Source organism: Chenopodium quinoa, unplaced genomic scaffold (genome assembly GCF_001683475.1).
Source record: "Chenopodium quinoa cultivar QQ74 unplaced genomic scaffold, ASM168347v1, whole genome shotgun sequence".
Lineage (NCBI taxonomy): Eukaryota > Viridiplantae > Streptophyta > Magnoliopsida > Caryophyllales > Amaranthaceae > Chenopodium > Chenopodium quinoa.
In genome coordinates, this window is record NW_018745323.1 from 2,633,708 (window position 1) to 2,705,538 (window position 71,831).

At 35.9% G+C, this 71,831-nt stretch overlaps 6 protein-coding genes and 1 long non-coding RNA gene across 8 annotated transcripts; 4 read left to right on the forward strand and 3 right to left on the reverse strand.

The window, feature by feature from the left end:
- Nucleotides 1-8,163: 8,163 nt before the first annotated feature.
- Nucleotides 8,164-10,135, forward strand: LOC110712514. The gene is made up of 6 exons (XM_021890977.1): nt 8,164-9,094; nt 9,187-9,290; nt 9,371-9,463; nt 9,649-9,702; nt 9,744-9,935; nt 9,986-10,135. Exons 1-6 carry the CDS (start codon nt 8,164-8,166, stop codon nt 10,133-10,135), a joined length of 1,524 nt encoding a protein of 507 aa, XP_021746669.1.
- Nucleotides 10,136-11,298: 1,163 nt separating this feature from the next.
- Nucleotides 11,299-13,900, forward strand: LOC110712542. Its single transcript, XR_002509603.1, has 2 exons — nt 11,299-11,505; nt 13,278-13,900. It is a non-coding gene; the product is annotated as an uncharacterized LOC110712542 (long non-coding RNA).
- Nucleotides 13,901-14,423: 523 nt separating this feature from the next.
- LOC110712405 (pre-mRNA-splicing factor CWC22 homolog) lies at nt 14,424-23,859 on the reverse strand. 2 transcript variants are annotated; one of them, XM_021890865.1, is made up of 12 exons: nt 22,570-23,859; nt 21,401-21,449; nt 20,362-20,787; nt 19,323-19,639; nt 19,001-19,195; nt 18,723-18,914; nt 18,547-18,621; nt 18,407-18,473; nt 17,256-18,306; nt 17,103-17,159; nt 15,211-15,285; nt 14,424-14,933 (listed from the first exon to the last, which is right to left on the reverse strand). In XM_021890865.1, exons 1-12 carry the CDS (start codon nt 22,924-22,926, stop codon nt 14,864-14,866), a joined length of 2,931 nt encoding a protein of 976 aa, XP_021746557.1. In that variant the 5' UTR covers nt 22,927-23,859; the 3' UTR covers nt 14,424-14,863. The 2 variants fall into 2 exon arrangements, with proteins under 2 accessions (XP_021746557.1, XP_021746558.1); XM_021890866.1 differs by lacking the exon at nt 15,211-15,285 and having other exon boundaries at nt 22,570-23,858.
- Nucleotides 23,860-24,350: 491 nt separating this feature from the next.
- LOC110712377 (ABC transporter B family member 26, chloroplastic-like) lies at nt 24,351-35,815 on the reverse strand. Its single transcript, XM_021890832.1, is given in 19 exon segments — nt 24,351-24,950; nt 25,232-25,292; nt 25,386-25,432; nt 25,434-25,451; nt 25,722-26,003; nt 26,125-26,199; nt 26,301-26,375; nt 26,993-27,049; nt 27,565-27,638; nt 28,107-28,317; nt 29,256-29,358; nt 29,435-29,505; nt 29,584-29,638; nt 30,309-30,412; nt 30,530-30,652; nt 30,736-30,780; nt 31,068-31,110; nt 32,136-32,263; nt 34,640-35,815. Coding segments are annotated over 19 exon segments (2,109 nt in total). The 5' UTR covers nt 35,096-35,815; the 3' UTR covers nt 24,351-24,869.
- A 4,247-nt stretch (nt 35,816-40,062) lies between these two features.
- LOC110712375 lies at nt 40,063-45,443 on the forward strand. The gene is made up of 4 exons (XM_021890831.1): nt 40,063-40,655; nt 43,540-43,692; nt 43,804-44,009; nt 45,015-45,443. Exons 1-4 carry the CDS (start codon nt 40,191-40,193, stop codon nt 45,217-45,219), a joined length of 1,029 nt encoding a protein of 342 aa, XP_021746523.1. The 5' UTR covers nt 40,063-40,190; the 3' UTR covers nt 45,220-45,443.
- Nucleotides 45,444-47,309: 1,866 nt separating this feature from the next.
- LOC110712382 (60S ribosomal protein L27a-3-like) lies at nt 47,310-48,028 on the forward strand. The gene has a single exon (XM_021890839.1). The coding sequence runs from the start codon at nt 47,411-47,413 to the stop codon at nt 47,852-47,854; it is 444 nt and encodes a 147-aa protein (XP_021746531.1). The 5' UTR covers nt 47,310-47,410; the 3' UTR covers nt 47,855-48,028.
- Nucleotides 48,029-51,463: 3,435 nt separating this feature from the next.
- Nucleotides 51,464-58,900, reverse strand: LOC110712351 (protein DETOXIFICATION 29-like). Its single transcript, XM_021890800.1, has 9 exons — nt 58,397-58,900; nt 54,394-54,589; nt 53,320-53,665; nt 53,027-53,113; nt 52,885-52,941; nt 52,487-52,725; nt 52,168-52,286; nt 51,937-52,023; nt 51,464-51,785 (listed from the first exon to the last, which is right to left on the reverse strand). Exons 1-9 carry the CDS (start codon nt 58,745-58,747, stop codon nt 51,678-51,680), a joined length of 1,590 nt encoding a protein of 529 aa, XP_021746492.1. The 5' UTR covers nt 58,748-58,900; the 3' UTR covers nt 51,464-51,677.
- Between the last annotated feature and the right edge of the window lie 12,931 nt (nt 58,901-71,831).

Sequence of the window (71,831 nt, forward strand, 5' to 3'; positions counted from 1 at the left end):
TGGTTAGACACCGTACCAAATATGTTTCAATTAGGCTGATATAAGTAAGTACAATCCTGAGGAGTATGCTTCTAATTTTTCAAGAGTCTCATTATTGCCAGATTTTCTTTTGACGAGGTACATATACTCCTTTTTTTTCATTAACGGTTTCCATGTGATAACCATTCAGACGTAAATCTTTGAAACTCAATAGATTACGTCGTGTTTTGCTAGAATATAATGTGTTTTTTATTGTTACTTTTGTACCTTTTGGTAATATTACGCAAGCTTTTCCTGAGCCCTTAACCATATTGACGGTGCTGGCAATTGTGTTGAGATTGGTATTTATTGGCTTGATATGAGTAAATTATGACTTGTTGCTCAAAATGTTGTGTGTGGTTGCGCTATTAATCAGGCATTTTTTCAGCATTTGTGTTGTTATTTTCCATTGTCTTCACATGAATAGAGAAAGGATTAGTAAAACTATCATCTATAAAAACACGTATGAGAAAAACACATTTTTATTATAGAATATATTACAATATTAAAACAAAATTGATACTAGGAAAAGAATATGCTTAAAGAAAACTTAGGATTTTGGATAAAAAGGAAAAACAATACAACGGACAACCAACTCGAAAAATATATGACAATGTAGATGAAGCAAACACCACAGGACAAGCACATGATCGATGTAGTTTAGGCATTTTCTATGTCGTCAACAAGATAATCGGCTACATCGAGTTCTGGGTTAGGGGAACTTTGTGTGACAAAATTAGTTTATGCTTGTTTCCCTTGGCCTCCTCTTGAGGCAACATATAGGTCCACAAGGTGTTTTTCCGTACGGAAATCCTTAGCCCAATGGCCTTGTATTCCGCATTTAAAACACTTTTCTTGTGGCCTTACTTGGTTTTAATTTGAAAATTTCCCCTTCCTCTACCGCCTCTTCCTCTACCTCTACCTCTCAGGATGGGAGTATTGGAAGTATTTTGACGCCAGTTTTGATGTCCTCTACCCCTATTGTGGTACTGACCTCTGCCCTAAAAAACTCCTCATACAATATTGTTGTTCCAGTGCCTGCCTGTTTTTGTGGCATTTGTTTCTAGTATTGCACTGGTACTTGCTGGTCTCTGATTATGATTAGACAGCAGGATTTGATTGTTTTGTTCTGCGACTATGAGTATGGAAATTAAGTCACAAAACCTTTCACAACGCCTTTCTCGGTACTGTTCTTGTTGTACCATATTATTTGCGTGCATTGTAGTGAGAGTTTTCTCAATCATGGCTCTTTTAGAGATTGGTTCTCCACATAATCTCAATTGTGAAGTTATGCGAAGTACAACAGAGTTATATTCACGTACTGAGCTGAAATCTTGAAGTCTCAAGGTAGATCATTCATGCTGGGCCCTTGGCCCAATTATTCTCTGTAAGTGTTCGAATCTGTCTTGGAGGCAAACCCAAAGTTCTCTGGGATCCTCAATGAGAATATGCTCAGTTTTTAATTCGTCATGAATGTGGTGTTTGATATACACCAAAGCTTTATCTTGTTCTAGAGGATTAGGGTTTCCTTCTTCGGCGATAGCGTGTTCTAGGATTTGTGCCCTTAGGTAGGCTTTTGCGTCCACCCGCCATTCCAGGTATCTTCCTCCGAAAATGTCTAAAATTTCAAAGTCCCGGTTTGCAATTCGAGCCATTTTTTATTACACGAAATTTTTTAAGAGATTAGTAAAAGGGAAGTCAAATATTTTTGTATTTCATATATAAGGTTTTAAAGATTAGAAAACATCACTATGGAATGCAAGACGTAGTGGTCCGAGTACCCAACTTACAAATAAGAGGTTGAGGGTTCGAAACCTGGTAAAAGCATAAACCCCGCAAAATTAATAAAGGTTGCACATTTTTTTTATTAACTTTAATTAATCTGGTACTTATTATATCCGAACAATAAACAAGAATAATACTTGAATAAAATGACTAAAATAAATTTCAAAAACCCAAATAACTAAAGTTTAATTAATATTATACTTACCAAAACATTCCCCATAAACCTGATTACTACTTTTGTTAAAACAAAAGAAAAACCCAATATTAAGGATGACCGTTGGCATGCAGCCAACCTCCAACATAAAAAAAACTTTATAATGCATTTCAAAAAGTCTTTATTGGTTTTAGTGTTTTGTTTTGTCAGATTTGCATGTACATCCGGGGCTTGTAACAAGTATCAACTATTTATATCTTGTCTTATAATATATTTGCCACATGTAGATGAGTACGTATGCATGTAATATCACCTTTATCTCTTAACTGTGAAGTCTAAAAGGTAAGTATCATTCATTCATGCGTCTATAGTCATCCTATTCTTTTTCTTCTTTCTTACTAATATCCTAATTCTCTTTCTTCCTCTTTCTTAAAGAAATATTCATACAAAATAATTAGGAGAAGAAAATTTCTTATAGTCAAAAATAAATTTTCTTCATGAAATAATAGGCAAAATTAAATTCATGTAATAAACGGAAATTTATCTTCGTACTTCCGGCCATAAATTGCCTACCATTTTAGGTGGCCTTGTTCTCAAAATAAAACGTAAGCCGACCATCAAGGCGACAGTTTGAGAGTTTGGCCCGTCCATATAGGCGGCTTTTAAATGCAAATATTTCCCTCCATAAAGGTGGGTAATTTGCTTAAAGTGTCCTATTAGTCGCCTTGGCGACGTTTACTACGAGTAGTAGCGGTGGTGGCGGTATCTGTTTCATCTCTTCCTCTTTTATTAGTATTTAGAGGAGGGGGATCGATTTCGGTTGGTGGTACTGGGGGATTTTCATTGAGGTTAGGGACAACTTGTGGAATTTCGACGGCTTCGGCGGCGTTATTGTTTCGGGCTTGATTTGTACTTTCTCGGTCTGGTTGTATTGTATTGTACCGCAAGGTATGACATTACGCTCTACTACGAAATATATATGTGAAAGTGATATATTATTCAAAAATGTATTAACGCCATTATTTTGGTGTTCCATTTTTGAGTAATGAATAATTTTGGTAGTTAAATTCAAAATTTGAAAAAGCAAAACTACCTTTTTGAGTAATTTAAGCAAATTGGTGCTGATAACGCATTTTACAACAAAGGATTTTAAAGAAATCAAAAGAAAGCTTTTAGATACTCCGATAATTGTTGTGTATATTTCCTTTAGATTATGCGGGGATTTATAGTACCCTTGCATGAACAATGTTTACTCGATATGTTAAACACACAGTGAAATGTCTAATCGAGCATGAGGTTCCGAGCGGCGATATTTACTTTTGCATGGGAAGCTAAACGGTGATGTTTGGAAGTATTTTTAATCTGTTCATATTACGCAATACGATGCGTATTACAACAAGAACAATTTTTTTATGTTCATAATTTTCTTTTCTTTTTTTAGAGAAAGGATTTTATTAATAAAATATAGCTAAACGACACTTACAAAAATGCTAGAAAATCTAAAATTCCAACATAAGTACACATTACCTTCGAACTAGTTATAAACAAATTCTAGAAAAATCTAAAACTCCAACCCAGGTGCAAATCACTTTCAAACTAGTTACATCGCAGATTCGATCAACAATCGCCTTAATTAAAATATTCTTTGAAAGCAATACAATCTGTGAATTAGCACGAATTCGGCTAGCGATCCACGGATATATAGTTGTTTGGGTGATAAACTTGGCCTTATAGATACTTCCGGATATTATGAAATCATAAATCTTCAATCTTTAACAGACAAATAAACAAAGAAATTAAGCCTAATAGGATAAACATCATCATAAAGATGAAATCCATATTTATCAAAAGCAATTAAAAAGTTTTTTGGGGCTTACCATCGATAGAAACACTAGTGGAATCCCGCACAAAAATTTACAATTGAGACCAAATGAAAAGAGATGAAAGAGAAAGAGAGAAAAGGAGAAAGTGAAGGAAAACCTTCAAAAAAGAAGAAAAAAAAAATCTAATAATGGAGGTTAGAAAAACCTCCTAAGGGAGAAACCTTAGAGGGAAAAAAAACCTTCCCAAGGAGAAAACCTAGTTAGAACATTAATCATTATTCCATAATTCTTAATTCTAAACTACAAATATAAATTAGATTTGCACATTTGTCAAAATACAACTTTGACCATCAATATCTATAATTAGAGGTTATTAGTAAAAATTATGAAAAAAAATTAATTTATAAATTTAGACTTTATGACAAATCAAATTACACACTATCTCCGTTTCATATTATTTGCAACGATTTGACATAAAGTAGAGAAAAAAAATGTCTAATTGTTGCAAATAATATGAAACGGAGGTAGTATTATATGATCATATTTATATACTATATATTAGTAAAAAAAATTATGTCAGTAATGACATAGGAATAGTGGAAACTCCCAATGACAGGCTAAAGTCGTATCACCTAATCAAAAGTAATTCCTAAATCCTCTAACTAATGTAGATAGGGAAGTAGGATCGAATCCACAGAGAAACGAGTCTTTCTATTCCTAATTAGTTAATATAATCTAGATTATAAAGTAATCAAAATATAATAATCGAAGGAAACTAAACTACTAAAAGTAAAAGTGGGAAAAAATAAAAGTAGGAGGAGAAACAATGAATAAAAGGCCTAGGGCATAGGTTCAACAATAAATAATATTCCAGGGTAAAATATAATAATCAATCATCAATGCATAAATTAATCAGATCATAAAGGACTTTCGCTAAGTATTACAATCACACAATTAATTTACCGGTATTAAATCTCATCTATCGAATCTCGACTTAACCATTTATAAATTAACCTGCCTATTAAAACTAGACCTAAACATTAATTCTCATCTCTCGAATCTCGAATCAATATTGTCAAACTCATGCATAAAAGATCTGCGCAAATCTAGTCACAGAACATTAAATCAATCAATAGGAAATTAATCTAGCATTGATAATTAACAACAATAAATTACCCCTTCATATTATTTATGGATCCCCATAATATCACAAATTTCCATATGTTGTGTGGCTGGGGTTACTCGATCGATCGATCGATCAAGGTTTATGTGGCCGGGATAACTTAGTCAGTCATGGATTAATCAATTGGTCACGGGTTACTCAATCAGTGTTTTAGTGTATGTCATCTTGCCACACGATATGGCTGACCACACCAAAAAGCGTTGTATAACAAGTAGTAATTTGTATTCTAGTTCGTAGTCAAAATTAAAGGAAAACCATATAATGAATAGGTGTGTCAATGGGGCGGGTCAAGTAGCACGGTCTCAATTTATCCAATGGTGGGATGGAGATGAGGATAAAAACCATACCTGTCATGGATGATGGGCGGAGGTGAATTTTAGGTTTGTACTCGTTATACAATACTTTTTTCTTTAATTTGAACTAACACTGAGAAATAATTTCAGACTTTAATCCGAATAATAAAAAAGAAAGATAGAAAAATCCGAAGGAAACACAAAACAATTAATTTTAACATGTGTGCATAGAGCCATAGTGTTAGGCCATATGTATAGCTATTGGGCCATTGTTATGTTACGAGCCCTAATCTCTCTAGGTTGTATATATACTTGTGCATATGCTAATACAAACTACACTACTCTATTCTCTCTAAACTCTTTATTACTTGCTTGATCGTAATGGGTGAAGAAGGCAAACTTGATTCATCTTCCCCTTTTACCTTGACGTCGGTGACCAACCGGGAAACCTAATCACACATGTGGTTTTGAAGGCCGACAACTACCTTGCTTGGTCTCGAGAAATTACCCTCTCTTTGAAATCTCGCAGGAAGTACGGATTTATCGATGGAACTATCTCTAAGCCGCCAGAGAAAAAGAAGTTACGTGACTGGGATACTGTGAACTCCATGTTAGTTTCATGGATTTTGCGTTCTATTAATCCAAAGCTAGCATCTTCCATTCCCTATTTCGAGGAGGCAAAGAAACTCTGGGATTATTTGGAGAAGAGGTTTTGCGAGGCTAGTGGACCTCGTCTACAGCAATTACGCACCTCTATCACTAATTGCAAGCAATCTAAAACTATGTCTGTCGAGGAGTACTATACTACTTTGATGGGGTATTTCGATGATCTTCTTCGTCTCAAACCCCCTCACAGTTGTGAATGTGTAAATTGTTCGTGTAACGTGGCTGAGAAGTATGAACTTGACAGGGACGAGGAGAAATTGCATCAATTTTTGATCGAAATTGATGATGATAAATATTCTGTTGTGCGCACTAACCTCCTGTCTCAACAACCTCTGTCGACCCTTGATCGTGCTTATCAAGCTTTCCTTCGGGAGGAACATTCCCATAGCATTGCTCAAGGGAAGTCGCATACAGAGAAAGTCAAGGCCGATGTCTTTGCTCTCTCCTCTAATCGGCGTTCTTTTCAATTCACTCCTCGGGTTGATAAATCAAAATTGTTTTACTCTCATTGTAAGCGATTGGGACATGATAATTCTGGTTGCTTCATGCTCCACCGATACCCTGATTGGTGGCTGGAAAAATACGAAAAAAGGGGGACCGCAACCTCTGTTAGCAGCCTACGGGCCATGGCAACAAGCCATCTGCTACGGCTGCTGCCCCTGCCCCTGCTTCTCTTGCTGTTGCTGCTGACTCCACCAAACCACGGGCTTGGGAAAATGATGTTGGTAGTCTGCTTGGGGCTTCTTCTAGGCCCTCCTAAGATACTCTTTCCGCTTTATCAGACCTCCAACTTTAACATGTTCGTACGCTTTTAAATATGGTTAATAGTCACCAACAAGATAAGATGACTGGTGAGCCTATTTCTTTGCCTTAGATAGTCGATACCGGCGCTTCTCATCATGTTACCGGGAATAACTCTTGTTTAATGAATGTGCAATACATTTCTCCTTGTCCCGTTAGCCTCCCAGATGGTGCTCACGTTATGGCTACTAAGGAGGGTCGAGTGTGTTTAGCAGATGGCATTATACTTGAGAATGTTTAATTTTATTTGTTCCCAAATTATATTGAAATTTAATATCGGTGTCTAAAATGATTGATGACTTTGAATGTTTTTTCCAATTCACTGACTCTTTTTTTGTGCTATACTGGACCAACATTCGGGGAGCCTGATTGGAGTCGGTGAACAAATAGATAGACAATACTACTTCTGGCGAATTCCTAAAGCATGTGCGGTGACCAATCCAGAAGTCTCTACCTTTGAGTTGTGGCATCGTCGTATGGGGCATCCGTCGGACAACATTGTCAAGTTAGTGCCTGCTATTAGTGGTAATTCTAGTAGTAAATCATTGAATAAAGCTTGTATTGTTTGCTCGCAAGCTAAACAATCACGGGATAGTTTTCCTATTAGTGATAGAGCTAGTCGCATTTTTGAAATGATACATTGTGACCTGTGGGGGTTTTATAAGACGCCTTCTACTTATGGTGCTCACTATTTTTTGACTATTGTTGATGACTATTCGAGAGGTGTATGGATTTATTTATTGAATGACAAAACTGAACTTTATTCTTCCTTTTGCTCTTTCTTTGCTATGATAAAATGTCAATTTGATGTCACTGTGAAATGTTTGCGGAGTGATAATGGAACGGAATTTAAACCCATGCTCCCTTACTTTGATGAACATGACATTCTCTTTCAAACTTCTTGTGTCGGTACCAACAACAAAATGGGAGGGTCGAGCGTAAACACCAACATATTTTAAATGTTAGTCGTGCTTTGATGTTTCAAGGAAATTTGCCGATAGCTTTTTGGGGAGTGTTTTTTGGGGCGGTTTATTTAATTAACCGCGCTCTATCCCGTTTGTTAGCCAATAAAACCCCATATGAACTTCTTTTTGGCAAAGCCCCTTCTTTTGATGAATTACAGGTGTTTGGGTGTCTTTGTTTTGCTCATAACCAAAAAGCTAAGGGTGACAAATTTGCTCCTAGCACTCGTAAGTGTGTTTTTGTGGGATACCCTCGTGGCAAGAATGGTTGGAAGGTCTATGACTTAGAGACAGGTGATATCTTTGTCTCATATGATGTTAAGTTTCGTGAAGATGAATTCCCATTTATGCATAGTGAAGAACCGAATGATCCTCTTGTTAGTGCCAAAATGGTTGAGAGGGGGGGTTGATGTTGATTTTTTAGATGATCTTGAGAAAGTGCTCGAAATTGGAAAAGTATCTACTGTGCACGGTTCTAATGACAGCAGCCCGCAACCCCCTTCACCATCTGCTACTACTGCTGTACCTGCATCTGCTGCTAGCTTCAGGACAACAGCTGCCTCAGGGTTGGATGTTGTTGGCAGCATGGTCTGCGGCTGCAAGCATAGACCGCATCCACCACGTGGCTTCTTCGGCCTCTTCCACTGAAGGCAGTCCGCAAGGTAACACAATAGCTGCCACATACTCTCCTTCTCATGCCTTGGGCCGTGGCCAACGTCCTAAGCATCCACCGAATTGGCACAAAGATTATGTCGCACATGCTATCTCTAGCCCATCTATCTCCTCCCGTTCATCGTCTACTCCATGCTCCTTAGGTACTCCCTATCCTTTAGCACATTTTGTGAATTGTGATAAATTTTCTTTGCGACACCGTGTTTTTATTGCAGCTGTGGATACTGTGGTAGAGCCACGTAATTTCAAAGAGGCTAAGAAAGATGAAGGGTGGAGAGAGGCGATGCAAAAAGAAATTTCTGCTTTAGAAAATAATCACACTTGGGTAATGGAGAAATTACCTCCGGGCAAGAAGTCTCTTGGGTGCCGATGGGTTTACAAGGTCAAACTCAATTCTGATGGCTTTATTGAGAGGTTAAAAGCTCGTCTCATTATTTTTGGTAACCATCAGGTCGTGGGTATTGATTATAACGATACGTTTGCTCCCGTTGCTAAAATGGTTACTGTTCGTGCTTTTCTTGTTGTTGCTACTGCGAAAAATTGGGAATTGCACCAAATGGTTGTTCACGACGCCTTTCTCCATGGTGATCTTGATGAGGAGGTTTATATGACACCCTCGCCTAGTTTTCATGGTTCTAAGCCGGGTTTGGTGTGTCGTCTTCGAAAATCTTTGTATGGTCTCCGGCAAGCACCCCGTTGTTGGTTCTTTAAGTTGGCCTCTTCTCTGAAAAGGTACGGTTTCATACAATCGTACTCTGATTACTCTCTTTTTACTCTGCAAGTTGGGGCTATTCAACTTAGTGTTCAGTGTATGTTGATGATTTAATAGTATCTGGTAATGATTCTGCTGCAATTACATCATTCAAATCATACCTGAGTGACTGTTTTCATATGAAAGATTTGGGTGTGTTGAAATACTTTCTTGGTATTGAGGTTGCACGTAGTCCGGAGGACATATTTTTATGTCAACGGAATTATACTCTTGATATTATTGTGGAATTCTGGTTTGCTAGGGGCACGTCCTGAGTACTCCTATTGAGCAGAATCATATTCTAGCTAAATCAGAGTCTCCTCTTATTTCTGATCGTGAAATGTATCGTCGTCTTGTGGGCCATTTGATCTATTTATCTTTCACGAGACCTGATTTGGCTTGCGGTTCATATCTTGTCTCAATTTATGCAACAACCGCGTCAGGATCATTGGGAGGCCGCTCTTCGTACGGTGCGTTACTTGAAAGGATGTCCGGGTCGGGGAATCCTTTTAAGCTCTGATTGTGATCTACGTATTACAGGTTGGTGTGACTCGGATTGGGCTAGTTGTCCTTTGGCAAGATGATCTATTTTTGGTTGGTTGGTGTTTCTTGGTGCTTCCCCTATATCTTGGAAGACTAAGAAGCAGGACACTGTGGCTAAGTCTTCTGCAGAGGCCGAATTTCGTTCAATGTCTAAAACCACTAATGAGTTGAAGTGGTTAAAGGCTCTACTTTTGAGTTTGGGAGTCTCTTATCCCCGCGCAATGAGTTTGCTTTGTGATAGTCATCTGCATTGTATATTGCGCGGAATTCGGTCTTTCATGAGCGTACTAAACATATTAAGGTTGATTGTTATTATGTCCGCAATGCGATTCAGGATGATATTATTAGTCTGTCGTATGTGAAAACGACGGATCAACTTGCGGATATTTTCACTCAGGCATTGAACAAACAACAATTCTTGTATTTACTTGGCAAGTTGGGCATTTGTATAGCTATTGGGCCATTGTTATGTTACGAGCTCTAATCTCTCTAGGTTGTATACATACTTGTGCATATGCTAATACAAACTACACTACTCTATTCTCTCTAAACTCTCTAGGTTGTTCTTATTTTTATTTTTTTTACATTTTTTTTCTTTATTTTTCTCAACCAATTACATATTGACACGTGTGCAAAAAAAAAATAATCACAAATGTTTACCTGATTTACCGGTTGTAAGTCCTTTGGGTGCAATAGAAATTAAATCCCCTAAAGTTGGGAGTGATAGATAATAAATGAAAGTTGGGATTAATCGGCGAATGAGACAAAGTTCAGATTAATGGGAGCAATTTTTCCTTAGAAAAATTAACAATTTTTGTTGAACTAACAAGTGTGCAAATAAAAAAACATTAAAAAAAAAACAAGTGTACAAATAAGCCTCAAGACTTAGCCCTATGTGCAAATTAACCCCCTTACTATTAGTTGTTTCAAATTTAGCCCGTAATATCTTTTGTAATATGTGCAAACAACACAGACGTAGTATATGACATTTTCCAGCCACATCTATCCTAAAAAGTTTAATTAGTTCAGAATACAATTATAATTTTTCAATTTTATCGGAATACAACCATATTTTACCACTATATAGTACAACCTTTACACATTTAAATATGAAGAATTTATAAACAAAACATCGAAGTATATAAAACATGTAAAACGTCATTATTTATAAACAAAACATCATTGAATACAAAACACTTTTATGACATAAGATAAATCAGATCAGTCTAAGATTTACTCTGATTTTGTGTTAGATCAGTGACACAAGTGGTTGTTTTCCGGTAGAATTTGTGCATTAAGATTAGATAAATTTTACTGGTAATTAAATTGCTTAATTTTCAAAATAGTGGGTTTAATTTGCTGCAATTAATAGTAAGAGGGCAGAGGGCTAATTTGTACATAGTACTCAAGTATTGGGGCTCATTTGCCACATATTCCTAAATGTTACTAACAACCCTTTGAAAAACAGATTAATACAGGGAGAGGTAAGAATTCCCTTATGGCCTGTTTGGATAAGGGGATTTCATTTGAAATTCTTATTTGGGCCAAATGGCCTGTTTGGATAATACAAGCATTTGGATTTGTATTTGGGTCAAATCCATGCAAATCCAAGCCTTTACAAAATTAAGTCCAACTCAATAATTTACAAATTCCATCTCACATATTGTCATTTCAAATTATTTACTTGCCCTAATTTTCTCTCTCCTAGTCTATTCTATTCACGATGCTGCTCCATTTTCTCCTCCTCCATTGAAGCAGCTCCATTTTCTCTCTCCTTCATTGAAGCGGCGCGTGTGAGCTTCCATCATTGAACCGGTTTGTGAGCTTTTATCCTCCATTGAATTAGCTTTTGAGGTAATTCTTCTTAACTAATCGAAAATCAATTTCATAATCTAGGGTTTATCGATTATACACATTTTCTATTTCAAAATTTCGGGTTTATCAATTAAAATCAATTTCATAATCTAGGGTTTATCGGTTATGTGGTACAATTTGTGTTTTTGTTTCTTTTTATTATAGAAATAGTTGATTTGTTGTTTAATTTGCAATTTGGTTGTTCAATTTCATATTTTAATGCTTGATTTGTTGTTGTATGTTGCTGCTTTCTGCTTGTAATCTACTTTAATTTATGTTTTTATTATTTAAACGACATGTATGTTGTTGCATGTTTGAATTCTGCTTGTATGTTGCTGTAATACTTTGATTATGAACTTGTATGTTGCTTCTTGTATGAACTTGAAAGAGCTTGTGCTTTATATCTATTTGATCTAAAGTATGGAGTATGCATAATGTTACTGATATGACCAAATTGAGGGTTGTATAAGGTCATATCACTATTACAATACATTTCTAATAATTAAATATACGGAGACAGTAAGTTCAAGCTAAGAGAAATACATTTCTAATAACTGTCCTACTTTACCTAAATGTGCTGCTTGCCTTGCTGTTTATACAAAGTAACTCAAAAGAACAACAGGGCCTTGTTGTATTAATAGGCAGGGTATTGGACAACTATTAAAATGTGCTACGTAAATAATAATTTCAAACCATACATGTTCCTAATTTCTTAAAATCTATAAATTTTTCACATGAGAAGTATAATGTGACAGCATGATTATTATAAAGTATGGAGTATAATAAATGAAGATAGCATAAGAAGGAATTTTGTGCTACTTGCCTCTCCGTTCAAGTGTGTGCCTCTTTCATTTTGTTTACTTGATTTGCTTGAGTTGTTTGAAATTTGGCTTCACTAGATAAACTCAGTTTAGTTAAATTTGGCTTGAATGTTTTAGGATGTCTGATTTGAATATACAAGAGTCACGTAAGCGCCCAAGGGATGATGATGATGAAATGGACTTAGTTGTGATGGTTTTAGGTTTTATTATGGTAGTAGTAGGAGCATGGTATGGTAAGAAATATAGATTAAAGGAGATAACATGGAATGAATCCGAGCGTGCTAGAACAAGAGCTACATGGATGAACACTTTGAGGAATGATTAGGAATTTTAGGATTTATGAAGTGGATATAAGTTCAGCGGTTTGAAATGTTGTTTAAGTATTTAGATTAATGAACTTGAAAGATGGTTCATGTACTTCCTCTGAGCAACATCTTATTCATTTTTTATGCCGATCACCTGTCTGTTGTATTACCTTGAAGAAAGTTTTTGATTTGTTTGTCTTATAGCAGCAATAAGTATGATTACATCAGTTCTATCATTTTCTCTTCCAATCTTCTCAAAGTCTACCAGATCATATTTTTTTGCCTAACTGCTTTAATAATATGACATATTGCAGGAAAATTATAATATTATGTAATCTATGTCAAACCATTTTATACAAAAAACAATCATAATATTATAAAAGTGTTGAAATCAATAGATGTTAAAGGCTAGCAACTGACTTATATTCAGTGAGGAGGAATGGTTTACAGCTTGCAATTATCAGTTATTTGCTCAACAAGAACAAAATGAGTTAAGTGGTTCAAAGTTACTGCTATTCTGCAATACTGCTATATTGTTTCCCTGTTACTGCTATAATGCCCTGTTACTGCTATACTTCCCTGTTACTGCAATACTTAGAATATGGCATTTGTAATCTGAATTTGTATGATCTTCTTTTGTTAACAGGAAACGCCTGCTGCATCTGCATATCAAAACAAATGCATCGAGAATTGGGATGACATTTGTACCTTGTTTGCACCTGATAGAGCAATAGGAGATGGTGCTGAGCAACATGAAGAAGCTGCTGCAGCAATGGAGAATGAAAATGATAATGCAAGTACATCAGAAACGGCTTCCGGAGATTCAAATAAAAGGTTAAAAAGGGATCGTCTTGCAGATGCTGTGAGTAGCTTTGCTGAATCTTTCAAGGAGTACGTGAGTAAATCAACAAGGCCAACTAGTCAAGAAATCTACAAGGAAGTGTGTAGTGTACTTGGAATATCTCGACACCAAGCTTTGAGGGCGGTTAAGAGATTCTTAAATGGCACATTCGAGGAATTTGACATGCTGAAAAATTTACCCGATGATCAAAAATTAGATTGGATCATTTTGTGTAATGATGAGTAGTAGTGTTGTAAGTTAAGAGATAATTAGAGTTAAGTTGGAACTTAGGTATTGAAATTTAGAATTTGGAATTCCATTGTTTCCCAAACAACAACTAGAATTTGAAATTCTAGAATTGAAATTCTCTTGTTTCCCAAACAAGTATTTGAATTTGAAATCCTAAATTTGAAATTATCATATTTCCCAAACAAATGATTTGAATTTGAAATGTAGAATTTCAATTTCGGAATTTGGATTTTATTATTTGAAATGAAATCCGCATATCCAAACGCAAGGTTACGTAGTTTAGTAAGCGACTCGCAAAACTCTTAATTCTAACACTAAGCTAGATTTGGTGAATATTAGTTGGCCTCGCAACACCCTTAATTCAAACACTAAGCTAGGTTTGGTGAATTTTAGTTGGCCTTAGGTGTAATAGGACTTTTTGTACAAGGCAAACAAAACAACTCATGCAACACATGAGCTTTAATAATTCATTTGAGCTTCTAAGCAAAGTAGATCTCAACAGAGCGAATCACGTGTGAACAGAGCAATTATTAATACTCAGGAGAGCAAAGCATGGCTGAATAAATTTCAGCAGAGTAGACCACAGTAGCTCAAAAGAACAAGCACTAAGAGTATTTATGATCAAAGTCACATGTTACCAGAAGTATACATCGAACTGTTGGATTTTTAGATTTTTAGGAAGACAAGTGAGATGAATTATTACTCAGGTGTAACCGTGTAAGTCATATACTCCACAGCACATTGCTTTAGATTGATAAACTAACATGTAGAAAACTATATTGAGTGTGGGGAAACATGATACAACCTTATATCAGTTTTACAAAATTTGTAGGTACAATGAAGAGACAAGAACGCCTAAAATCACACAAGGAATACACACCAAAAGGCAGAAAAACCCTCTGAATATCTACTTTAGCAACCCAAGAACGCATCCTGAACTTCACTGCTTCGCACATATCTTTCAGCAGTAATCTTGAATTCGAGTATTCAAGGGTCTGCAAGCACCATCATACAATGAGTTTATCCTCACATCCACATGAAGGGGCTTTAAACTCATTGGAATCTGCCAAAGCTCAAAACTTTTGCGGAAAGAAGCACTTCATCCATCTCTGATAACATCATTCAGCGCAGTGTACATTTGATCATCTCCGACGACGGATCGGTGATCTTGACTTTGACTTTGACCTTGACCTAGATCTTGACCTTCTCCCCCTGCGTAGAAATTTTAAAATTATGACAATTTGTGCAGCTTTATAATAATTGGCAGACTTTACCTTCACCTACACTAATCAGTGTTAGTAATACACAGTTTTCTCCTATTACATACGTATTATACTGCTGTCACCCCAAAATAAATACAATATAATGATAACTAAAAAGCTGATCTTTTACAGTTGTTCCCCTTTCTTCTGGTTTCTGCTTTTTATTCGGTTTTGCAACAGATAACTAAAAAGGACTAAAGAAGTTTAAACATCACACCAAAGCATACCTGCTATCGTCAAGAGAAGGGTAAGGAGAATGCCTGCGCTGTGAATGCTTGCTATGAGGAGACCGTGAAACTTGTCTAAAAATGAAAACATCCATTATACAGATCCCAAGAGCAATGTCTTTATATATAAGACATGACGCTAAGCCTTAATCACTACAGGACTAATAAAGAACAAGCACCCTTGAAATGAACATTGGCTTATCGACAGGAAACTGAACCGTCTACACTCTACAGGTAAAAGGAGAAGGGTGTTTACTGTTTACTATGTCACTTGGAAGACTCTAAAAGCATGAAGTTAAGTGCCATACTAAATAAACATAAGACAAGCCAAGACGTTACTTTCCAATGCACCCTGGATAGCGTGCAAAGGCTACATAATCACTTTCATATAGCATTATGTCCTAACCCCAGCAAACATACATGCACGCAATGCTGAGAGAGAGAGAGAGACTCCTACGGAGGCAGATTCACCCTACCCTTACTAGTCAAAGATTATAGGAGAGACCCATAAGAAAATCTAATCCCAAATGAAAAGCAAAAATTGCAAGTACAAGCCAAAGCTACTGGTCAAGCAAAACATATCAATGCGACAATACTAGTTGACATTTAATAAATTGAATATTAAAAGAATATGGTTAGCAATGTTAAAATAAAAACTGTAGTCATGATGTAACATTAGCAACAGTAGCAGCAACCACAGGAGTACAGTACAACCTACAACCACAGGTAGTGAGGTAGATAGGGTAAAAAAAAGGTACACAAACGTACAAATAACAATATAAGTCCTGATAAGTAAACAAAAATATACAGGCACAAGGTATCAGTGAGAGGAAAGTGGCCAACCACTTTAGGAATTTCAAAATAAAAATTGAAATTTATGTTATACTTGTGAGTTTTATCATGATTACAGCAATATCTCGCAGAAACACTGTAGCCAGATACAGAGTACTAATCAATTAATTGACATACATATCAGTATATCACAACATTTTACACACTCAGTTTTGCTATTAGCCAAGAAAAAGCATTTGAAGAACAAAGATTCAACAAGAACTACAATGCAACACAATGCTAAACTTAAGGCAGTTTAGCAAGAGTTACATCAGTCGTCAATGCACTAGGATTTTATTTTGATTTATCAAGCTTAAATTGAGCCAACCAAGATAGCATAAAAAATGAACACCAACCGCACAAGCTTGTGCAAAATCTAATAAGCATACATCACATTTTTGTATTAAACCAAATCTCTTGTATGTAAGAGACATGTGGACAGTATATGACAAAGCATATAAGACAAACTCCAATTATCTATTTCTACAACCACATAGCAACCCAGGTATAGACAGTTACACAAGAGTTCGAATCAAAGTTTCATTTCAGCTACAATAGTTAAACAGGAAACTGTATCAAAATTGTATCCAGAAATAATTCCCTTTCAGATGCCAAGCAAATCTTGAATTATGCTAAAAAGAGGAAAAACAAGAAAAGAAATTGGCAGTTCCATGGTAAGATTGTTGTGAGGTACTGTATAACAGAGGTGACTTATTTAAGGAAAAATAGAACACTTAAGTTTCTAATTCATCTTGGGTACTACATATGGGATTCATCATTCAAGAGGAGGGACAAAAGTTGCTGCTTAAGTTCTCAGATCCATCAAGATACATATGCTCTATCAAATACAAATCGGTTATCAAATTAAATCAGCAGAAAATACTTCAGAGAAAAAGCAGCCAATAATTCCAAGAAAATTACCACATCCAAATGCACTCTCCTTTATATAGGAAATCAGTAACCCAAGGAAAATCTTATACACGTTCAACATTCAAAATGATAATAAATATAAAAAGATACACTTAGGGATATGTATGACGTAGAAACCATTTGGTACATACCTTCGCTTAGACCTGACAGGAGAAGGAGACAAATTACGCCTTTTTGAATGAACCTTCCTGTAATATAAAACAAAATAATGTTACAAAATACAAATGAGCAATGGCAAGTACCAGAGACACAGGAGGGGGATAATAGAAGGGTACTTAATCAACCTTTTAGAGTCGTTAGAGGCATCATCATCAGAACCATCTGAAGCTACTCCGCTTTCCTCATTTTTCCTACCTCTACCAACTGATGAGGAACGCCTTCGTTTGTGCCTACTTGCATCACTTGAGGACTTGTGTCTTGATTTATCACCTTTATCATCCTTTGTTCTCTCTTTTTTCTTGTCAGCATCATCTTTACCGCTTCTCTTCCTGTCTCTCTCCCTTTCTTTTTTGCCATCCTTGTCTTCGTGGTGAGGAGACCTTCTAGAATCTGATTCCCTTGTTTTCTCCGTGTGTTTATCATCTTTCTCTTTCGACCTCTCTCTTGAAATATTATAATCCTCTGTTTTATCCTTCTTTTGACGCTTTGGATCTCGTCTACCACGAGTCTCCTCCTTCCCAGCTTCCCTTTCCTTACCAACCTCTTTCTCCTTATAACTTTCTTTTCCAGATGAGCTCCTCTTACTTTCATGTCTATCACGTCTTTTGGCATCTCTTTCCTGGGTATCATCTTTGGCTGAATTTCTCACATATTCTTTCTCAGTGAGAACATCTGGCCCACTTAAAGTTGCTTTGCGACCACTATCTATTAAATTAGCAGATTCAGACTTAACAATAGATTGTTCATCAGCAACAACACCATCACCTTTCCTACCCACAGACACGGAACTTCTAGAAGAGGATTGCTGAACCTCTTTATTCAACTTAGAAGCAGGAAAATCATGGTTGCCATTACTACGATCACCTTCAGAAGCAGCCACATGTTTTCTGTAGTCTTCAAGTTCTGGCTGTCGGTGACCATTCTCTCCAGCTACTTTGTCAGACTTGGACATGCTTGAAGTCTGGTATTCATCTTCATCATCAGAGGAATAATTTGCCAGGCCTAAAACATTCCCATCCCCAGGAGTACCAGAACTAGAGTCTCCACTAACAAGTCCCTCGGATGCTTTTGCTTTTACAGGAATAAGGACCTTAGCAGAAGCCTTAAGAGCTGGAACAGTTGGACGTGGTGGTGATGTTTTGAGAATTGGAACATGGTTCTCAGGTCTAGCCAAAGCTGTTAGAAACAGCACCAAATCAAAGGGCCAAGATGTCAGGTAAATATCGTAATAGATGGGAAAAAAAACACATGTGCATGCAAGCATCATAACAATTACCATCAGCAGCAAGATCATCTTCACTAAGTACTTTTGTGGCAATTTCATCAAAAAGCTCATCAGTTACCTATGTGCACAATGAAAAAGTCAATAAACCCAGAAACATGAAAATGAAGACAACTTTCAACTCCCATAGCAACCTTCAAGAGAACTTCAGTCAAAACACGTTTTATTTCCTGGTTGATGGCAGCAGTTTTCTGTACTTCTTCATAGTCCTAAGAGAAAGAAATCATTTTAAAATCAATAACATCAGGTCAAGACTAGTTAACATGATGCTGAACACTTTTAACCTGCTTAAAACAAACACAGGATATACCTCATCCTCCTCTTCAGCTGACTTAGCTGAATCCATGCTTTTACTGTCTGCCTGATCACCCTTCGCTGTCGACTTATCAATAATTTCATCTTCGTTTGATTGACTTTCCTCTTTAAAGGGCTTTGGTGCCGAACTTGTAATTGTTGCTTTATTCTTAATTATTTCCTCTCTTAGCCAGTTAGGCACTGCAGCCTAACAAGAACAAAAAAAGAGAAAATATGACTAAAATTTCTCAAATAAATAACAAAATTGACCCTTGTCAGAACAAAAGAAAATGCCTTTTTAGGACGATCAGAACTCAACGAAGCCCCATACGCATCAATGGGAAAAGCTGCAGTAGAATGAAGAGAACCTCCTGCACCCAAACCAACAGGTGAAGTAATGGATGGAACCGTTGGCTGAAAGCTTGGGCCTCGTCCAAACATAGGCGCAGGATGTCCAGGAAGTGGAGGTATACCTATAGACGGATCATGCTGCAATAATTTTAAAAAATAAGCCTATATTTAAGCAGATACTTAAAAAGTATACATAAAAAATGTCATAAGCTTATATCTAAGCAGATATTTAAAAGTAAACATATAAAAATGTCAAATCAAAGACCTGTGATGCTGACGGAAATGCAGGTGTAATAGGTGGATAGGATATGCCTGGTGTAACAGGAGCAGACCAGGCATGCAAAGAAGGCACAGCAGTAAAAGAATCTGTTCCTCTTACAGGACCTGATGAATCAGGATAGCCGGATTGCATCTTTGAATCACTTTCATGATTGTATCTTGGAGCAAAGCTAAGAGGTTGATCCATTGGATCCATTGCATGATTTCCATACGCAAACCGAGTATGATCCATCGGTACTGACCTACCATCAGCAGGAAGCAATGGATGTCCATGTTGCTGTCCCTGAGAGCCATCTTCCTTACCTGCCACATGTTTTGTAATCAACCAGCTGACAATATGACTTCAAATTCACACTAATATGCACTCATACTCTGCTTAAACCATCCTTTATGAGATGGGATAGAGATTTTACATTATAGCCAGAAATTTAGATATTGTTTTAAACTTGTAATGCATCTTTTAAACTACAGGCATAGCTTATTCTAGGTCATACCACTCTAAACACTAAAAAGGTTAAAACACCTCAATAGTCGCATCAGTAATACAGGCAAGCATCTGACAGTTGTATGCTTTATGAAATAGCTAAAATAAGACCTGGAGGAGTATGTAAGTGTAACTGTATCCTACATAACTGAATAAATTTGGAAAGCTTATAAACAATCAGAAGAATGAACTACACTGAATAATATATTTTTAACAAAAAAAAAGTTAAAAGGCAGCGTTGCATTGTTCTGTAATCCCAGAGAAGTGGCATTGCATCATTAATATACGAAGAACACCAAAACATCAAGACATAATTTAAAGGTGGTCTTCTTGAACAATGTGATTCATAAACTCTGCACAAAGACCTTCAATTCATAAAATGGTTCTTAAATGTCCTCTTCTGAGCCATTAGCTAAAAATCCAACATGTGGTTAAAGAGTAGTAGCTAGGATTTGAGTAGCCAGTCTTGTCATAGCTTTAGGCATAATCGTTCATGTGAGCTACTTCACATGAAAACACAAAACTCCAAGTTAATAATTACCTGGAACAGAAGAATAACTAGAAGGTACCTCCTGCTGATGAACAAAAGAACTTGTTGATCCTTGATGGCGAGGAAATGCAGCACTCATATCTCCACCAAGAGCTCCATCTTTAGTAGCGTATGAGAGATGCACATCTGGGGCATATGAACTGAAGGATGCAGGCTCCTGCTGATGAACCGTCGGTTGTCTATTTATAGGTGCAGCTGATCCTTGATAATTCTGATAGCCAGATGAGGGATAGGAAGCTTGCTGAGCATCTTGATAATGAGATTCAACAGGTTGGGCATACTGGTTTGCATAGTGCGATGGCTCTTCTTGCCGTACCACTGACGTGAACTGTGCCTGTTGAGGCTGACTTTCCATTGCAGACCTGGCAGATGCCCAAGCCCTTGCCTTGGCTTCCCAGTCTTCTTCATTTGCATGGGCTGTTTCATAGGAATAAAATCATTAAAGAGATGTCACCTAAGCTTATTTTGTCTGAACTTATTTACACAATAGAAAACTTTATATGTGAGAGTTTCATAACTTGATTTTCACTGTTGCTTATTGCTGAACTTGTCTGGAATTATTTAATTTAAACTTATCTGAAATCATCAAAACTTATATTGTCTTTATAAGTCAGAAGAAGTTGGACAGAACGGGACCAACGTACAAATAAACACTGCTAAAGAAGGTAAGAGCTGATATTAAGTTCATGAAAAGAAAAAAAAAAAAGGAAAACATTAGAGCCTAGAGGTTGAAGGTATAGTATGTCTATCTACAATCCTAAACATGAATCCTGATAAGATAAAGTTCCCAATGAAAAGACAATGAATATGGCCAATATAAATGCAATAGTGCAATACAATTAAGAATTGGACTATAGAAAAACATAAACAACTAATTATGCCCCTTTAGTAGTAGCCAAATTCACATAAGCATATTGCTGAAGGCATTGCAGAAGAAACATCTGACCATGCGGTAACTATCATAACCAAAGGAGACCAAAACTCAAGTAAAAAAAAAGTAATTAGGCATCAGAGTAACAAGATCGTTTACCTGGATATTCCCAACCTGCATGATGGTTCCAATTTGCATTTGTCCAATCCTGTAAATGTATAAAAAAAAACAATTAACAACTACTGGCAGTAAAAGAGTTATAATCATCACTCCAAGTCTAAATGAAACAGCTACATCTTCCAGTGAGAGTAAAACACGTTGGCCAGATGAAGAGGTATGCAAAACATCACTCTGTCCAATGCATAGCTGAGGTGTCATCAGGCCAAATTATCAATATAGCACTAAGTTACCTTCTCGATTTTTCCTTTCTTCCAGACTAAAAAAAGCAAGAGGCTAACAGGTGCTCATGGTATAGAACCACTAAACTGATAGTTTTGTAAATAAATTCAAACCAGCTCATTATTACATGTCTACATGATACAGCTAAATCTTAGGTGAAAGTAAAACATGTTGACCGGATGAAGAAGCATGCAAAACATTACTCTGCCCATTGCATAACTGAGGTGTCATCAGGCCAAATTATCAATATAGCACCAAGTTACCTTCTCGCTTTTTCCTTGCTTCTAGACTTAAAGAAGCAAGGGGCTAACAGGTGCGCGTGGTTCACCCTACAGTTTAACACCCTAAAATTTGACTCAATCACCATGTCCAACTATGGTAACAAGAAATCAAGCAAAATGTCCCTTACAAAAACTTATCATCTCGATAATATATGCAGCTACAATCGTCAATTCATTGAGCTTAATAACTCCAATCGCTTTTAACAAAAACTTCCATGCCGGTAAGACATGAAAAAACTTATCTCTAATCACTATCATCATATATTTCAGAGCTAAAATAAAAAATTACAGGATATCATATATTCTTCACAAGTCCTCGAACAAAGGCAACAACATTCGAGATTCAAAAATGTCGATTTATAACATTAACCCACAAAAACCATAGTAGTATACTAGTATACATAAACAATCAACCATAAAAGGAAGATAATTTAACAAAATGTCTATTAGAAATCCACACAGTTCAATAAAATTACAATATTCTCATATTCCTAAAAACGATTCCAATCAAAACAAAACAGCTTAGCTTAAACAATTCCAAGAAACCCTTAACAAAAAGAAAACCTACACTAAAATCAACTACACCCTAATTTAAATCAACCCCAAAAAACCCTAAAAATCAAAAACCCTAGAAAAAGAAAAACATACCTGATGCTGGTAAGGAGGAAGAGGGGGTGCTTGAGAAGGACGAGGGGGAGGCGGCGGCGGAGGAGGGTAAGCTTGCGCAGGAAAAGGCTGGTGAGAGTGCCCGGAATACGGCGGCGGCGGAGGTGGTGGGCCCCACTGATTCTGCTGCTGCGGCGGCGGAGGAGGGGAAGGAGAGTGAGAAGGGTGGTATTGAAATTGGCCGGAATACCAGGAGTTTGCCGGCGGAGGAGGAGGCGGTGCTTGATTGTGGTGAGGAAAATGGGGATCCGCCGCCATTGACGGCGGCGCTTGAGGTTGTGGCGGCGGTGGAGGAGGTGGTCTCATGTAATGGTGGTGCGGTTGATGGTAGGACTCCATTTTTATTTTCTCTCTCCTCTATTCTTTCGTTTCTCTCTGATATATGAATATGATGCAATTCTATTTGATTTGGGGGAAGAAGTGTCGCGCTTTTTTGAGGAGAGGAAGATTATTTTTTTCTCAAATTAATTTTTTGGCTTTTGGTCTGTTGCTTTATATTTCCGTCGCTTTCTAGTGATGACGCAACATAAGGGATTTAAACCGAGTTTTGGATATCACCACCCTAATTTTTACGAGGGAGCCCCAGTTTATTACCATGATAAATGAAATTTGATGATATAATGAAAATTCAGTAAATATTTTGCTTTGTTTTCCGTGAAATGACTTTAAAAAATATATTTCTACTCAGTTGGTAGGTGGCACTTATGGACCACAATTAACGCCAAGTTAACGAGGGCGTTAACTCTAGAAGACCAAGTATACATCGTCTTTCAAACTCTCCTTATTTTCTCTCTCATCTGTCATTGAAGTCAATGATGAAGCTTCCACCGCCATTGATCGATCTCTTGATTGGACGACTTCTTCTTCAACTATTTGATTTCCGACAACATTTAAGCTAATTAATCTTGTTACAAATTCAGCTAAAAAACAAATGAATCTGGAACAATAAAATTGAATTGAATTCTCAAAAATTCAGATTGGTATTTTTTCATTATTTTTTGTCCTTTGCTTCTTCCTACTCCATCTTCTTCATCCTTCATTCCTCCACCTTCTTCTTGCTTTCTTGCTCGTGAACACCATGTTACTACCACAATTTTGGCGAAAACGAAAACCCCAGTTGAAAAAGGTGAAAAGAGGAAAGGGTTACATCCTCCTGCCCAAATTTAATGAATTTTAATTGCCCAACTTCAATGGTGAGTGCTCCGATCTTAATTTTGTGATAGAGGAGAGCAATGTTCAGCTTTAAATTTACAAGAGAGAAATTTTTTTCTTTCTGAAAGAACAGGAGAGAAAACTAAAGAAGGAAAGAGAAAATGTTCAGAATATAACCAGAAGAGAGAGAAAATGTCATTTTTGCCTTGAAATTTTCAAATGAAATTACATCAAAACCCCTTGATAAACAAAACTTGTTTCTCATTCTGATAAACTTGAATTTGCTCAATTTTTACTCGTTCCAGTTAAGGTGGTCGATATATACTTTGTCTATCCATTATTTTGAATCAGCAGGAATTCAAATTAGTTAAATCAATTCGACTAGCTAAAATCAATGCAAACCAAATGGGTTTGGTACTTTGGTTCAAGTATGATTTGAATAGTTTAACCACTAGGTTAAGCTTTAGTTTATTAAACCCTTTTATTTTACCCACAATTAAGCTAGGTTGAAGTGTTGAACCATGGGCTAATGGTAATGGTCATAGTTCATCAAATTGCAAAATCATTCTGTCTATTCTGATATGGTAAGTTATAAGACCACAAATTATGAGTTAATCTTAAAGTTCTGATAAATTTGATAAAAGTTAAATTCCATATTCAATATCCAACATACAATGTTACAAGGAGAATTCAAAGGCACAAGAAGGTGCAAATGCTCTAATTGAAGTAATATTGTATAATGTACACTTGCAAGTTAATCAAATTCCAGATTGAACTAACTAGTTTTTATATATAGGATTATTAGTACACGAGGATATAAGAATTGGAAGGAAAAACAATATATGTCGCAGCTACATCAAAAAATTGAGCTGCGCCTTTTAAGCCATGTTGACAAATTATGGTCGCCGCCATCATCAACCCACCAAAGCACCAATGCACAATTTCTTCATTGGATCTGTTACATGAAAATATTGACTTTTGCCAAATTCACTGATCAGCAGCAGAACAGTTTGCTTCAACCTCTCGTGGGTTGTGACTGCAGTAGAAGACTACTGTTAAGAAAGGTAAAACAGTGCACCAATGTGCTCTGTACTTCATAGCAAGTAACTTTCATGGAATTGCTCAATGCTTCAAGCGACAGCATCTGCTTGTTTACGGGTTAATCTTGCATACAAGCCATCCTTTAGAAGAAGCTCCTTGTGACAACCCACCTACACAGATAAAAGTCGTAAATACAACCACAGAAGAATAAAATTGATATCACTTTTGGACACCAAAAAGATAATTTTTTTCACATAAAAGTTCACCTACAGCTACAGTTTCCTATAGGTCAATCTGCATTTGCAATTAAAGATTTTCATCTCATCAACTTTCTACCATTACTTGGTGGGAAATTTGGAACATTGTGCCAAATAAGACATATTATACATTAGAAAGCTTCAAATCAGAGGCTTGAGAATCAAGATCATCAATCATTTATGACATGACCTACCTCGACAATATGACCACCACTCATCACTACTATCTTGTCAGCAGCTTGTATTGTGGAAAGCCTGCATAAATGGAGCATCATATTCAACACAGTGAGAAGCCATGAAACTGTGTACGATCACTTTTCATTAAAGGCTTATAGGTGAAAGACAGACCTATGTGCAATTACTATGACTGTTCTCTTCGATCGCGAGTCATTTTTTTACTGCACGAAGAACGCCCTGCATACAAAATGATATATTAATAGCCATGTCAAAATACCCTCCTTTCATATTCTTTTTCCCTTTTTTTTTTAAGTAAGCAGAGTATAATCAGCCTACGAGGTCTAGGGAATGAAAGTCTTATAGAGGACTGAAGCGAATTGAAAAAGAAAAAGAAAGATTGAGACAAAGAGGAAATCTAATATAGCTACTCAGAGCCTACCAAGGATTTATCAATTTTTTTGTTTCAAGGAACTCATGATAAATCCCACGGTTGAGTTACACACAAACCTTGATATTGTGTTCGCTTTCTGCATCCAAGGCACTAGTAGCTTCATCGAGAATCAAAATGGCTGGATCTCTAACGATAGCTCGAGCAATAGCAATCCGTTGTTTTTGTCCACCGCTGAGCAGATCATCATCAACAATGGTATTATAACCATTGGGCAAGGATGAGATAAAGTCATGAGCAAAAGCTTGCTTAGCAGCCCACTCAACATCTTCTTGTGTGACCTCTCTGGGACACCCGTATCTAATGTTTGAGCTTATGTCCATTCGGAAAAGCCGAGGTTCCTGTTCAAAAAATGTGTGAGCATGGTGAATTTTGAAAACTATATCTCTATTACCACACAGGCAGGTTACTGGTTGCCTGGCTGATCCATCAAGCTTTAACTCAAAAGTGCAAGACAAAAACCTGGCCCACATATCCCATCCTTGCTCTCAACCATTGAGCGTCTAACTTCTTAAGAGGAAAGCCATCAATTAATATCTGCAGAAAAGGAAAAGACAAGAGAAAAAGATATTCTTTTGAGAGAGTGTAAAACTTTGGTATGAGAGAGAGGAAGCATACGGAATCTAAGATACACATACCTCACCACCAGTTGGCTCATAAAGACGTAGAAGCAGATTCACAATTGTGCTTTTACCACTGCCACTAAGACCAACCTGACAAAATAACTTGATTTAAAATGGGTCCTTAATGTCATTATGCAGCCAGGAAATCAAAGCTTTGTTAGTAGTCCCTTTCAAATGCTGATGAGCTATTGGTTCATTGTTCAAGTGTTTGCACAAGCCCCTGGCTCCTCCACTCCTAATGTCAGCTTATCAGGACTATGTTGGGTGGGGGAGTGGGGACAAACTGCCTACTAGGGCCCAACTAGGTCCAGGGAAATTGAAAACTTCTGTGTTCAAGCCTGGAAAACATGAAAAGCAAGACTACAAGTCTGTGATTGATTGGACTAAGTGGAAGAACCAATGGGTGGCAGGGACCCTAGCCCCTCCAGAATGGGCTCCACGCTCGACGCTCCAGTAGTTTTTCTCCCCCTAGAAGGGATTATTGGTAATAGCTTATAAATTTTAACGTCACAAGCAGATCATTGATTATGTGGTTTTTACTTTCCCCTTTTTACTCCAAAAAAGGTAGTTGTATTTAGAAAGGAAAAAAAAAAAAAAAAAAACAACAACAACAACAATAACAAAGAATTTAAACACGTTGTTAACACCAAAGTACCAAAAAAATATTAATAAGAAAAATGAAAAAGAAGAATTGAGTAGTCCCTTACTATAGCAATAACTTCATTTGGGTGCATGGACACATTTATGCCTTCTACTACATGTACCTGTTTAAACTTAGCATGTTAGTCACATAGAATAGTGCAAGCAGCTAAAATAAGAGCTGGAAACATTCAGGTTGCAATTGACAAATCATTACAAGGAGCTAAACTATGGAATTTTGTAATCTATATTACAGTTCTGAGATACTTGAAACCTACTTTTCTGATCTTTAAACTAGATTATTTTGTATTATACCAAATGGTTCAAGCAATTTAGTGATAGAGAATATAATTTGGAAGAGATGGCAACAAAAAAGAAGAATAGACCACAGCTAATTTCTCAAAATATGAAAGACAATTTACCCAAAAACAGCATCTACAAATTTTCACAAGTCATCTAAGCTACAATAGAGAGATCCTGCATATTTGCTTATTTCCATGATCTCAAGACACAACTCTCAAAGTTCCACATATCATCCAACCAACATCAGCATATAATAGCATATGCACAGTGTTAGACAATTCAGGACACTACCAGTGTTAGTGATTATGTGCTAACCGAGCAGTAGGATTGAACATACCTCAGGCCTTGTCGGATAGGAAAAGGAGACATCCACAAAATCAATATGCCCAGTCAGTTTTTGCAGTTTCAATCCTGCATCATGTTTCCAAAAATAGAAATAGTAAATAACTACTAATAATAAGTGATCACATATTTACATATAAGAGCAGAAAGGGTTTAAGCATAGAAGAAACACGAGTTGCATGCTTTATTTTCTTATAAAAAGTGAGATGGATAGCCAAGCAACTAATACATGTCAAGCAAAAAGGATCACAAAATCCACAATAGTGAATGTTGATATGAGAGGTCCGGATTTAGAATGCGTAAAGCCATTATATCATAAGAGCACAATTATTTAAGTGGTCTCAGTTTTAAAGTGCAACCAAGGATTCAATGGGGCAAGGAGAGCATGTCAGGACCAAGTTCAGAAAGCAAAATATTGAATGTATCGATCTGAGAGTCCAGAATCCAGATACTTAAGATCCTGGTAAATTTTGTGCTCCTTTATTCTATACATATCTAATTTTCTGACCAAGAAAAACCTTAAATATGATAAACTACCTTCCGAGACGAACTGTTCACTAGGCACAAGATCCATCAGCTGAAATACTTTTTCACTTGCTCCCACAGACTGCATTAATGATGATACATTATCCCCTATCCACCAAGTGGAATAGATTAGCCATTCACTATATAAAAGAAACTTAGTTAGTTGTTCAGCTGATAGACGACCGGCCAGAATAGACATTCCCCCAACCAGCACAGCGATGACCTAAAAAGTGAAAAGATATATGTCAGTTTTCACAATACTAAGAATTAAGGCTTATAATGTTAAGAAAAAAGATAATCTGACACTGTTGTGAGCCATTACCACAAACAGCAGTTTTTACTCAAAGGACATGACTTCAAGTTTTTACTCCAAGGGCATGGCTTCAAGACTAGGGCTACGTTCTGTTCAACTTGATTAAGTAAATATTTTCTTTTTATCCGAAGTGATCATATTAGATCAAACCAGATCATTTTAATTGTGTTTGTTCAGCACAAAAATTAATTCCGTGGTCAAAAAATATAAGAAAAATCATTTTTGGAAAGTACACATAAATACATCCCATTAACTAACATTTAATTAGGATTTATATACATATAGTGGATGATCAACTAGGTCAAAGTCTTGAGGGGTGGTACCCAAGACCTGGGATCAAATCCCGTCTACATCATTTGCCCTTTTGGCTCTCTCTACACCCAAAAAAAAATGTACATATAAACTCGAAGCTTGGTCAAATCAGGAAATCACATCAGATCAAGTAAGGTTAACTGCACATAGCCTTGAAGTAGAATTGTGGTATGAGAGCAAAATGTGATAGACACCAATAGACAAAAGCAACCAGCAAAGTGTACCAGAATTTTTAAATCAACTCAGCCCAAAGTTAAGAACAAGCATTCAAACAATAAATAGCCAAAAGGTATGCACTATGCAGTGTTATCCAATGTTACAATCTGAGATCAGCATCTTGTTAGACAATGCTTGTGTTTTCCCTTCATTATTTTATCCAATCATATCAATAATCAGAAAAGTAATGCTGCGCAGCTAGGTCCAAAATGGTTTTTGTTGTATACAAAATGCCAACGATTTTCCAAATCACACAAACATAAAAGTGGTCAAGCATAAGTTGAATAGTTTCTACATAAAAAATAAAAATTGTGCCAAACCTGCGTTGAGTGATAAAGAGTATTGAAGCTGACATTCCAAAGTCCATATGCAGCACTTTGTCGTAAGCTGATACCTGCTAATCTTTCCAGCCACACCTCATACCTATCCACAATTAAATGTAGCTCATTTGTTTAGCATACACACAGCCTGGTTTAATTTTTTATCCAAGAATACCCACCTTCCTAATTCTCGCTCTTCTGTGCCATAAACTCTAACAGTTCGCATCAAAGAAAGTGTCTCTTGAGCGACCTATGTCCCAAAAAAACTGTGTAAGAAGATGTTAACAGGAAAAAAAACAAGAAGAATTATGGCCATTAGTCGCATTACATCGTTGGCAGAGGCAGTGTACTCCTGGGTCAGCTTTGCTGCCTTCTTCTGATACCTGTAAGACAGATTTCAGATCCTTTCTCACAAAAAAGTGACAAAGCTGTTTAAATCTGAATGAAAACATGCATAACCCAAGTCCAAATCATGGCCCACTAATCATGATTAATATACCACCTCTTCTGAGTCACTTAGGTTGGTAGGTGTGATATTAAAATTAAATTTCCAATCACATGGTGAGGAATATAAGAGGAGAGGGGTGTGTTGAGACTCAAATTTTTTAGTGGTCACAAAAGACCATGAAAGGACAAGTCAGATCCTCATTCCAACAAATAAATGAATAGATCAGCATAAGGTCATCTGTCAGACTAGAAATGCACTCCAGAAATATGTTGAAGTTTTTTTATCTCAGGGTCTCTAGACTCTCTAGTCTCTACTTCTCTGGTGAAATTTAAATTTAGGTAAGCAAGGAAAGTATCCTAAAAGGGAATATTTTCAAGAGAAATCAATTCTCTTTTCTTTTCACTATGTATTCTCTAGAAGCAAGATTCAACATTTGATTTCGAACAGCACGAAATTGTTCAGAGCATAATTTTGGAATGCTATATTATCCATGGATCACACATAATAAAATTTAAGTGAATAGATTACAGTTTTTTGGTCAGTATAAAAAAGCAAAGGAATTCTATGTTCCAAGTTTATGAAGCAAGCATGGCATGAAAACTTACTGGCCATATACAATCATAATTGACGAAAGAGTGATGCATATTGCTAACGTGAACAAACCAAGCGGCCAGGATAAAATTAGCAGATAGATCAAGGCACCAGTGCCCTGAGATAGCAAACAAAGAGTGAACATTAATAAAGATCTTAAAATAAGCATACAAAAAATAAATAATAAAAAAAAAAAAACGAAAACATTCCTGAAAAGCATAAGGCAAAGGAAAACCTGCAGAATATTGCGTGATATCAAATTAAGATCATTTCCAATCACACGAGACACCTGCTGACAATCTGCCCCAAGCCTGCTAGTGAGATCACCGACTGTTGAAGCATCAAAAAAGGATATGTCCTACAGAGAGAATGACTGATATCAAAACATGAAAATGTCTATACCCCAAGGAGGGTCTTGGAACCAATATGAAGGCTCAGAACCTGAAGCATGAGAGAGGAATACAACGTTTCTCTCATTCTCTTGACCTGCATATGAGCAAGAACTATGATCAAGATGGGCAATACAAGATGCCAAACAATAATTAAAAGGCAGAAGGTTTTATGAATTTGAGCTGGTCCCTTTCCCCAAGTAAAAGCTTGATTGTAAAGGAAGAAACAAAATTTCAATATAGTTTGATTTGCAGATATTTGCTCTGGTTGCCCACAGTCAGCTGAAACCAGGAGTTCATAAATTTTGAAAGGATGCAGCCAACGGATATTTACAAATCAGAACAAGAGAAGAAGAAAAGTATGTACAAAAAACCTCCACTCACTAGGATCATATTTGCAACGCTGAAACAGCCTCCTCTTATGCCACTGTAGCTCAAATAAACATGTTACAAGTCAGTTGCTCTATCACGTAATTGTACATATATTTTATACTAAAATTATTAACACAAACAGCAGTTTGTACATCAACAAATTATGCTTTCAAATTCACACTATCTCAGTATTCAAATTTCCCAAGACTTGATCCCTGAAAATTCACGTGGTTTTATGAGAACAGTGTAATATAACCCACAAAAATTTTCACCCAACAACATCAATAGTAGATAATAAATACATTTATACATGACAAAGTTAAACAACTTTCTCACTAAACATTTCACATGGACTTTCTTATGACTTGTTCTAATTAATCCCCATCAGATAGAATATCTTTTGTATACTTGATAGTTTCGCTAAACATGTCAACAGTTCAATGAAAAGTTGTACTGTGAATAAATCACACTAAATTGAGCCACTGAGTAATCTCTAATTCTCTAGCATTCCTAGCTCTTGTCAACCTAATATAAGAAATAATACTTGGTAAAAAGCAGGCCAGTCAAGGATTTCATAAGGTAGATAACAAGTATAATAACTTGGCACATTGACTGACAAGATTCAGACCATAAAATCAATTGCAAGAGCCTTTGTAATGCCTTCAATATTTAACACAATATTCCAATATTTTTGACAACTATGGTTTGAGACTTTGAGCTATGGGATAAAACCTCACCATTACCTATCAGTTGACTAACATGAAATATATCAAGCAGCAATTCATCGCTGTCTACATATTTCAATTTCTTCCAATAAGTCATTCCCAAAATACAATCCATGCCAACATAATATGATATCAAATTGCTGCAAAAAAAACATGGCCAAGCAACATTGTTGGAATTCATTACAATTGAAGTGTGGACATGTATGCTTAGACCAGCATCTAAACTCACAAAGAATGATTCAAGGGACAGGAAATCAGCAACAATTGAGGCATAAGCACTAGGAAAACTACTAAGTGTCATCTCCTATATTATAGTTCAGAGAAAAAGGAGGTATTGACCATACAAGATTTTGACCTGCAAATTCCGGCAATGATGCAAAAAATAGACAAAAGAACCACATTTCGACGGAAAATCATGGCATTGCCACTCTGTGCTGAAAAGATTGATGCTGTCAAGAAGTGTGGTATAGAGATCTCTGCAAGCTGAAAGGAAAAAACAAAGCACCATATTTCCATCAAACACATGAACAGAACATCTCTAATCAATTAGACTTGTTAAACAAACAAAGTCATACAAACTGCATAAGTATCAGACATAGATCCCTTTATCCATTCATAAAAAACTAAAAGTATCAGACATAGATCCCTTTATCCATTCATAAAAAACTAAAAGTATCAGACATAGATCCCTTTATCCATTTCAGTTTTTATACGAACAATGGACACCCGAGTAGTTGCTATCTTAATTTCCAAAAAGACGAAAATTTTAATAGCAAAGCATTTTGCTTCACCTCACCATGAGCCAGTAACAACACTGAGTCACTGAATGCACTATTTAGCGACCACTTTCAATTAGGTTATAAACCTAATAATGACAATTATAACTAGTCAAGATCAACTAAAATAAGCATGTCTTAGATATGATTTAAATACTTTTTTTTATCCAATTCTTCAAATGTGTAATTGCTTTAAAACAATGAGTATAAACTTCTAAAAATGATCTATATTAAGGTATCATAAAGTGGCCCGTTCACTTTGGCTTAATTTCAGTACAATTCAGTTCAACTCTTAATTTCCTTCTCTCATAAAATATTCATTTCAGCTCTATTCAATTCAGTTCAGCTCAACTCCAATCAGTTCAGTCAGTTCAATAAATGTAAACAGGCTCTAACTCATGTTAAATAATACTCACATATTTTGGTAAGTAAAGCTAGCTTCTGCAAAAAAAAAGTAGGGGTGAGCATGGGATGGGTACCCGTACCTAGAGGCGGATTATAGTTAGGGCGTATTGGGGCCTGGCCAGGTACTTTTGGGGGAAAATTGTAGTACATGCAGAGCAATAAAAGACTAAAGCAAGCTTAATTAATCCATTAAGTAAAAAAACATGAAAAAGCCCAATAAATTACAAATATCTAAATTCTTATTTATTTACTCACTAAGAAACTCAATTCCAATTCCCAATAAAAGCCTGACACTCTTCACTATGCTCACAAGTCACAGAATATTTTTGTCCACTTATCCCAAATTTCCATTCAAGTGATTTAATTATCAATTATCATCAGTAAATCAATTCTGTATAGTTTAATCAATTTGGTTTAAAGGATTTCTTTTCAACATTGTTTCAATTCATGTTATTTTTATTATTGTATGAAATTGCAACGAGATTGGTATACTAGTTTAGTAATTTGCACACATAAAAAGTTAAAAAGAAATTCGATAATTGTACGTTATTAGTCAATATCTAACATAAAGGCATATAGTTTTGTGTTGTTTGTATGTCTTTTTTTTTTTTTTTTTTTTTTGGTAATATATAACAATTGTTGATTTCTTTTAACTTTTTCATTACTTATGAATCTTGACACATTGATGGTTAATAAATTAAGTTACTAATGATTAATGAATGTATGAACCTTCGACAAATTCATTGGATTGTTTTTTATATGATATTGTGTTGATAATTACTGGCCCCTGAAAGAAAAACTTTCAAGATCCGCCACTGCCCGTACCGTTAGTACTAACGGTACGGGCATCCGATAACCAAAATCACTAAAAGTGATACCCATAACCGAAACCGATAAGTTCGGGTACCCGAATTTTCGGATCGGTTATCGGGTACCCAATAAGATATCCAATAATGATAATTAAACTAAATTATGTAGTTATTATGATATAATTTACAACTAATTAAAAACAATACCATATGATCTTGACCAAATTATTAATAATATTACTAATCATTGATATTATAAAGTGATTATGAAGTAAAGTAAAAGTTTAGATTTATATTAATAGATTTAAGTAGGGAAAAAAAACAAAAAAAAAATGCTTCTCGGATCGAATAACCATTAATTTTAAAATGATAACCATACCCGATAACAAATTATCGGAACGGGTACCCGAACCGTTATGGTTATCAGATCGGGTATCCTAATTTTCGGAACGGTTACGGATCGGTTTTTCGGATTTTCGGTTTTTCGGAACGGTTGCGGATCGGTTTTTCGGTTTTTCAGGTAGTTTTGCTCAGCTCTTAAAAAAAAGCTAGATAATGTAGTTTCTAAACTATTTCCACCTTCAACTCCAATTATCATCTAAGTTTTCAACTTCCAACCGCCTTCTAAATCAACTTTTCGACTTTCAATTAACCTTTAGAATTATAATTTCGCAACGCTCCAACTTTAAACAAATCACCTTTTCAGTTTTCGCCATATCCTTGGCAAATTACGCCAGCAATTACATGTATAACTAGTATACTAAATCAATCCATATACGAAGTATCAAAAACTATGGAAAAGCATAAACACCTAATGCGCATGAATTACAACCATTTTACTTGTATAAAACATATGAGAGAAAATATACCGCAGTGATAATAAGAGCAGAAAAGGCAGCAAAAATGACCCAACGATCACTCCGAACCAACGTCCACATCCGATGAAGCGCATTCCAAACAGTCACCGGCTTCGCTTTAAGATCAACCTCAATTTCTTCATCAGACAACTTCCACCATTTTCCTCCGGGCAAAATCGCCGGCAAAAATTCAAAAAACTTGCGAATTCTCTCTCCTAACTCAACCTTTTCCGAAAATTCCTGATTCTCTGGATTAGCAGAAATTGGAATTCCGTTCACCGACGCCGCCGCATTGACGGGGAGAATTCTCCGGCGGCGGAGGAAGCTTCTGGAAGGAGGAGGAAGACGGAGAGTTGGACATGGTGAGGGGAGGAGAGAGAAAATTCGAGGGTTTGGAAGTGGTTGAGAATGGCGGAGAGGAAGAGGAAGTGGAGGGGTGAGTTTGAAGGTGAAGGTAGAGAGTGCCATTGATGATGAGGTATGAGTTTGTGTAGTTTATTACTTCCACCGTGTTGAAATGCTAAGTCTACCGTTGGTATTACGCAAGGAAGACATACACCAGAAATTCCTTGTTTTTTTTCCATTTATCCGTTTTTTTTTTTTTTTTTTTTTTTTTTTTCAGGACTATGGAATGTGTTGAACTGTGTTGAGAACTTGAGAACATTGGTTGGTGAAGTCTTGGCTTTGCCGAAGTCTTTGGCCTGTAAGCGGACCATCTTTTACTGTCAAAGGCCGGCCTCGCGATCACCTTTAGGTAAACTAATAGTAAAGGGTATGTTTCGATTCAATGAAAACTACTAAACTGAACAGATTAGGGTTGAAATGAACAGATTATGACTGAACTGAACTGAATTGTTTATGAGAAGAGGAAATTAGGAAGTAGGAAATGAACTGAAATTAAGTTGATAGAACAGACCCAAAGTCTAAATCTATTAGATTGTACTTGGTATAATAATGTCACCTTTATTGGTGAGACTCAACTTTGAATATTGAAACACAAAATGAGTTGTTTTTTTTACCTTCAATGATGATACCAAATCCATTTCTCAATTTAGCAACTCATGTAGATTCTAATTCATAAAGGGCAAAAGTGACTAAAGTATACTAATGTCACTCCACCAAATCCATACTGTAAGTTTCTCAAAAAAAAATTATTTAAACTTAAATAAATTACAAAATATAATACTCCTTCCGTCCCATAATATAGATCTTTTTGTGTTTTTCACGGTATTTAAGAAATAGGAAGAGGAAGTGATAAAAGTACATTAACAGAAGTGAAAGTACAATCATGTACAAAAGTTAGAGAGAGAAAGTGCAAAAAAGCACAAGACATGTGCAAAATTCAAGGATAAATTAGGAAGTACAATGAATAAAGTTAAAAAAAAAGTGAGTGTATAATGGTCTTTATATACTATCCAAAAATAGAAACATGAACAATATTTTGGTTCTCCAAAATAGGAAAACAAGAAGTATATTATAGGATAGAGGAAGTATAATATTGATAAAGAGCCCACATTTTTTATCAAATGAGACTCAAAGTTGGGTATCTAAACTTAGCAACTATAAGTTTAGATACCAACTTATTTGTATCATTTGTAATAAAAAAAAAAAAAAAAAAAAAAAAAAAAAAAAAAAAAAAAAAACTCCCTCAACTCTCACAATTAGAGATGGTCTAAGGGTAAGTTTATTGCATAGTCTCAAAGATAATTGTGGTCTTGCATGAGTCTACTCGTAAGCTACTCGATATTTGGCTAAATCAAAACTCGGTCAAAACTTAACTCACGTTCAAGTTTGGCTTGAAATAACAACAAGTTAGGTCTAAACAATCCTTGACTTGGATCTTTATTATTATTATTATTATTATTATTATTATTATTATTATTAACTATCATTTTAATAAAATAGTTATAGCTTAAAATTATCTATTGACAATGGGGCATTGGGGGCTTATTGTCATATTGGGGGCTTTAAATGAGAGAAGTCATCCATTATAATAATACTTAAACATGTAAATTTAAGAGTTAAGAGTAGATCGAATAATTAATGATCAAGCCCCAAGCTCGAGTTAAGTCATGGTTGTCAAGCTCATGTCTAATTATTGTTATCTAATTGGCTCCCCCTCCACCACTGAGCAACCCCACCAGAGATCACCTTACTAGCAACGACCACCATCTAGTCCATCTACATAGTGAAAACACCCGTTGAGTTGAGAAGAAAGGGCGCATTCAAAACAATACCTTAGCAGAACTTATAATTGAAGTGTCACTAAATCTCATTGAGTATAACGTGCCCTCATAATCTAATGAATTTTTTTTCTGGACGTGTCATTTTAATAATCTCAATGGCCGGAAATTTGTTAACTTTTACATTACTCCCATATCTCACTTTGAGTAGCTTTGGTGAATTATAAGTTAGGTAAAATATAAAAATGTGGGATCAAGTTAAACTTGTCTCGATTTACACCTTTATAATATCAATTTTTTTAACTACGTATAACTTTTACACATTAGTAATTAAATATACTACTCCATATTACTATTAATAATTGAAATAGTGTACATAGCGTGAAAAGAGAAGTGTTGTAAACACAGATTATTAAAACACAAAGAAAGCATACGAATACCAAGTAAAAAGCAGGTTGGTAAAAAGTGTTGTCCTTATTTTTCCACCGCCAAAACTTATGTTCGCACAGCCAACCCGCCAGCCCCACCAGTCCTTCGCTCGTGGGTTTTCTGTTATAATGGAAGTTTTAAATCTGTGTCCAGTAAGCTTTTAAGTGGGTTGGCTCGTGGCTTATTTTTACTTTCTTAAGTGTTGATTTTTCCTTTTTGGGTTTTCAATCGTTGAGCTCTGTTTTGCTGTTTGTTTATTCATCTTGAGTCTCTTGCCCTTGCGTCGTTTTGTGGCCAAGTTTTGTGATTATTGTTGTGTGTTGTTTACCCTATTAGGTGTAGAGTGTGTTCACCTTGTTAAAGCCTTTATTGAGATGAATTTTAGCTTAATTTAATCAAAATTATTGTTGTTTCACTTAAATGATGACGACGATTATGGGTCAATTACCAATATTCTTATGAGAATTGGAAGTTCTGATGGAGTTCTTCCATACAGTCGACATGAATTCGGAGATGCTTATTTGCAATATGACATGCCTATTAAAGTCCTCTATTTTGTTGTTCCCCTTTCTCCTAATGGGATTTCCTTCATTTGTGGACCTTGTCGTTTCCTTAAATTTGAATTTGGCTGCATGTGCTCTTCAAATAATAATCAGTTTTCTCAAGCTTTACAGCTTTGTTCTATAGTGCTTGAGTTTGATGGCAATAATGTTAAAGGTTTGTATCGACGAGCTATTGCTGCGTCAAAATTGGGATGCTTTCCACAGGCCAATGATGACCTGTCACTTGCTTCTCGGTTAGATCCTAAAAACCAAGAAATTTTGCGGGATCTGGATCATGTTGGGAACTTAGTTCAGTTGAAGATTTCAGGGAATTTTTGTCTAGAAAATGATGTTGTTAGTGTGAGTTCACTCCCTGGTACAAAGCCCAAGTATGGTGAAGAGGCTTCTCTTTTTGTCTCACCGACTGTCTCCAACCCAAGCAAAACCAATCAACTTCACTCAGAGGTTACAGGGAAAAGGAGTTTGGATATTGCTCAAGTTGCTTCCTCGAAGAAGAATAAGGAAAATTCTTCTTGTGTTACAGTGGATGGCTCTTTTTCGATTCCCACTGAAATTGATTCGTCACAAGGCATGGTGCAACTGACGCAAAATGTGGGGTGTTTTGGTGAATCCCCAACTTGCGCATCTACTAGGTCCTTTCCGTTGGCATCTCAGAACAATGATTTAGACAACTCGGTTACGGATGAGAAGTGATATCATAAGTTTGTTAACTCTCGGAATCACAAGTCTTGTATGTTGGTGCTGACGGAAACTTTGGGAAAATAGTTTCAGGCAGAGAGCTCCAATATTATAATTCTGCCAGTTTTTCGTTCGTCACTATCCGAGTTGTTCGGGTGTTAAAATCTATCTTGGCAAAGGCCCTCCAAGGTCATAAATTTGGGAAGCAGAGGCCCCCTTTCCGTGCAAGGAATCTTCTTCCTTAAGCCATCATGATGTTTCCCCGCATACCATGATGACAACAGTTCCAACTCCTCTCAAGCAGGTTCCTACCCTGGATGCTAGGTTCCCCTCTTCGTCTGCCCACAGTGTTCCTCCAATGGTCTTGTCACATTTGGTAGTTAACACCTCTAGTGGCGTTTAATTTTTCAGCGCGGTCCCTATTAGCCAATCATTCGGCCACTATATGTTGTCGTCCATCTCTAGGCTTTCGAAAATCAGGTAACAAAATGCATGTTTCTGATCGTTTATTATTTTGTAGGGTTAACATAGGTTACAAACGTAAGCGAGCTTTGTTCGCTACAGACGACTCGTACGACCTCATGCAAAAGAAGATGTTCTTTGATGAATTGATGTAGCGTTCTGTTCATTTGGTTCTCATGTTACTCAGTGTGTGTTTGTAGAGTTGTTTTGTGTTATTGTATTAGTTTGTCTTTAGATTGTAATATTGTTTTTCGTTAGTAGGATCTTACATTCTTTTTGTCAAACGAAAAAAAAAATACAGAGTAAAAATTAAAAAAAGGAAATTTTGACAATTACCACCTTCTGTTTTGTCCATTTTAGCAATTACCACCTTCTAATTTTTTTTTTGAAAATTACCACCTTTTATTTTCAAAAACATCAAAAGTTACCACCTTCTTGCCCCCCAACTAGCACGTGACGTCATTTTGGGCCAATTCTTTCCCTTCCCTCCCTATTTCCCTCACATTTCTCATTCCTATTTGGATTCTCATCTCCCCTTTCACTTTTTTTCCCCAAACCACCAATAATTTTCCGTCAATTTTGATTTGGAGGAGTGAATTGATGAGTTTCTGAATTTTTGGGGGAAAATAAGTGAATGAGAAGGTAAGAATCGGGTTATGGAAGAAAAATAGGGAGACAAGGGAAAGAATGAGCCCAAAATGATGTCACGTGGTAGTTGGGAGACAAGAAGGTGGTAACTTTTGATGTTTTTGAAGATAGAATGTGGTAACTTTCAAAAAGAAAAATAGAAGGTGGTAATTGCTAAAATGGACATAACAGAAGGTGGTAATTGTCAAAATTTTCTTAAAAAAAGTATCGGAATTTTATATCGTCCTAGCTACACACTAACACGACGTCGTAACAATGCCATGATCCTAATCGTTAAGACTATCCATTTCTTGAACGCATTACCAAACTCCCAAATAAAACACCCGCCACAAGGCAGCCGCCTCAACAACGCGCCACGTAATTTCAAACCTGTTAAGACCATAATACCCTCAATAAATCCCTTTATTTCACCCTTACCACCCATTTAAACACTGTTTATAAAGTATCAAACCTGTAATAGAGGACAAAGCCGTCTTTTCACCCACCACTACTCAAAATATCTCTCAACCTCTCACGCATCATCACTGATCTCTCCTTCACGGCTCCTTTTTGTTTCTCTTTGCTAAAAAAATTCTCTCTCCTCAAACTTCTCCGGCAACAATGGCGACTGTTCTCGGAAACCTAGTTTTACCTGTCGACCTAAATTTGCCGGCGAAGGTAATCTCCGATCATCGGAAAAAGCTCCGGTTACTTCCGTACGACGTCGTGTTGAGCTTAGGGTTACCGAAGAGAGAGAAGGAGTTTCAGATATGGGGAGAGTTTTCGACACTTGGAAGGGTGAGTTTCTCGAGGAAGTCGAACGCTGTAGAATATTCTAGCGACGAAGAGAACGGAAATGGTGGCGGAGAAGGTGGAAATGGCGGCGGTAATGGTGGTGATGATGAGGAATTGATTAATTGGGAGATGCAGATGAGGAGGAGAGTGAAGGAGCTTGAGGAGATGAGAGAGTTGGAGAAGAAGGCGGAGGAATTGCAAGGGAAGATTGATGCTGAAACTAGTGAAGGTGATGGTGTTGATGAAACTGAGGAGGAGAAGAAGATGAGAGTTCGGAAAGAGCTCGAAAAGGTTCGTGATCTGTTGTTCTCCTTTTGATTTTGATTTGATGATTTATTTGTTATTTGAGTTATTTTATAATTTATGTTGTTTTGAATTTTGATGATATTTGATGATTTTTAGAAATATTTAAATGCCTAGTTGTGTGTATTATTTTATTGTTTTATTTTTAATTAATGTTGTGTTGTGTTTTTGTTTGGTGATCAAATTACTGAGGAAGTTATTATTCAGATTCATAAGCAATTTGTTGCATACTTTGGGTAGTTATAGATTTAGAGGTAATTAAGATGGTGCCCAATTCAAGTTATCGGGTGCAGGTTGGAATGTAGGATGAGGAAATAGAAGGGCAGACATTTGGTTATTGAAGTATTGATAAAATGAATTTGACACAACAAGAAGTATAGATTTTGTTGGTGGTTAGATCAAGGGCCTCAAGGCAGTAGTAGAAGTTTTGGAAGTAGAAATGGAGAATAACCGACAAAGATGGAGGGAGTAGAGCCTGCAATTCAGGAGAAGACGAGAAGTATCGGGTAAAGCCAAGGGTGGCAAAGGCACCCAATGCTTTTGAGTTTGGTAAAGACGGCGGTGTGTTGAAGCATATGAGTAAGGCGATTTGTTTTGGAGAGTGGGCATAAGAGGCGGTTAATAAGGCAGACAATGGGAGGCCGATGAGTAGTTGGCAGTTAAGCATGAAACACATAGTCATTGTGTTTAAGTGTATAAGTTGGTGATGTTAGATGTGAAGTGCCATAGAAGAGACAATGGAGGGTTAGTTAAAGATATTTGCCTCCATTGCTGGAATAAAAATTGGAGAAAGGGAGAATTGAAGAATAGTTTATGAAGGGTGTGGAAATGGTGATATGTTTTTGATATGTTGAATTATATTAAGATCCTAAACCAGATGAATTTTTTTTTTATGGCCTTGTATTGTTCACCTTATATTTGCTTTACATTAATTTTACATGAAATTATTTTTTATGAGCTTAAATTATTTTTCCAAAACTTGAATTATTTTTAATGATTAAAACTAATCTAACTAAATTTCTCTATTATTTGAAATTAATGATTTTTACAAATTACAACTTAATTTTACTTAATTGAACTTTTTTTTTTTCTTTCTAAACTTAAATTATTTTTACCGCAGTGAAATTATGTTATGGAACTTAAGTTATCTTTAATGAATATTATTTGAATAAGGTGAAGAGATCAGGACCTTAGTAAAATGATCCGCATAAATCTTGTAGAATTTATAGGTTAACATAGGAGAGAACCAATGAATTCTACCATCTTGAGGATATTAAGTCCAAAGGAGCACTGAAGTTAAGCAAAGATGAAGGGGAGTGTTGGTAGTTTATTACTTGTGCAAGAATTAAAATGAGTGATGATATAGATTTGTAGCATGACAGTCGTAGAATGGATGGCACATCACCTTTTTAAGTGATAAAATCTGCCACTGTGCCACCTTATAAAATCTCACCATCTAAAATGAACACTTCCACTTGGCTGATAATATAAGAAGCTCGATTAAAATTCCCAACATCACATTGATGATCTCATTGTAAATGGAAGAAATTGATGATATGATTTACACAATTCTAGGAATATGATTTACACAATTCTAGGAATATGATTTGCAATCAATCAATCAATCAATCAAAGCCTTAATCCCATAAGTGGGGTCGGCTACATGAACCAAATTTGATTATTCCGTGTGGTCATCTACAAAAATCTTCCTCCTTCATCCCTTACTATCCAATGCTTCATCCTCATGCAAAAGATATGACTTGCATAATCAAATATAATATTCTCCTAGGAAGATATTCACATAGTCAAAGTTATGATCTGTGTCAAATATGATTTGAGAAGATAGTATCAAGAAATATTCTTGACATTTATTTTCATACTTGTTTCTTGATGCTGTTCTTGGGTTATTTTGATTTTTATTATTTTGGTTCCCCTTACCTGCAGACAAGTAGGATAGTGGAAAGCTATACAAAGTTGAAGTAATTTAGGCCGTGATTGCTATTGCTTCTTTTGAGTGTTGCATGATGTCATGGATTTAATGCCTTGTAGTGCTGTAGAGATGATGGTTGAATGCTAAATAAGCTCGCTGTTCCGTTTTGAATACTTAAGTCCTAAGAGCATAGGCAGTGGCATATGTTCTGTTATGCACTGTCCAGTTATTACTCGAGCCTTCTGACTTTCTGAGTTACCAGAATAGTAAAAGAACAGGATTTAGCTGTTGCATCCATAGTTATGCTTAGGGCAATTACTTGTAGAGTTATAGCCATCATAATCCCTATTTTGCCCACTACTAATTATTGACAAGTGACTGTTTATATTATTATTATTATCGCCTTTCTTATTTAGCTTTAAGTTAGCTGTTACTTGCTTGAAAATGTTTAGCCACTGCTTCCAATCGTATCATCCATTCCTCTGTGCTGTATGCCTGTATACTTTCAGAGAGTCTTCAGGATGTCTTTTTTGGGAACGCCTTTTCCGTATCTTAAACTGGTTAGGTTGAGGGTTAGGACTTGTGCTGCTGGTCTGCCGCCTATGGACATCCTCAAGCCTTTAGTGGATATGTAATTGTTTCAGATAAGTGATTTGAGCAGTTAGGTGAAGGACTGAAGCACAAAATTGTCAACTACAACTTGCTTATCTAGCTAGAGGCAATGATGAAGAGTTGATGACTGGATTTCCAACTAAAACTGTTTCTTAATGCATAGAGTATTTGTAATTTGTTGGGTCTATGTAAGGCATGAAGATTGATGGATTTTGTTTGGTTTATTGTTCCCTCTGTGTGCTGTTGAATTTGCTTTATTTATTTATCTGTTTTTTTTTATTTTTTTCAAATGAAGCCAATTAATCAATTCTTCTCTCCATGATACTGTAGGTGGCAAAGGAACAAGCTGAACAAAGAGCAACTGCTAAATTGATGTTTGAGCTGGGTCAAAAGGCTTATGGTAGGGGCATGTATAAACGAGCTATTGAGTTTTTAGAAGCTGCATTGACAATCATTCCTAGACCTACGCTTTTTGGTGGCGAGGTCGGTTTGGCTGCTAGCACATGATGAATTATGGCTGTTCTCTTTTGTTATAGTGGGTTAATATACATACTAGTGGTTGACCTAATATCATTCTCTTTTTATGGTCTGCAGATTCAAATATGGCTTGCTATGGCGTATGAGGCCAACAACCGGCATGCAGATTGCATTGATCTATATCAGCAATTAGAAAAAAAGCATCCCAGTGTCAGCATTCGCCGACAAGCTGCAGAGCTTCGTTACATCTTGCAAGCACCGAAAATAAAGATAACCCAAGAAGAGATGGTAACAATCCCGCTAATTGGTAATAGTTATGACAGGTGATTTTCAGGACTTACATCTGAACCTCATTTATCTTAAGAGTTCAAGTTATGGGTTAAGGGCACTTTCATCACTTGCTATGAATTTAACTGTATCTAACATCACAGAAGCAAAAGAGAGATTAACACAGTTTAACACGAGAATTATACACTAGGTATAAGATGGGAGATTCCTCTTCTATTTTAGGTATAAACCACGAATTTTTTTTATCAATGGCAAAGAAAATTACTTCAGTGTATTATCTTCTAGTTGATGAAGACAGCCTCCACATCTTTGATTACCAGCTAATATTATTCATGTGCACCACATTACATATCCAAGAGTAGACACCAGTTTTAACTCTTGGTTTCACATTGATTATAATGAAGCTTTTAGTTTAGCCATCAAACCCATTGGGGCTTAGACAGACCATGAATCTGGTATGCTCTACATGAATTACTATATGAACCTGCTGTGTGGACCACAACTACTCTTAAGACCATGGAAAAATCACTAGACCCTCACAAGAATGAAGTCGCCAAAATAGCATATCAGAAGACTTCTTGGATCATGTAGAGTGTCACCAAGAGCGAATTCTCGTCTTGGATCAAAGACCGCTTAGGGACTATGCCAAATTATTTAATGCTTCCTAAGTTCTTTTATTTATAAAAATCTATAAAAGCCTATCTTAACTATGTATTGATTAAAGTATTGTTTATTAAATCTGATCCAATGTATCTACAAAAGCTGTAATTAAGCTTACACATTTACACTTTATCTGTTAATAGAGTCTTTTAGGTGAATCTCCGCAAACTATAAACATAACAAAATATGGTATTCGGTCACCCCCTTGTTGTAGGCTTTCATGGATTTTTGGAATGTAAAACGTGTTACGTATCTAAGTTGTACCATTTTTTTTTTATCACTGCTGCAGTTTTGCTCGCTTTGTCTATGAGTGGTATTTCTTTCCACAGATTTGCGCTTTACCCTTGCTAACACCTGGATACTTCTATTGTCTCTTGCAGCTATGCATCGACTTGGACTGACAAAAGCAAGGACAAGGAACAATTCATTGGTTCTTCAACTACGAGTGCATTCCCCTCATCCAGAGATTATATTGGGGACTTCCTAAAGTGGAAACCCCCTGTGTTGCAGGATAATCGCATTTTCTGGGCTGCAGTAACTTTATGGTTTGGTTTGGTTGGAGCTGCCCTTTTACTTCAGAGATGATCAATTATATATATACAAATACACCCTCCCTTATTCCTATATATAAGTAGAATCCATCCAATTCTTGATTCCTAAGGTTTTCATCGTGTTGAATATGTATATATATATGTGGCAATGTGCATGTTTATTGTGAGTAATGTTAGAGCAGAATCAGCATTGCATTCTTTCTGCAATTGGGCCTAACATGCGGTCGGCCTTCTGCATCTATTAGTTCTTTTGTTTCATCATATGATTCCCCCCCCCCCTTGTTTCTGCTCTCTAAATTATCCTGGACTTGGCTCATTCTCCAAGAATGGAGATGCACTGGGAGATCCATATGTTACAGTCTCGGTCTTTTGAATATGCTCTGGCTATCCTTCTAGCTCCATCTTCCTCTTCGCATTTATGTATTTATTTATCAAAATTAATATTCATATATGGGTTGCAATGATTATTTTAGATTTTTGCCTTTTTGGCAGGCTATATAAGAAAATAAAGTGGGATAACCAGATAAGTAATACCTCTTCCATCCTTAAAAATCTTGAAGTAGGTTAAATATTCACATCTCTTTAGCCGTCCTAGAATAATACGAGTATGTTAAATTCACCATTTCAGTTCTATTCCATAAAATTGGCTTTAACACCGTCTTACCATTATAAGACTATCTTGTAGGTGGGTTAGGCTGAATAAAGAGTAAACCTCAAATAGGGTCATGTAGTTAACTAGTTATAACGACTCACAAAAATGGTCCTATGATGATAAGTGATTTTGTACAAATAGTTGTCATTTTTAATTGTACACAAAGGTACTATGGACCCTAACCATTCTATAACACTTCATCTTAAATCTCTTTTTTTTCCCTCGCTCAATGGGAATACCAAAGTTTCTCAAAACTAGCGATATCATAGGTGCAACATTGTTTATGTGCTCATCTTTCAATACATATTACAGAGGTGTAAATGAAGTGAATCAAGTTAGGGTATTTGTGTGTTCGAGTTTGAGTTGAATTTGTTATAAACAGATTTAAATTTTCTTGTTCGAGCTTGATTTGTTTAGTAAATTACTGTACTTTCAACCAACATAATTTAAGTATGAATGAATTTACTTTTTACTTCACAACAAATATATTTAAAAACATGTATTTTCAACCAACATAATTTGAGTATTAATGAATTTTACTTTCTACTCCATAACAAAGATGTTAAAAAACTTGGTCCCTCAACCCCTTTAATCTTATGTCTTAAAAATTCATGCTCTTGTGAGATGTGACAAATACTGTATAATCCATAATGATTACTACCCCCGTTACATATTATGTGCAATAAAAACATCGACACAGACTCTTAGACAAAATTTTGTATGTGAGTGGTAAATGGAGAGAGAAATATAAAAAAACATGTGATGAGGAGAGAGATGGAGAGAAATGACAACCAATAAAAGGAAAGAAAACATTTGTTGCAAATAAAGTGTAGCATCTATTTTTAGAAAATGTTGTACATAATATGAAACGGAGGTATTATTTAATTTTAATAATAACAATTCTTCAAACAAAAATTCAATTGGAGGTGTCAATTCGAATGATCGAATTTGGTTTGAGGAGGTCGGGTCAGATCAATTTTTTAAAGTTGAATCATGTTAAATTATTACTCCCTCCATTTTTAAATACTTGCTTCATTTCAATTTTTAGCACTATTCATTTGTCCTATTTTGACTAATGTTTGTGACTTATACATAAGAAAAAATGTGGGTACTTGTTGGAATCATCTCAATGAATAGATTATTCATTTGTACTTATTGATAATTAAAGATATTAATGATCAAAGATTAGCATCGGCATTCGTGTCAAAGAGAAATGGAGCAAGTATTTAAAAACAGAGAGAGTATGTCCAAGCGAGTCCAAATCTGAATGGATATTTTTCAGATCGGGTCAGATTTTAACACCTCTAAATTCATTTCCATGTCAAAAAAAAAAAAAAAAAAAAAAAAAAACATATACGTTCATAATAGGACAGGACTATACTACACTCAACTGGGCTTGGAAACATATTCACAAAAAAGCCCAACCACATCCCAAAACCCCATCTCCTCATTCCTCTAATCACTCCCATAAAAGCAGAAACCCTAATCACTCTTCTCTGGCCTCCACACTTCCTCCTCCCCCAAAAACCCTACTCACTCAGAAAGAGAGGGAGAGAAACTATCAAAATCCGCCATGACAACCCGGTTGAAGAAGAACAGGAAGAAGAGAGGCCACGTCTCCGCCGGTCACGGTCGTATCGGAAAACACCGCAAACATCCCGGAGGTCGCGGTAATGCCGGAGGTATGCACCACCACCGTATCCTCTTCGACAAATACCATCCTGGGTATTTCGGTAAAGTTGGTATGCGTTATTTTCACAAGCTTCGCAACAGGTTTCATTGCCCCATTGTTAACCTCGACAAGCTCTGGTCTATGGTGCCTGAAGATGTCAAGGAGAAGGCTTCTAAAGAAGGGAAAGCGCCTGTTATTGATGTCACTCAATTTGGGTATTTTAAGGTTCTGGGTAAGGGTGTTTTGCCTGCTAATCAAGCTGTTGTTGTTAAATCTAAGTTGATTTCTAAGATTGCTGAGAAGAAGATTAAGGAGAATGGTGGTGCTGTTCTTCTTACTGCTTAGGTGAAAGTGGGAGTTTGAGAAACATTTAGTAAGGTGTTTTTTGTTTTTGTTTCTTGGGAAACTTTTTGAGTATTTGAGATAATTATTATTAATCTTGTTTTTGGATTTTGTTATGATCAGATTTTGGGTCTTGTTAAATGATTGTTATTATCGTATTACTGCTGTTCTGTGTTTTCTGATTTTGTTTTGAGCGTTGATTTTCTGTGTGTTTTCCTAAGATGTATGCTTTTCTGTGTTTTACTGCCTTTTTATGATGCATTTCCTGTTTTTGTGATTGGTTGTTGAGGAGATGTATTGTTTGATAATGTTTTGGTGTTACGAATTCAGTGGAATTTATGTTTTTGTGGTCCATGAATGCATTTAAATGAGATTATGGAACTTGTGAAAGTTTGTGTCTTGGTTTTCATTATAAGTTTGGCAAAAGAGGTTGTGTTGTGCTTGCATTTTACGGTAGATTGTGGGCTTATTAGTAACTTGCGAAGTGTTAGATGATGAAGAATATTGGAGGGTTTAGTATGACTTGTTGAGATAGCAATTTGATGCTATGAATTAGGCACTTTCTGCTATTCTGTGACCGTGAATGCTTTTATCTATGTACCAAGATTCTGGTATTTGTGGTAGTTTGTGTGCGGATTTTTCTTGATAATGAACAAAGGGACTGTGTACTGCTTGCGTTTTGAGGAGTGTTTGGTGACAAATATCTTTGGGTTTGGTATGATTCTCTGAGCTTGCATTTGGGTGTGATATAATTTGGGGAGCTTTCATTAAGTTTGATGTGGTTTAGCAAGCTTGCTTTCTGGTTTGGTATGATTTAGCAAGCTTGCATTTGGGTTTGTTATGATTTGTTGAACTTGCATTTGGGTTTGATTCAGTTTGGCAAGCTTTCTTTCAAGTTAAATGTGGGGTTAAGGTTGCAATCAGGTTTGGTATGATTTAGCAAGCTTGCATTTGGGTTAGGTATGATTTGCAAAATTTGGGGTTGATTCAATTTGGCAAGCTTTCATTCAAGTTAAATGTGGGGTTAGCAAGGTTGCATTCAGTTTTGGTATGGTTTAGCAAGTTTGCATTTGTGTTTGGTACGATTTAGCAGGCTTCATTCAGGCTTGGTATGATTTAGCAAGCTTGCATTTTGATTTTTTTTTTCCCTTTTCCAACTATGCCAGTCTAGTACCCCTAGGTTATAATTGTTCATATTTGCCTATTTTATTGTAGGAAAGTAGGGTACTGACCACACAAAATAATCATATTTGGTTCATTTAGCCGACCCCAATGATGGGATTTAGGCTTTGATTGATTGATTGATTGATTGATTGATTGATAGTAGGGTACTAAGGTTTTAAGGAGCGTTCTGGTGATATACTGTGATTGAGTTCAATAAGGACTGTTTAATTTTTTTGGAGCATTATTGCTGGTCGTTATTGTGGTAATGAAATATATATGGTTCAATTGGCCATGTCGCTGATGATTGGTGTGATAGGTAGTAAGTTTTCAAATTGACCTTTTTGAGGTATGGTGATTGGCTTATGGTTTATAATGTGTTTGGTTATGGGTCCTGGTTGAGTCTGTTGAGGAATAATATGTGGCTTGATGTTTGTTGATTAAGTGACGGCTGGTCTTTGAGAAATGAAGAACATTGGGGAAAGTTATTGTCTTGGGATACAAAGGTTTATCTCTATATAGTTGAAGTTAGTTATTAACCTTGAGTTGTTGAGAATGTGAAATTATGTTCTGAGGTGCAAGCCTTATTCATCTTGATGTGTTGCGAAATGTGATACTTGAGTGTTGAGTCTAAGGGAGATGAGAAGCATTGATACAGGAGAAAGGTAGTTGTTTAAAAGTAGAGTATAATTTTTCTGCTGAGGAAAAGAGGTTTTATTTGTCTTGGATATGATGTGATCCCATGGTTTATATCTATTGTCTACTTGCCTACATCCTGGATTAATTTGTTTTTAAGGGCAGCTATTGTTGATTTTCTTTGTATTTGTAAACTTGGCAGGATTCTTTTCAGACTTTTCTATTGAATACATTCTGTTATGAGAGAAGGTTTATGGTCCATGTTTGGGTTATGTGTTATGCTAGCAGTTTGAGAGAATAAATTGTGATTTGTGGCTAATTAATGGGTGCTTACTGCTCAAGAGTAGATTTTTTTTCGTGGATTTATGTACTGTGCTTTGCATTATTAGTATCCCTGGCTGCCTCTAGTCTCATGGTGTTGTTTCTATTGAAATTAATTTTTTGCTGTTTGCTTGACATGTTTTGAATTGGATTGTGTCTGGGTTCTTATTTACTAGAAGAATCTTGAACAGCTTCGAGCATTAGGATTCTTAATTTTATTTCGGTAGAGGTTGGGATTTGTTTTTAGTAATACTGGGAGCATAATCAAGCCATTAAACACTATGCTGATTTTTTACTGGAGAATTGGGCTTAGGCTTAGTAGTATTGGGAGTATATTCAGCCTGGCTTGTGATTTGTGATTGTTTGGGTGTGACTTTTCATCCATACGAAGGCTTTTTTTTGGTCTTGAAGGTATGGTGGTTTGAGTCTGACAAAGAAGGATTTCCATTGTGCTCTTCATTAATATATAATATGCTTTGTTTTAATCTCTGCATTTACTGGTAGTTTCTCTTCGTGCAGTAGTAGTGACTGCTGAGTAAAGGTGTCAAAACTAACCTGACCCGATCTGAACCTACCAGAACAAAACCTGATTAACATTTTGACGTTTTAGACACGCTAATTTAGCATGGCGCGTTTGAAATAGCCCTGATCCAACTCACCGAACCCAGAGTTAGTTACCAGAATTGACCCCTCTTGGTGGGCCATAATTTAGGTCCAACAGCACACTTGATGAGCACTGTTGAAAAATTATGGTCTTTGTTTTGCATCAGATTCACTGTGATATGTAAAATTGTGAGTTGTATCTATCAGACTTATTCTTGAGGCTTCACATGGCATAGATGCCAGGGCCTTGTTCTGAGCTTGGAAATTTCATTTTTCCTTTTTTTTTTAATCCACCTCGATCACTTCCTTTTCCACTAAGTGATTGCTTGGGGACCTTAGCGCTTCACAAGTCAATGTTGGCAGCTTAACCGTTTGCATTGTATACGTGGGTAGGGCCGAAATTCAGATGGTTCAAGTCTCTGTTTTCTGCCAAACATGTTGAGGCTAGTTTCAGCTATTTCACCCATGTATCCGTCTGAGATTGTCAAATCTTTTACAATCGATTTAACTGTATACAACTATACAAGTATATAACTAAGAACACGTAATCTAATTGCCCATTGAGATTATTAATAGAAGTACGCTTTGTGCACAAATGGTAATCGGTGGATAGGATGGGTGTTGTTATTACCTGAGTTTCATATCCCATCCCACCTTCATCCACCTATACTAGTCCATCATTGCCTAAAACATCCATTATGGTGCCCGTTCAAAACTCTTAAATGTGCCTTGTTTTGTCAATAATAGGTTTAGTGTAATGTGTATTTTGTCAATAATAGGTTGATGTAAATTGTGAATATGAGAAACTTTCATATACATATACCCATTGCGGATGCTCATATACGGTTTCACCAAAGTTGTATTTATATCCGCTCTAATTTAGTGTGTGGATGTGTAGTAAAGCACTTAATATCCCTTTCAGTGCTCAAGTGAAGCATTTAGGTTTAATAAACATGTAGGTTGATAAATTTAGTTTCCTTTATTACCATCCATCAATCAAATGATCGTCTTCTCTTACATGCTTTTCAAGCAAAAGCCTCACAAAATTGACAAGTTAGGTCTTGAGAAGACGCTATCTTCTCCTCCCACAATGCCCTAATTTTTTCTATGCAACGAATTCTTCAAGTCTTGAATGGTCATCTCTCAGCATCTTGCGTTTTTCTTCTTTGATTGAATCTCCCCACTTCTTTATTCTCTCTCCAGCAATGGAGGCCTGCATATAGTTACATAAATATGATAGAAGTTTTGAATACATTGTTTTGAACTGAAGTGAGAAAACTATACTAAACTTGTATAGCAACACAACGAGCTAACTTGGAGCATCCTTATCGAGAATGAATTAGTGAGGTCTATAGTTTGTTTACCTCTTTATCCCAGTTGGTTTTGTAGACTATCAAAAATAGGATGATCGTCTGTGCACATGTACCAGCAAGCATCCCAAACCATATCCCCTACAACGTAACATTTGTAAAGATAAAAAAAATTATCAAAATGAGAAACAAAAAATAAAAATCTTCGGTATATCTATCTCTAGGTGTACATATTCGAGTACATGTAAGAATGTTCAAAAATAGAGTGTGAATGAAGTTACATACCTTGACACCTAAACCAACCACATATCCCAATGTGAGGCCCAAGGGGATTCCTAATATGTAGTAACATGCAATGTTAATGTATGCAACCAAAGCTTGCCATCCTGCTCCAATTGCCACACCTAGGAAGCCCCATAAAGAGATCAAAATTAAATCATCTCTAATCAACAATAACCTCAACTCGGGTTGATAAGTTTAGATAAGTGTAATTTTGTAAATTGGGTGAAAATAAGGCCTCAACAACTATTGCATTCCCTTAATGTGGAGTGAATAGCTACAAGTGAAAGTAGCTAAACTAAATCATAGAGCATGCTTGATTTACCTGAGAGAACAGGCTGAAAATTGTTGATAATGATGCTAATTGCGAGAATTGGGGTTAGCTCAGTAACAAGCTCTTGTACCTCATTACTGCTGGAAAATACTGCTGGATAATCTTTTCGAAATATAAGTAGCACTGTCGCCATGATCAAACCGAACAAGAATGATGTTAATACCGAAACCAAAACTGAGAACTTTGCCATTCTGGGACGTGCTGCTCCGAGTTCATTTGATACCCTTACACTTCACAATTCAGAAACACTTACGAATTAATCACTTAAATTCATCCCCATTACCACTATATATAACTAGCTACCAAATAAGTTACTAGTTCTTAGCATTTGCAAGATGAACATATATACTTTATATGTAATTATGTATTAATGATTCTTAAACACAAACCTTACGGCTGCATTGAATCCCAAAGCCACCATCATTGTCCAACCTAGTATGTTCATGCTGAGATTAAGCTCACAAGATTGGTGTTAGTTAATGCAATTATTGATGAGTTCGGAAATAGATTAGCATCAGCAATCTGTCTTACCATACAGATAAAGCACCCACTGAAATCTCTGCATTCTCTAAATACCCGGCAAACAGAATCAGAGCCATAAAATACCATGTTTCTAAGCTGCACAGTTTACCAATAAGATTAAAACATAATAAGCAAAATAATAAATTAATAATGATATTTAGTTCAAACTGTATTCATGACTGATTTACCAACTAAGCTAGTTGACATCCATAAAAAATATTTAAATAAGATTTGTGTGCAAGTAAATAAAACTTGGATAGCATTGCGGAGTTGAAGTTGGAAGTATAGGGCCTTAGCCTTACCATAACATCACTGCAGAGGCAACAGACAACCTAACAAAGCCCCATAAATCATTAAAAGCCTTCCATGAAAAACCACTCCAAGCCTCTCCACACCTCCCACTGAAAATGTACGCAAGCTCGGCCAAGACTATGAACCACCACGAAGAGTCTAACACCGCGGTCCCACCAGGGAGGCCCCACCCGAGCTTTATTACAAGCAGCCAGGAGAAAAAGGAATGTAGGAGCAAGGCTACACCAGTGATCGCCGCCATGGTCATCACCTTACGTTGTGCTTGTAGGAACTTTATGATTGGGAATACTGTCGCGTATGCAAATAGCTGTGGGATCATCCATGTTGCTACCTTACCTGCCCAAATGACGGATCTAGAAATTTTTATTACCACATCTGGACACTTTATGTATGTAGTCCTGTAATTTTGGAAAATTTGTGAATAAATACCTTTTAAATTACTATTTTTGCAAACACTTTTATTTTAAAGTTTGCGAACACCTATCTTATATTGAGTTTTAATTTTGATATCACTACCATTAGACGGATTTAGTCCAAATTTCCATTAGTGGGACCCACATTCAACAATTTCAAACAAAAGTAACTCTAATTACATATAAAAGACACCATTGAAACCTATTTTAAGCACTTTAATGCTACATCTAGTTAATTTAAACCCCATATTAATGCTTTTCACTTTTGATTTGCTAATTAACACCCAAATTAGATTAGGGTTTTCAATTTGGGGTATATTTTGACTGATGGTAGTGGTACCAAACTAAAAAAATCAATATAGATAGGGTAATTATTCACAAATTCTAAAGTAAAAGGTAGCTGTTCGCAAAAGTGGTAACTTAAGAGGCAGTTGACAGTAGTTGACAAAAATCCAACTTTAAACAATGTTGTTAAGGAATTTTAAATATGTTATTGTCAATCCAAATATCTTTGGACACTACGTTGCATGAAAACGAATATAGAAAGGTACAAGCACTAGGACACAGTTATATGGATGTCAAAACAGAATAAAGAACAAGACATGATTCCAACACTATACCCCATCTACGAAAAAATTGAGCAAAATTTACCTGCAGCCCTTGAAATAGCAGGAGTTTCTCCGATGAGGAGCAAAAGCGGGGTGGCGAAGATGTAGAGGGGGCTGAGTATAAGAGCTGTAGTGAAGAGGATCACCCAAGACCTTTGCAAGTAAACTCCAAGCATGTTCAGCTGTTTTGCCCCATATGCTTGCCCACATAATGTCTCCAACGCACTTCCCATTCCAAACTATTTATACCAAGTATAATTAAAACAATGACCCAAATAATAATAATTACGGATTATAATACAAAATTACAAATATGACGATGAAGAGTTGAAATGATGAATAAGGAAGCAATACAGAATCGAAAAACTTGGCAATTGGAAAGTATAAGGTAGCTAAGCAACATTTTACTATCTTATCTTTACGTTAAAAGTGTAACAAGTTTAGATAAGCTATGTTTGAACATGAATTTTCCTACTAGCCTTATATATGTTTGTACTTGTTGGGTTAGTGTAGTCCAACTCCTCAATAAGCATGTTGTGAAATTGGCGAAAAACAGTAAAAGATCCTAGAACTAGTAAATATTCATGAGACTTCTAGACACATGTGAAAATTTAAACAACATGCATGTCAGCATGTATGATGTGTGTACGTAGATGTGGACAAACAGAGTTTTATGAAGTAGGTAAATTTTAATGATATCTCATAGTGGCATTGAGACTCCAATAGGCAATGGTAGTTTATATTTTTTTATAATGCATGATACACAAAATATACCATTAAAATTTAAAGTTTCATAGAAAATAACCAACATACTTTGATCTGTATGATGCTCATATTTACGCCTGTCAATTCCTGATCCGACTTGACTCGATAACCCAACTTGACCCGATTTCAAACTCGTTTATTAAGAGAAAACCTGACTCGACCCAAAAAACTCGAAATTGATCCAATTTGATCCATTTATCATAATTTGTAATGATTCAAGCCATTCAAATTAAACCACTTAAATAAAATGACCCAAACAATTCGAAATTTGACTCGAATTCGACCCGTTGACCTGAATAAACAAGTCTACTCATACAACATGGGTATGTACGGTTGTAATCCCCTTTACAAATCTCTCTCTATTCAATATATAGTACTAGTACTAGCGTTTTCAAAATTAATAATTTAAAACTCAAAACAATCTCATTTATGCAATTTATGTTGGTCAATTTATTTTTTATATTCGGACCCCTCCTAACCTAACACCTCAGGCCCATCGATTAAGTATCGTAACGTTGTGGTTCTTACAACTCATCGTAAGAGAAAGAGATAGAAGATGAGATTTTTTTATGTAATCAAGTCTCTGCTTTCCAACTTGATCTATGCATTTCATTTTCTTGTTTAGTAGGGGAGGGATTGTGTGAATCATAAAAAACGTGTTTGCTGTCATCATCACAAGATTGATTAAAAAAAAAAGTACTTCGTACTAATCAAGTACGTATATTTTACACACAACTAGCCAATTTTTTTTACAACTATGATCAAATTAGTAATATGAAAATACGAGTTTTAATTGGTAATGGTTACGACTTACGAGTATACAACCATCACTTAATTACGAAACAGATCTATTATGATGTACTTATACAATCAATATCATTAATTAGTCATAAATTTCAAGGATACAAACAATATCTACGCACCACATTAGCCTTAAATTTTAATAACACAACAAATTTCTACACACATAAATGTCTTATACTACTAAGTACTACTCCTCCGTTTTTAAATACTTGTTCTATTTATAAAAATATAGTCTTGTGGGTACTTGTTAGAATCATTTCAATGAATAGATTATTTATTTTCAATTGTTAAAATTTATACTTATTAATAACTAAAGATATTATTATCAAAGATAAGCATCGACATACGTTTCCAAGAAAAATGGAGCAAATATTTTTAAAAAGAAAGAAATATACGAGAGAGTTGAATATGATCTTATTAGTTTTTTTTTTCCTTTTTTTTTCTTTTTATTTTTTTTCTATTTTTTTTTTAATAACAAGCAAACAAGTTTATTAAAAGGACAATACTAACACACCCACTGAAGTATAATTCCAATTCCTGGGCATGGACACGACACTAGTAGACACACAATGCTGGCAAATATAATCAGACCACCCGCTCGACGACATGCGACTATGGATACACTTACAAGTTACAAACACCAAAATCATAGGCAAACTTTTTTGGGTAGCGTTTGGGGGGAATAAGAAATTTCATCTTCTTGCCAGAAGAAAGTTGATCACCGAAAATTCTAAATTGCTTAATGAAATCAATATTACTAAAAAAGTACTACCTCACTTTTTGAAAGTCCCACTCACTTTGATCATTCTATCAATTATGGACTTATAGAATATAAAAAATTAGCATATGAGATCTTATTAGATTTTCCTTATTACATAGTATAAATTTTTTATATATTAACTTTTTATAATTTTTACTTATACATAGCTGAGGATATTCACGGTCAAAGATGTTTATTGGAGATTATACAAATGCAAAGTGAGTCGAACTTTTATTATATTGAATAATCATTGGTGTAACTGCTTTTAAAGTTTGTACGATGAGAGTTAGTCAAAAAAGGACACTAGCATAAAAAAATCTTTAAAAGACTACCTTTTGATTTAATTTGAATTATCGTGCATCAATTATTCATTTTCTACAATCTGTCTATCTAACCACTGTTTTAGATCACGCTAATTATGTATTTGATGAGATTTTAATTACTTCCTCCGTTTCAATATAATAGTATCATATGGAATTAATCACATCTATTAACTATTACTAAAATAAAACATTGATGATGTCATCAACTCTCATAAAAAAATTTCCCTCTAATTTTAACCTATGATGTCATTTTTTTTGGGGTCTTTTCTAGGTAGAAACTAAGACCAATTAGGTGTGAAATTTGAATTTGACATCAATATTGTTGTATATACTCCACACTACTTTTGAATATTCATAATACAACAATATTATATAGACATAGATATTGGAAGCTAATTATACACTTTTTTTTTGAACAAATTAATGAACATTTTTAAATTTTTTTTTAATAGTAAATACACATTTATTTAGCTTCCAATCAACGTATAAGCTTAATGAATTATACATTTATACAACATTAATATATTTAATCTAACCATCATTTTAGTATATTTTTTTTAATAACATAGTAAATATTACAATATGATGCAGCATTTTATAACTATTTTTTTAAAGTACATGTTTTTTTTTATATATTTATATAACAATTTTTTTAAAAATAAATAACGAGCCAAATCATATTAGAAAGTTATCAACAACAAAAGATAAAAAATTATAGAAAAATTACTAATCAACCACCGTGCAACGCACGGGTACTAATCTAGTAAAATAATAAAAGAAGGATATTTGGAATTTAACATTAAAGTAAAAAATAATTCATAAATAGTTTTGCCTTATTAAATTGCATAAATTAATGGAGTAATTTCTTTACTTTGAGTCATGTCATCAATTCACAATCAATTAATTTAACCAAAAAAGAATTTAATATGTATAAAATAAGAAATAAAAGCTAAGTTAAAACTTAAAAGTGGAATACATTCAATATGAGTAGATTTTTTTTAAACGTCCGAAATAGTATATAAGACTAATAAATTGAAACAAAGGGAGTATCATTTAAGAATAAAATTTTTAGTTACTAAGTCGCACCTAGTAACAAAGACTGAGAGTTTGTGTATAATAAGGCCGTGTGTTTATTTGCAATGCTCAAATAACACATCCGATCCGGACAAAAAATTAATAAAAAACAGTAAAGTGTAGTATGTAGAGTTGTTAGAGATGCGATATCTTACGTATTACTCCATCTATTTTTAAATACTTATTTCATTTCTATTTTTTGCATTATTTATTTGTACTACTTTAACTAAAGTTTGTGATTTATAAATATATTGTTGTTTAAGATATCTAAGATACGATCAAATCGATCTCTAACAAGAGTTGTTACGTTAAATACGTACCAGTAAACCAAAGGAGAAGCCAGCAATAACGGAGTTCTCGACCGAGAAGGCGGCGAGGTCAAGGGTGTTAAGTTGACCGGTGACGGTGATGGAGATGGCGCCAAGGGAGTACTGGCAAGTACGCATAAAAGTAGATGGTGCGGCAAGATACATGGTTTTCTTCAACTCCATACAAAACACATTGAAAAACATTTTTGGACTTGTAATTTGTGGAATATCCTCCTCTTCATAATGATCGCCTATAATTCTTGTTCTTAAATTTTGTGTTACTGTTTGATCATCATCGGTAGCGGCGGCGACAGTGGCGGCGGAAGAAGATAATAGGGGCTGATTGCCACTGTTATTATCCATTATTGCTCAAGATGGCCGAGGAGGGTGATGGTTGGTAGATTGGTAGAAAAGAAGATTAAAAAGGACTACTAATAATATTGTGTTGCGTTAAATTTATTTGAGGGAATATTTATTGTATTGGATAGATATAGATGAAATGTCACTTTATTGTTTACACTATTGGGATGGTACATTATTTGGCTAGATAATAAGTGCCAAATCATTGCTGCCAAAATATAATAATTGTCCAATATGGCAATATAAGATCAATGCATTGATTGCGTCATTAATGGTGATAAATGACTCTTTAATACGGAGTAATATTTGTCCATTTCACTATTTTTAATCGATAATATTTTTAAATTAACCCGATTTATATTAGTTTATTGTAGACCTGGCAATCTTGATCCAGACCCGATGACCCGACCCCCATGACCCGAAATCGACCCGAAACCAGTGACCCGAAATTGACCCAAAATCCGAATTAACCCGACCCGACTCATACCCGACCCGAAGTGGAACTGACCCGACCTTGACCCGAAACCCGAAATGACCCAACCCGAAATGACCCGACCCGAGATGACCCGACCCAAAGTTGACCCGAGACCCAAAACGACCCGACCCGAAGTTGACCCGAGACCCGAAGTTGACCTGACCTGAAAATGACCCGACCTTTAACTTCTTTTAGTAAATAATTATATATGTTACTACCCCCGTTAACTTTTATTTGCAATTTTGGAATATTTTATATCTCACAAATAATACCCCAAAGTTACAAATAAAAGTTAACGGAGGTAGTATAAAAAGTTTATATTAGGAAATTATACATTAAAATAGACCCAACAACATCTTACATTACTACATTGACTTTCATATAATAGCTAAAAAAGATGGTCAAAGTGAGATGTGTGAATAGTGCAAAATGTCAAATCGTTAAGAGTAATTTGGGACGAAGGGAGTACAAGAATAATTCAAAGAAATTATTACAACAATGACAATGATAATAAGAGTACGTATTAAAACTAAGATCAATAAGAGAGTGAGGTATAACTCAATTAGTTCTTCTTAGTTTCAGGAGATCATGAAAGTGATTCTTAGCCTAAAGTTCTAAACACACACAAAAAAAAAGTTAATAAAAGTCAAACAATTACTATAATCCATGAAAAAAATAGCCTTAATAAATATAGTGAGTTTTTCGTCAATAAATAAATAAATATATATACAGAGTTGAATTTAACCCAATGAATCACCCGAATATGACTCGACTAGAAGTTGACCCGACCCGAAGTTGACCCGGAAATTGGACCCGAAAATTGACCCGACCCGAAAATTGACCCGACCCAAACTGACTCGACCCAAACTTGACCCGACCCGAACTGTTGACTCGATACCCGACCCGACCCGATTATCAGTCGACCCGAAATCAACCCGAAATGACCCGACCCGACCCAAACTTGACCCGATAATCTTTTGACCCGAACTTGACCCGACCCGAAATGACCCGACCCATACCCGACCCGAATGACCCATTTGCCAGGTCTAGTTTATTGTGGACTACTAATATTAAGGTCACTATGTTTGAATGTCATCTGTATTTAAATTAAGGTCATTATATTGATAAAAAGATCACTATGTGAATATGAAAGTTATTGTGATATAATGAAGGTCATAAAAAATTAATATATTTTATTATGAAAATTTTAATACATTAGTTGATATAAATAATAGAGATCATTATGTTAAAATTAAAGTCAATATTTTCAACATAACATGGGTTGGTACGTGTGGGTTTCAAACCCGCAATAATATTATTGCGAACCAAGTCCACAGATGTTTTAATAAAGGTCATTGTATTAAAACTAGAGTCACTATGTTTAACATAGTGTTAGTTAGTACATGTCTAACATGGACCTAAGCTCCATAAATAATACTCCGTATTATGGTGAACTGGAACCATGGAAGTATTTTCCATTATCACCGGAGAAAAAAGCACAATTAAAACATATATTTAATACACAAAGTATATATTAAAATTATATTTATGTAATATGAGTAGTTAGATTGTTAGGGTCTGTTCACATTTACTAAAGTGAGCTGAATTGAAGTGAACTGATTGGAGCGGAAGTGAATTGAGCTGAAATGAATATTTTATAAGAGAAGGAAATTAAGAGTTGAACTGAATTGGACTGAATTGAAATTAATTTAAAAGTGAACAGGCCCTTAGATTACGGAATTTATGATAATATTGTTCCTGAAATTCCTGAAAAATCATTTTATTTTCAACTTAGGTGTTCTGAGGAAATTTCCACACCCAAGATATATTAATATTTTCAAATTGATGGCCACTAGACTAACTGACTGAGTACTTACTAGTACTTAATTATTATTATGTAGTATTTTTTAGTAATTGATATAATTTTGTCTAAAAATTAAGATTAAGATTTACAACCATTAAAAGACCTCAAACCAAAATTTTATCTATGTTAGAAACATTAAAAATCGCCTGGTTCGAATATCAAACATTATGCAAAGTAATTAATTTTGTTACTTTATTTACGAGTAATTTCTAGAGTTCCTATGATTTCCCTGCATCTGTGATCAGAAATCACATTTTCTTTGATTAGATCTATGACTATTTTAGAGTTTGACCAAATGAAGTTTATTATACGGGCCCAATTCGGTAAATACTGAAATTACTAGAGAATATTCAAGAATACCCTTAAAGCAAAAATATTTAAGAATTGTACACATCATGCATATTCTCCTACAAATATTGGTCTACATAAAACAATCAGGTAGTACCAAGCTAAGATTGGTCTAGTGGTAAGATTGCCACCTTCTAACCTTGAAGTTGAGCCTGGGTTCAATCCCTACTAGAGATACTTTGAGAGTAGAGATTCCTTACCCTTACCCTTCCCCTTACTCTTAAAGTGTCCGATCCGTTGAGGTACGATCAGTATTGACTTGATTGTCGAGAGGGCCTTTCTCGAAAACACTCCCGGGTACGTAGTTGACTCTCTCTGCCAGACGAGTAGTCTAGGAATTCTGTTAACATCAGATTCCTCTTTGTTCTAAGAAAAAATAATCCTAATAACTTAAAATTTGATGAAAATCCTAAGAGATAGATTTGGTATATATTCATCTAATATCCTCAACACAATTTGATCCCATCAACTATCTCTAACCTATCTAAGCTATATCTTATAATGCGTATCTAATTATTTACTCCCTCCGTCCCAGTTTACTTGCAACATTTTGACTGGACACGCTTACCGATGCACATGTTTGACCGTTGATATCTTTTATTATAAATTTATATAAGTTATAAAAAGTTTATATTAAGAAACTATACATTAAAATAGACCCAACAACATCTTACATGATTACATTGACTTTCATATAATAGTTAAAAAAGATGGTCAAAGGGAGATGTGTGAATAGTGCAAAAAGTCAAACCGTTGCAAGTAATTTGGGGCGGAGGGAGTATATTGGACGACTACGGAGTTAGGAATATATATATATATATATATATATATATATATATATATATATATATATACAAAGTGATTTTTTTCAACGCTCAACAAAACAGTAACATGAAAGAAGAATGGCGTTTAGAATTGGCATAGAATCAGGCAAAGCCCTAAAATATCCAGCTTGGATCCGAGCACAGAGGCTTGGTCGGCAAATATGTACCTACGCTGTAGTGTCGTTAGAGGGCCCGACTCCTCCGGTTTATACTCAGATTGACAAGTGTGGTGGTTCGAACCGAAATTGGAACTGCAAGTTTTCGAATTGTGTGAGCAAAGATTTGTTGTTTGAAAACCCAACCAAAGATCACTTAATACTAATACAAATTTATTGTGCTGCATTGGGGTTCATGACTAAAGATTGGCTCATTGGCAGCAGAGTTTTGGAGATGAAGGACATCCCTATTAAAAAAATGTGGCTTCTTTTGTGATCTAGACTTATATCTTTTGAGCAAGGACCGCCTACAAATGCAGCACACGGGTGGATCAACATCAAGACCAATATTATCCCAGAAACCAAACCCGAATGTAAGAGATGCGAGAGATTGAAGATACTAGAGCGAGCGGTTAGGGAACAAAGGGAAGTAGCTTCGAAAATAGCTAGGAATTGCACCGAATGCTCGATTTGCTGGGAGGGATGGGATAAAGATGTACCCGAATTAAAAGAGCAAAGTATCCGGGTTTTAAAGACATGTGGTCACAAATTTCACAAGGATTGCTGGCTTTCTTGGTGTAAAGCGGCCATCAAGGTCTCTTGTCCTAATTGTCGTGCCGAGGTGCATCAATTGATATAGGCATAGCTCCTCTTTAGGTTAAGGTTGCTATAGGCATAGCTCCTCTTTAGGTTAAGGTTGCGCCAGAATTCGTTTTCAAAGTGTCACACCATCTTCCTTTGATTAAACAAACACATTATTCATTATATTTGTAGTTATTGAAACACTTATTTTACAATATAGAGTACACGATAATATTGTTTCCGAGCTAGAGTCAAATTCCTAATATTATTTTTAATTTATTTTATTTTCAAGGTAAGTGTTCCGAGGGAATCTTTACACCCAAGTTATATTTAGTGAGGATTGATGACCACTAGCCTGAGTAATTAATTTTGTTATTTATTGATTTGTTTTTATTCTAACAGCATAAATTCTTTTGTGATTTAAATATAAATCATGACGATCAATCAGAAAAATTGCATGCAACATGCATGTTCTGCTATCGACTTTCTTTAATTTCTAGAGTTCCTATTATTTCCCCGCACCTGAAGTACTCTCTTTGCATTGTCCCTTATTTTTTTTTTGCCCCATTGTAAATATATGTGTTTAACTTTGAAAACTTTGACCGTGGATACTCATTAATTTATACTCCCTTCATCCCTTTATTAGATTCCTATTTCTAGTATTTATTCCTCACATAATAGAGAAGTAGGAATCCAATTAAGGGACGAATGGAGTAAGTGATAATATTTTCACATGAGATCTTGTTTAAAACGTTTCATTAAATATTTTATTTATATTATAATTGTACGGGATAGTGCCGACACTGTCAATAGTTAGCTACACATAAACATTTTTTACCGCTAATCAAGTCTTGATTAGCATACCGGCTTAACATCCATGTCGGCCATTTTTTGGCCACGTAGGCACCTTCTGCCTACAAGGTCGGTCTGCCACCTATGTTAATAGGTGGCACCAGCTTGGTTACTTATACCCAAGCATATTTTCATTATAAGGTAGAATCTCTATCTTTCTTTATCTCTTTCACTCTCTAGAAACACTTTAATTTCTTACCTTCTCATTTATTCTTCTCATCAAAATTGCTAATTTTAACATCAGAGCGGTTATTCCTGGATAACCCCCGGGTTAGCTAATTTGTGTTGACTGTGTAGGAGCTGAATTGGGCGGTAAACCTTTACCAACCCTGAAGGATTAATGGAACTGGAGCTCATCCGGAACAATTGACGCTATAAGGAGGGGATAGTAATAACTTCTATTGTCCAAAAGACCTCCGACAATCATGAAAGGAAATCATAACACCAACACTTGAAGTCGGAAACCGCAATTATGACAGCGGCATTTTTAATGCCGGTACAAGCAAAACTGTGAACAATGCACCTGAAATCGTGGTCGAGGATGAAACTCATCTCATCCAAAAGGACCCGGCAAACATGCTGATAACGCCTGAGCCTAACCAAGCCCCGACCCTGGACCCTCTGGAGGGGTTCACCCCAGAGGAATTAGAAAAAACGGCCAAGGTCATGCGAGCGATGTCCACGAAGAGAAAGGAAATAGCTGACATGACCGTGGGTAGAGTAGCAGAAAAAGGGGGGCCGTCAGCGCCCGTGTTTGTTAACCTCGAAAGCCAGTTTGATTGGGTAGTATCACAACCTCAACCCCGGCTGCAACCCCAACATTGGCCGCAGACTCAAGAACTGGTTGCACCGACAACGCACCCAATCTCCCAGGGCATACGGACAGGGGATTGAGAGTCTTATCAGCATGAGGCCAGTAGTGGGCCGCCAAGGCACATAGCGAAGGCTGTAGTCAGGCCCAGAATATCCCCATTCACTCAGGAGTCCTTGATCAACAGATGGAAAAAATTAAAATGTCGTCATGATCATATGACGGCAAAGGGGATCCCAAGAGATATGTGGAAGCCTTTGAAAGCCGCATGTTTCTATATACCGATACGGACGCTGTGTGGTGCAAAGTTTTTTCTACAATGCTAGCGGGGGTTGCCTTAGATTGGTTTTCCAATTTAGAGCCCGGTTCTGTTGATTGCTTCGAAACTTTGGTAGAGTTGTTCACCGGCCAATACATAAGCAACAACGTGAGGCAGAGAACGTCGGGGGAGCTGATGGCCGTCAGGCAAGGAAGGGAGGATTCACTCAGGGATATTAGTAGACGTTTCAACAACGAAGCTAATACCATATCAAAGCTACAATAGATGTCATTACCGGTGGACCGTTGCACGGAGGTTCTGTGACCGGGGCAAAAAAGAGTCTGTCGGAGTATAAGCATATAGTGAACGCACTGGGAATCGAAGAACGACCCAGACCTGCTACAATCCCTTCTGTGTCTTTCTCGGAAGCTAACGTCAAGGGTGTAGTTTTCCACCATGATGATCCATTGGTATTGATATTAACGGTCAACGGAGCCGATATCAAGCGGGCATTAATAGACGGAGGAAGCTCCGCTAACATCATGTTTGCAATCGCATTTGATGCTATGAGGATAAGCCGGGAATACTTGACACCAGTGTCCTATCCTATTATTGGCTTTAATGGATCTACAGTTAGGCTAGAGGGTAGCATCGCTTTATAAGTCAGAATTGGTGAGGGTGCAGCAACTAGGGATGTTATGACCAAATTCCTGTTAATTGATGTACCATCAGCATACAACGCCCTTGTCGGCATATTTCTGATCCACGACATGCAGGCTGTAGTTTCGATGTACCAACTGACAATGATGTATGTATCTAATATCTGTAGGACAAAGCGCGTTAGAGGAAGCTAGACCATGGCCAGGGAGTGTTATGTGTCGGCGCTGAAACAACTGAGCTAACAATCTATCATTGAACATGCAACTCAGAAAATAGAGCGAACTCCATCCACACATGACTTGGAAATGGAGAATTTTGATACTTGGCAGGTGACAATTCCTCGTCCCTCATCGCAGGGAGAAACTACCGAAATCGAACTGCAGCGTGGTGTGCCGGGAAGAGTAGTGCGAGTTGGATCTGATATGGATGTTGACTAGAGATTCCATTTGGTGGAACTCCTACGAGAAAATGCAGATGTGTTTTCCTTCTTCGTAGATGAGATGCTGAGGATTCACCTTGATGTTATGGTGCATATATTAAATGTTGATAGCATGGCAAGGCTGGTTAGGAAGAAGAAACGAAACTTCTCGACAGAAAATATTGAAGCTATACAAGCAGAGGTCAACAAGATGCTAGCGACAGGGTTTATTGAACCTTGTACATATCCTAAATGGTTAGCAGACGAAGTTATGGTGAAAAAACCGTCAGGAAAGTGGAGAATGTGCGTGGACTTTACAAATTTGAATAAAGCTTGTCCGAAATATTGCTACCCACTACCCAGGATAGATAGGTTGGTAGACTCAACTTTCGGCAACGCTTTGTTGAGCTTTATGGAGGCCTTTTCAGGATACCATCAAGTCATTAGTTTGTATGAGCCCGATAGAACCAAAGCGACCTTCATCACTAATGCTGGCGTGTACTGTTATAAGGCAATGCCGTTCAGGCTGCGAAACGCGGGAGCAACATACCAGAAGCTGGTAAACAAAGTCTTTGCGAACAAGCAGAAGGGAAGAAATGTAGAAGTATATGTTGATGACTTAATTGTAAAAAGCCGATTGCCACAGATCATGTTGCAGATCTAAGGGAAACCTTTGAAACCCTTCGACATTACCAGATGAAGTTAAATCCAGAGAAATGCGTCTTTCAAGTTCGGTTAGGGAAGTTCTTAGGGTTCATGGTCAGTGAAAGAGGAATAGACGCAAACCCAGATAAAATTGAGGCTATCCTTAGTTTACCACAATCGAAATCGATAAAAGATGTACAAAAGCTTACCGGTCGCATGGCAGCGCTGACAAGGTTTATTAGTAAATCAGCTGATAAAGCCTTGCCGTTCTTTGTGGTATTACGCCAGAACAAGACGTTTGTTTGGGGTTAAGAACAAGCAAAATCATTGGAGGTGGTGAAGAACCATCTAAGGTCCTTACCAACAATAGCAAGGCCAGAACAAGAAGAGACACTACTAAAATTCGGCGATTATATGACTGTTTTATTGTGACTGTCATAAAAATGATCGCAATTAATATTAATTACGACCGTTACATAGCCTGTCGTAATTTTCATTAATTGAGACTGTTTTTCATATTATTGCGGCCGTTATAACGGTCGTGACAATTATGTGTGTTTTTTTTTTAAAATAATTACGACCGATCTGACTGTCGTAGAATTTTTTAATACAAATTAAAACAAAGTCGTTCTTGCTTTTTGAAAGAAAGGGAAAGGGGAAAGAAGAAACAGAGAAGAAGAGGGAAGAGGGAGAACAACGAAGAACGAAACAAGCAGTTGCTAACTCCGTCGTTGTTCCCACCAACGAGCTAACTCCGGCCGGCGACGCTACACACAGGTATGTCATTTTATTTTATTTATTTTATTAATTTTGTTACTTTGTGCGAAAATCCTAACTTTGGGTCGCAAATCAACCCCCCACGCAGACCACCGCCGCCGGATTCCCCTCCTGCCTGTCCCTCCTTTGTTTTCAGACGGCGGTACTCAAGTAAGTTGGATTTTTTTTTTTTTGAAATTTAGTTAATTTGGGCGAAAACCCTAAATTTGGGTCACTAATAAACCCCTTCGTAGGCCTACCATCACCGGTTTCCTCTTCTATCTTAGCCTCCTATGTTTTCCGTCGACTGTCGATGAATCACATTTATATATGATTTATAAACATGTTTATGTTAAGTTTATAGTGGCATTTTAGGACTTTTAGTCGCTTTTTAGGTTTCATATGCATAAGTTGTCTGTTTTGTACTCTATTATGCCTCTTTATGTTTTCTTAATGTTTCAGATAGTTTTTCATAGATTTTGATTATTGATTTCTCTAATTGATAGTGTTTTTATTTTTAATCTTGCAACTTGATCAATTGTTTGATTAATTATTATTGTTAATAAAAGTTTGAATCGAATTGAAATATCTTACTTTTAGAGGCTTACCTACAATTAGCAATTCTGATTATGTTAGCGACCGAACTACATATGTTGAATTGAGAGCGTTAAGACCCGACCGTAGGCTTGAAAATTTCTCTAGATAATTGATTGATTGAATTGTTATTGATATTTGATAGATTTAGAACTATAAACATGGTGCACCATAACCCTAGGTCTTTTTAATAATTATTTTATTCCTATTATAATTCAGACTACTTTTCTACCCCAATTTCGTGACATAGTTTAGTTTCACCAAATTCTTAAAGGTTAGATTAAATAGCCATCTCTCTGTGGATTCGATCCTACTTACCTTACTACATTGTTAGTTGGTTTTGTTAGGAATTTATTTTTGATAGGTGTACAACAACCTATCAACTGTACTCAGGTAATTCATGCAATTTATTGTTTTTTTTTAAAAAAAATATAGTTAAGTTGGGCAAAACCCTAAATTTGGGTCACAAATCAACCCCTTTACAGGCCTACCGTTGCCGGTTTCCTCTATTATTAATTTCTATTGTTCTTTTTGTATTATTAATTTTTTTAAAAATATGTATGTTTACATGAGGGGTTGTGATAATTTTGATGAGTAAAAAAGTTAGAAGCTTGTGAAATCTACATATATATGTTTAAATCTCTTAATAAAGAACAGTACTTATGAAATCAACTTTCCCGTTCAATTCATGATAAGGACCTTTGGATATCATTTCGATTCTAATTGTATCTTATGCCATTATTGTAATGAATACAATGCAAGTTCAGTGTGAATGATTAATGTGATTTGTTTTTCATAGTGTTGTACAATTTGTCAGCATGAAAAGGAAAGAGCGTTGGTGGATGTATGATAGATACGATGGCCGTAATGCTCGTAAACTTAGGGAAGAGTTTGTGGATGGTGTTGGAAAATTCATACAGTTTTGTGAAGCTCATCCTGAGAGCCCGGGCATAGATGAAGTAAGATGCCCTTGTCTGTGATGTAAGAATAGACATCTTCATGATGCAAACACAGTAAAACTCCATTTGTACAAAAAGGGGTTTATACTTGATTTCTATGAGTGGGTTTCTCATGATAAAGGGTTCCCTACATCAAGTGTAGAGCAACCAAATACTTACAGTGAAATGATTCTCGATGCTCTTGGGAGTAATCATGAACCAACAGGTGACGATAGTACTAGTGGTTCAGATGAAGAGCCAAATGCTCAAGCAAAAGCATTTCAAGAGCTTTTCAAGGCGGTCGAGCAACCACTGTACGAAGGTAGCTCCATGTCTGTGCTAGAAATGGAATCTCAAATTGTATCTTTGAAGTCGGAATACAATTTTCCCCATAGGTGTGTTGATGGGTTTGCTTCATTACTGAACGAAGCGAATCCCGACAATAATAAGATGGGGAAAATATTCTATGACACAAAGAAGATTCTTAACGGACTCGAGCTTCCGCATGAGAAGATTCACGCATGCCCAAAGGGTTGTATATTATTTTGGAAAGCTGATGCTGAGTTGGATAAGTGTAGAGTGTGCAAAAGGGACAGATACAAGAGGACCTCAAAGGGGTCATTGGTTCGAATAAAAGAACTCATCTATTTTCCCATCACTCCAAGGCTACAACGGTTGTTTGCAACAAAGAACGTTGCGGAGGAAATGACCTGGCATTCCAAAAATCCAAGAGTCCAAGGCACAATGGCGCATCCTAGTGATAGTGAAGCTTGAAAGCACTTGGATAGATCCTTCCCCGATTTTTCATTTGAACCTAGAAATGTGAGAATTGGTACGTGTATCGATGGGTTTTCTCATGCTGGCCAGTCATTCTGACCCCTTATAACTTGCCTCCATCGATGTGCATGAAAAAACAATTTATGTTCCTTTCTTTTCTCGTGGTCCAATTAATTCTAAGGGGAACTTGGATGTGTATATGCAACTGTTAGTTGAAGAATTGAAACAATTGTGGGATGTTGGTCCAATAACTTACGACATTTTGCAAAGAAAAAACTTTAATTTTTCAACTATCTTTTATAGTTGCTAAGTTTAGATACCAATAACCCTTGAAAAGACTCAAAGTTGGGTATCTAAACTTAACAACTATCTAGGACATCGTTAACTCCAATAGGTCCGGAACCATGACTGGAAGTTCGGGGATGAAGGTACAAATCCAACCTAAAAGAGATTGAACCTGCCCTAATAATAGGCCTCTACTTTATTCTGATCATATTCATGTGCGATTTCTGACTAACATGCAATCATTAGTTAACCCTAAACCTGTTTAATCTATGTTGGTTGAATATTAATGCACAAATAAAGCTATTTTTGGCAATCACTTGAATTATAATCATATTAACCTAAACAAGATTATTAATTATCTTATTAAGCGTGATTACAAGTACAAATTTCCTTTAAACATTCATAAAAGGCGTGATCAAACAATAACAATAATAACTGTCAAGCAACATAATAATAATCATAAGTATAATAATTATAACAATTATAATCATAATAATGATAATCATGTTAAAGCATAATATTAATAGTCTGTTCCTAGGCATGATACTAACAAGATTAATAACAAACCCTAGCATGTCACTAAACATCAAAGATCAAAGCTTTAACCCTAACATGATACTAACATGAATATTAGGAAAGACAATAGGAGGCATCGCAGGAATCATAATAAGCATATTTGATATTATAACCTTTTCCCTAAACATGATACCAGGAATCATTGTTGTCATTCAAAACATCAAACATCCTAACATGATATTAGGAATCATAATAACAAACTAGAAATGATTTTTATATCATAATATCAATGCAAACAATTAAAGCACTTACTTGGATGCCTCGTACCTCTTTCTAATAACAAAATACACACGTTAGTAACTTCAAAGAAAATAATAAAATCAAAAAATTAAATTAAATAATTGAAAGAGAGATTTGGGACCAAACCCTCATAAATCAAACCTTTCATGTCTAGGGCGAAGGCAACTTCGAACTTGGCTAGGTATGTCTAGATCTTGTGAACGCGGAATTTTGTTTGAGAAAAGGCTAGTTTAGAAAAGAGAGAGAGGATATCAAGATTTCTTGATGAGAGTTAGTGAGAAGAATTGATAGTTGTTGATGATTGAAAACGGAATTTTAGGAGGCTATTTATAAAGAAAATCAGTCGGATATGATAAAAAACGAATCAGAGTTTCGAAAAGAATAAAACATGACGCTGTCGCCAAACACACGCCTATCGCAAGACGACAAGGCTGTCACCAGACGCTGCGCGTGTCGCCAGACGCCAGGTCTGTCGCTAGGCGACAGACATGTCGTACGCCGCTGCAATTAGTTTTCCACGCGTTTTCTTATTTTGATAAAATTTAAGCGTACGAGAGGGTAAAGCTCTAATTTCCTTAAAATACTTCTTTTATACTAATTAAAACTCTTAAAAGTCAATTTATCAATTCTAATTAAATTAGGATTCAAAAGAACCTTCTAGAAGATTCTAGAAGATTATAATCAATCCAATCGCATTAGGAATGATAAACCATAATAGGCCATCCTCTAGATCATTGGGCCGTATATAAAAATCAAACCGGGCCCAGTTTAGTAATTTGCCCATAACTTCCTCATTATTTATCGGAATTGGGCTTATAATATATCGTTGAAAATCTCTTTTCGAACCCGACCCAACTACACTATTATTGGACCCTTTCCATGGACTAAACTAAACTTTTGGTTATTTTCTTAAAACAGGTTTTAAAAAACATAGAGAAAGAAAAGAATTAAAACTAACCGCAACACTAGACTTTCCACACTTTCACCTCATTCGATTATGATTCGACGTGAAAGGTACTCATCAGTGG

Excerpts from the sequence above, each read along its gene's own strand:
- LOC110712351 (XM_021890800.1), bottom strand. The coding sequence starts at position 58,747 with ATGGATAATAACAGTGGCAATCAGCCCCTATTATCTTCTTCCGCCGCC. Across the intron at positions 52,942-53,026 it reads GTGGGTGCTTTATCTGTATG|CATGAACATACTAGGTTGGA; the intron begins GTAAGACAGATT and ends GCTTAATCTCAG. Across the intron at positions 52,287-52,486 it reads TTTTCAGCCTGTTCTCTCAG|GTGTGGCAATTGGAGCAGGA; the intron begins GTAAATCAAGCA and ends GGGGCTTCCTAG.
- LOC110712375 (XM_021890831.1), top strand. The coding sequence starts at position 40,191 with ATGGCGACTGTTCTCGGAAACCTAGTTTTACCTGTCGACCTAAATTTG. Across the intron at positions 40,656-43,539 it reads TTCGGAAAGAGCTCGAAAAG|GTGGCAAAGGAACAAGCTGA; the intron begins GTTCGTGATCTG and ends ATGATACTGTAG. Across the intron at positions 44,010-45,014 it reads ATTGGTAATAGTTATGACAG|CTATGCATCGACTTGGACTG; the intron begins GTGATTTTCAGG and ends TGTCTCTTGCAG.
- LOC110712382 (XM_021890839.1), top strand. The coding sequence starts at position 47,411 with ATGACAACCCGGTTGAAGAAGAACAGGAAGAAGAGAGGCCACGTCTCC.
- LOC110712405 (XM_021890865.1), bottom strand. The coding sequence starts at position 22,926 with ATGGAGTCCTACCATCAACCGCACCACCATTACATGAGACCACCTCCT. Across the intron at positions 18,915-19,000 it reads GTTCTGATCGTCCTAAAAAG|GCTGCAGTGCCTAACTGGCT; the intron begins GCATTTTCTTTT and ends TGTTCTTGTTAG. Across the intron at positions 17,160-17,255 it reads GCCTCTAACGACTCTAAAAG|GAAGGTTCATTCAAAAAGGC; the intron begins GTTGATTAAGTA and ends TTTATATTACAG.
- LOC110712514 (XM_021890977.1), top strand. The coding sequence starts at position 8,164 with ATGACAGCAGCCCGCAACCCCCTTCACCATCTGCTACTACTGCTGTAC. Across the intron at positions 9,291-9,370 it reads AATACTTTCTTGGTATTGAG|GGGCACGTCCTGAGTACTCC; the intron begins GTTGCACGTAGT and ends CTGGTTTGCTAG. Across the intron at positions 9,464-9,648 it reads GTGAAATGTATCGTCGTCTT|GTTGGTGTGACTCGGATTGG; the intron begins GTGGGCCATTTG and ends TACGTATTACAG.